General features: G+C 35.9%; 1 protein-coding gene across 3 annotated transcripts; it reads left to right on the forward strand.

The window, feature by feature from the left end:
* Window positions 1–27952: 27952 nt before the first annotated feature.
* ZNF217 (zinc finger protein 217) lies at window positions 27953–56905 on the forward strand. Of its 3 annotated transcripts, none has more exons than XM_072633525.1 (6): window positions 27953–28312; window positions 42625–44387; window positions 47117–47242; window positions 48036–49604; window positions 53319–53452; window positions 54612–56905. In XM_072633525.1, exons 2-5 carry the CDS (start codon window positions 42989–42991, stop codon window positions 53426–53428), a joined length of 3204 nt encoding a protein of 1067 aa, XP_072489626.1. In that variant the 5' UTR covers window positions 27953–28312; window positions 42625–42988; the 3' UTR covers window positions 53429–53452; window positions 54612–56905. The 3 variants fall into 3 exon arrangements, with proteins under 3 accessions (XP_072489626.1, XP_072489627.1, XP_072489628.1); XM_072633526.1 differs by lacking the exon at window positions 27953–28312 and adding an exon at window positions 28683–28772; XM_072633527.1 differs by lacking the exon at window positions 27953–28312 and adding an exon at window positions 29458–29617.
* The last annotated feature ends 15184 nt before the right edge of the window (window positions 56906–72089 follow it).

Genomic DNA, 72089 nt, shown 5'->3' on the forward strand with positions numbered 1-72089 from the left:
CAATCATATGAGGGCCTCGGCTATATTTTAACACCAGTTTTAAGAAGAAAAAGTTCCTCATACTTGAAAGACGTAGAAAAAGCTCACATTTTAATGCAACGAATAGCATGTGCAGGGGATGAATGGGTGCCCTTCCTTATTAGTAAACATTTGACAGAATAATCACAACAGTATAGACATAAATAAAGAAATTTGTTACTAAGAATGTGAAAATACATAAGAAACAGATTTCTGAAAATCTACACAAACATAGAAGTGTAGTCCTTGGTAGTGATTATGATAAGTAGTTTAAAAATCAGAAATGCTGTCAAATAAATAAGAAGGTTTCTCTTCCCAGTTTAATTTATAACAATGACATTCCTTCCTGAAGGCAGAATCAGGACGAGTGGGGGTTGGGTTTATTTGCATTTGCTGAGACTCACAGGATTTCACACATGGACTGAGTAGAGATTATGTGGAAATACTGGCACTTGTATATTATTGCTTGTGTTTTCTGATTGCCAAATCAATATCACATTGGCAGTCCTTAAAAAACACAACAGGTCTGTTTTTAATAGCTTGTTAAATTGAAGAAATTACAGTGGTTACTTAGAAAATGGTCACCTTTGATCCACTGATCTACTTAGAAGAGTGTGTAAGAATGAGTTTGTAGGGTAAGAGATCATTAACAAATTAAGAGAAAAAGGAAGGGAAAACTGAGTTACAGAAATACAGGAAGTCTGACGTTTGTTTCAGTTGTTGAAACATTTGATATTGTTTTTTAAAAGTCTCAGTTGTCTGGGGATTCTCTCCCCTCCCCCAATAGCATAATCTAATACTTGAAATTAATATTAGATACATAATGAATCAACACTAAAGTAAAATTTTACAGTATAGTATTTAATTACAGTAATTTTTTGTTTTTTAATTTATACAATTAACTGAAATTGAATTTATTTCACTATTTGGCATACTCTTAGCTGCTGGGCCTTTTAAAGTTTTGTTTTATTTTGTTTTGTTTTTTAATTCAGCAAACTTCCATTAGAAATTGTGATTATTTAAAAGTAACTGCAATTTTTCTTTTTTTTCATTTTTGTGATGCTTTTTGCTAACAAATACATTAAGCACAATTTTCCCCTTTTGCAAAAACATGCAAAAAAAAAATCACACAGCTAATTATGCTTATACTGTACTTCCTGTAGGTCCCTCAGCTTTTCCCCATTCATAGTCCCTAGAAACAAACAATAGAATACTAGAACTTAGGTAACTGCCACATAACAGAACCACAAAAAAGAATAATTTCTGCTCTTCCACTCCCTCCCCTAAACGCGCACGCACACACACACATCCCCCTATGTAGGAAGTTTAATGGGACTATATTTGTCTCTAGCCTCATGATCTCAGTCCCTAGGCATTACAGATTCACAGAATGTTAGAAGGAAACTGAGAGATCATTTATTCTAAGCCCTTCATTTTACAGTTGAAGAAAAGAGGGCTGATACGTCATTTGTCCAAGATTTAGTAGCAGAGCTGGAACTAGAGCTCTAATATCCAGTGCTCTGCAAACACGGCTCTGTTTGTTGGTTTTCATTGGTCCTTCTTTGATCCTTTTCCAGGATGATTCTCTTTTTTATACACTTTTTTTCTCTTTATTTAAAACAAAAACAAACCTAGTTGCCTGTGTCTCCTGATTTTCTTATGGGTCGATATGGTTTTGTTTGCCTGTACAAATGAAAATACACTCCTGTGGTGGTTAGCATGTAAATTCCAATGTAGCATGTAAAGACTGGGAGCTGAAAAATTTCTGTAACAATGACCTTTCCCCTTTGGCTAAATGTCTCTACATAAATTCCTGCCAGCATAGTCTGCATGTGACTCAGATGCATAAAGGTAGAAATAATAGAAATTCAAAGTATACTAACACACATAAAAATTCATCTATTGTTGGAGCTGAAAGGAGTTTGTTCATTTCAGGTATTTGGATTGATAAATATTTTTTTTGAAGTTCAACTAATAGGTTTTATGGATATTTTTTCTAGAAAAAATCCCACTTAACTAGCCTGACAAACTTTAGACATAATAGGTGCTTAATAGGATTATAGATTTGGAGCTGGAAGGATCTTAGAGATTATCTGGTCCTTTCTCTTCTCTGTCCTCTCTGGTGTGAGGAAATTGTGGCCCCAAAGGATTAAATGAGTTGCTGAGAATCACTTAACTTAACTAGTATCCTGGCACAACCAGGGTTTTTATCTTGGCCTTCTGACACCAAATAATATGAGTATTTGTTGAATTTAATTTAAATTAATATATTCATTACCACTTAGCCATAATAAAGAAATTATTAAATTTAGAATATTTTTAATTTTTTCCATGAAAAAAGGGAAAATTTGATTTTGTCTTTCTTTTCATAATTAATAGCTAAGCTTATCTTAAGGAGGATAAAGAACAAACTTAGCTTGGCACCCAAAGACTTTAGCAATATATTTGATTTAAAACTAATTGATCCCCTATAATAGTCATTAATGACTTGATTTCATCTTGAAAGGAGCTCTCTGGTATAATGCCCTAGGGATCTATCTGTGTGATTTTATTTGGAGAGAGGACTTCCTAACTGTTTGGGAGCATTGAACTGCTCAGCTTCTTACCTAGACCACTTTGCCCTTTCTTAGGCAGCACCTTGCTCTAGGAGGGTCACCATGTTGGTACCAGACTTAGTACAGACTTAAGGTATTGTCTTAAGTTACTGCTCCTCAGAATTCCTGAGGTCCAGGGATCCAGCAGCCTCAGTCTCTCTGATAACTGTATTATAGCTGTGTCAACTGTTATTTTTTTTTTTTAGCAATAACTTGAATGACAGTAAAGAAGGCATACCTTTCAAATCTTCAGATGAGAGATGAAAGCTATAAGGAATGGTTAACATGCTAAATCCAAAAGGCCTTAAAAGCTTTAGAACAATTGGTTCAACTGAATAAAATGAAATTTAGTAGGAATAAAGTTCTACTTTACTTCAAAAAATCAACTTCACAGTTCTAAGATGGAGGAAATTCAGTTACATAAGTTTGTTTGAAAAAGATTTGGGGGCTTTAGGAGACAGTAAGCCCAATATGGACTTCATATTTTCCAACTGCAGAAAACTGAATGTCTTAATCATCATTTTATTTTTGTCCATTTCTTCCTAATACCACTTCCATTTAATCTAATATTTTATCTCTAGAGACCCTTGTGAGTTAGCACTGAGATTTTATAGATAATTGGTATTATAGAATTATCACTTCATTTGGAAAGACCAGTTTATAAGAGTCTAATACTTTGCTCTAGAAAAATAAATAAAAATAAATTTAAACAGGCTATTGTTTTTCTTCGAGAAAAATGATAACTAGAAAGAATCATATTTATCACCTCATTGTGAACCATCAGGCTGAAACAGATTTATTGAATAAGTTACATTTTTTTTTAAAAGCTATAGCAGGCCCCGTGTGTGTGTGTGTGTGTGTGTGTGTGTGTGTGTGTGTGTGTGTGTGTGTGTGTGTATTCTTTAGGGACCCTCTTCTGAAGATATTTTTCCTAAGGTTCACTTTCATCATTAATTCAATTCTGCCACTGATTTATGGGAGATGATAAGCCATATTATCTTATCTTTTTCTTTTTTTAAGCCAAGATATACGTGCATAAAATCTTTTCCTAACTAAATTTCAGGGGTATTTTAATGTATAATTGGGGTAATCATTTTATAAACTTTAAAACCTATTTGAGATTCACATATTGCCCAAATCTCAAAAGACCACATCCAGTATAGTCTTTAAAGAGTTTTCAAATTACACAAGTAACAAAGGGGAAAATTTCTTTCAAAAACACTTAACCTAGTGTGTTATCCCTAGGAAAGGTTTTATATCATGTATTATCATCTATTAAATGAGGCCCACACCAGAGGCCCATTTTTCATCAGAGTAAAAGGAATTTGCATAGGTCATTCTTATTAATGCTAATTGGATTTATGACTATAAATATATCATGTTGGATAAGAAAACAAAAGACCACCAAAGTCTCTCTCATATAGTAATATAATTTGACTTTCTTAATATATGGCTTACATTAAACAATCCATACAATTAGAACTTGAAGGACCTACTGTACACATGATGGAAAGTATAATTAAATTATATTTGTCACAAGCATTTCCACGTGCCACTCAGAGTTTAATAATTGAGTAATGAAGGCCAGTTTTAATAAGCCACGTAGGCTTATTATCAATCGTGTTCTAAGAGACATATTTTCTCCCTATTGTTAAAACTTTTACTGTAATATTCCATGTTGAAAACTTTATTGTTCATTCCAATGCTGTATGTCTTATTAATTATTGTTATCAAGATAAAAATAATAACTTTCACTTACATAGTGCTTAAAAGTTTAAAAAGCATTATTTGGTAGGAACCAAAAGCATTTATCAGAAACCAATTAGAGCCTTAATGCCTCAGTTTCCTTATCTGTTAAATTAAGGGATTAGTTAGATGGTTGGTTAGGTGGGATTGAATGCTGAGTTTGGAGTTGGGAAGACTCATCTTCCTGAATTCAAATCTGGCCTCAAACACTTACTAGCTGAATGACTCTGGACAAGACTTTGAACCCTGTTTGCCTCAATTTCCTCATCCATAAAATGAGCTGGAGAAGGAAATGGCAAACCACTCTAGTATCTTTGCCAAGAAAATCCCAAATGGGGTCTCAAAGAGTCAGACACAACTGAAAATGACTGAACAACAAAAAAGCCCTGTTAGTCTCTGGGGCCCCTTCATAGTATCAAGCTATTAGTAATAATAACAGCTAATAGGATATTAAGGTTTGCAAAGCACTTCATATGTATTATCTCATATAATGCTTTCAACAACTCTATGAGGTAGTTACAATTATTTTCCTCATGGGGAAACTGAGACTTGGAGAAGTTAAATAATTTGTCCATAGTCACACAGTTTAATAGGTATCTGGAAGCATATTTGATCTCAGTTCCACAGTTCTACCTAGGACACCCAGGTGCCTCTCAGCTAACAATCCACAAGTACTTAGAAAGCACCTTTTATGAACCAGACTTTGTGGGTGCACAGACAAATGAGAAACAGTTTCTGTCTTAAAGGATCTTAGATTCTATCAGGAAAAATCAGTGTGTATACATGTATATACATGTTTCCAAATGTAAATACATAAAATAAACATATAATAAAAATAATGGGGGGCAGCATTGTACTGGGGGAATCTTGAAAGGCCTCATGTGGAAGGCAGCTGAATCTTAAAGGGAATTAGGTATTCTAGGAGGTAGAGGTGAGAGAGGAAGGCATTCTAAACATGGAGGGATGCCTGTATCAAGGCACTGAGACAGGAAATAGAATGTTGTATGTGAGGGACACTAAGAACATCATTTGGGTTGCACAAGTAGATTAGAGGCAGTTTGTGGAAGGGCTTTAAATGCCACAGAGAGGCATTTGTATTTGACTCTTTAGGTAATAGGGAACCATTAGATTTATTGAAGATGAGAGTAGTGAAATGATATGGTCAGGCAGACCAAAATCATTTGGCAGCTATGTGGAGAATGAATTAGATAGGAAAGAAGTTTGAGACCTGAGACCGGCTGTAGAAGATAAGGATCTGAGTAAAGGAGATTACTAGTATGGGCAAAGGGAAGGGGATAGATACAAGGATTCTGTGGAGCTAGAAAAGAGAGTTAACAACATTGGATGTAGTATGGAGGAGAGTAAGTACAGTAATTGAGAATGCTTGTGAGCCCTAGAAGAATAGTGGGACCCTCTAGAGAAATAGGGAGTTCTGAATGAGGGTGGGTTTGTGGTCTAGGATCCTTAACTAGGACTGGGCACTCAGAGCTTTGACTTAAGGTATCAAAATCTTGATGACCAGAAAAAGCACTTAGAAAGACTGAGTTTAGCATTTATTCAGCAAGAATAATTAGTTAAAAGAGGAAGTTATCAGGTGGTGTGCTGGTGAGCCACTCCCTTATCGGGACTAGCCCTGCCCTGCTCTGAACCCTAGTGAACTCCCCAGTGGCAGCCTCACAGTATCCCAGATCTGCACAAATTGGGTCCTGTGCCATGAGGTCCAAGGTCTCTTCCCAAAGTCCCTCTCTATCCCCACAATACTTTTGTCATAAAAAATAGATTTGAGGGAACATCTAATGCTGCCTGCCTCAAATATTTTTTTCCCCGTATTCTGGCTTGTAAACGTTGGGGTGAAATACATATAAAATGAGAAAGTTTGGCTGATATTTGTAGTTGTAAAGTGAGTATCCATACCAATGAAAAGGCTTTGATGGATTTATCAAAGCAACCAGAACTCAAACAACTGAGGCTCTCAGTTAATTACAATCTGTTTTCTTCATTCAGAGAAAGAGGGGAAGATCATTAAAAAATAAAAATCCCACTATTAGATGCTCATTAAAAAAAAAAAACTTTGTGCAATATATCAGTATAAATAGTTTGCAATTGTCTATACTTTGTACTTCAATTCATTCAACAACATATTCAGAAAGATAGCATTATAAAATCATGCCTCACCACAAAAAAAAAAAAAGATATTACTCTGTTACATTTCAGAAAGATCCTCACCAAGAGTTCAGACTAAAAGTTTTTTGGTTGCCCAGAAATTAATATCACAATCCTTAAGCAAACATTTCAGTTAAATGTGGTTTTACTAACTAATGTATTAAAAACTCTAAGTGCTCAAGATATTAAATGGAAATTGCTTAAAAACATTTTATATTTAATGTTAATTTAATTTAATCCTAATGTTAATTTAATCCTTTATAGTTAAAGTGTCATCTCCTTTTGAACAAAGAAGAGAAATCAGATTTACTTGCTGACCTAAAGACAGTGCCCTTATACTTTTTCATGTTGCAACACCTAAATTAGCACATAGATTTACAGGAGATGTCAAGGGGTAAAAATAAACTTTTGGCACAAATGTCACAGCTTCTTTCTTGACGGTGTTACTACTCTGCATTAAAGCCTAAGATTTTCCTGAGCCTCAAAGACCAAATCAGTTTAGAGTTCTTACTACAGTCTGGTGATTAGTCAATAATAACAATTTGTGTTTACACAGTGCTTTTAAGTTTACAGAGAGTTTCACACACTTTTTATCTAATTTAATCCTTACAGCTGCTCTGAGAGTAAGGTACTACAAGGTATTATCACCCCCATTTTACAGATGAGAAAACTGATTCAGAAAGATTAACTATTTCGCACAGGTTCCCAAATGTCCAATTACAGGAGCAGCTTTAAAACGCAGGTTCCCTCCAGCTGCCATGTCCAATTAATGCTTTTCCCATTATACCTGTCTCAGTCAACAAATTAGTAAATTGCTGTCTAATGTCAATGGAATGCATAATACAGCATTATAAAAGATGTAAAATTCCCTATCTTCAGACTCTGACTAATAAAGGCAAGAAGTTCAGAACGAGTTAGAAGAGTGTTAAAGGGGAGCTTAAATACTGTAATCCAATATAAATGCTTATATTGAGTTTATATATATATATATTCATACACACACACACACACACACACACACACATATAAACTCAATGTAAGTGTTGAGTTTAGAACCAGGCAGACCTGGGTTCAAATTCCACCAGTAATGATAAGTGTTAGTTGTTTGAGTCTAGACTGCTTACTTAATCTCTATGTGCCTCAACAATTCCTTGGGTTTTATTCAGTACTAAATCATACAGTGAGGAATTTCCCCAAGTTAATGACATTACAGATACTACTAACTCTAAAGACAGGGAAGAAACCAGGGTCAGAATAAGAAATCCACCTTGCAATCCTGTATCACACACAGTAAAGGGGGCTGGAATTATTCAAATTAAAATTTCATCTTCTGAAGATGAACTTTTAAAAAAGATTGTGAAAATGAAATAATTTACATAAAATATTGCTTCTTTGTGTGTTCTGTAAAAAGAACATTAAAAGAAAAAGAAAAAAGCAATTACTAGTGACCCAAAACCCTTGACTGAGGTAGGACAAAGGGGATTTTGGTCAGGGTAATTTCTCATGGACACCGGCCACTCTCTCATCCCACCTTCATCCGTATCCCATCCCAGTTTTGTGGAATTTAGGACCGTGATTTAATCACTGTGGGGAACTCCCAGAGTGGAAACTCCCCGACCTATTCACATCAGTTACTCAGCAATAACTTGTAATCTTAGAGAATTGCCTGAGGGGATCAAGAGGTTAAGTGACTTGCCAGTGGTCTTTGTGTGACTAGGCAGGTCTTGAACACAAGGGTTCCTGTCACCAGGGCCAGCCCTCTAACCATTAAGCCAAGGTGAAAAATACGACTTGAGAAAAACTGTAGGATCACCATTTAAAATCAAACATTTCATGAAATTTATTTATAATATTAGAGGAATAGATGGGTTATGAGCATTTATCAGTTACAATCATTTCATAAAGCAGTGAGGTACTTTTACTTATCTGGTTAATCATGGGTATCACATGGTGCAAGTTATGTTCCAGAATATTTAAGATCTAGCCTTTGAACAATTCCCTGTATAAGGTCTAGGAAATTTACACCTGGGACTTAAATGTTATCAATTCAGTTCATCAACCATTTATCAAGCCCCTGATATGTGCCAAACCCTAGACACAGACAAAAAAGGGGGGGAGGGGAGGGCACAGCCGCGTTAGCCCAAGGGACTTCTATTCTACTGATTAACTTAGTAAAATGAAGCTTGAGAAAATTCATATGAAAAAACAGGAAGAGAAAACTGCTATATTAATAACTATATCATTTCTTTCTCATATAAGTGAATGTTTCAGTTACGTTAAAAAAAAAAAGCTGCAGGATTTCTAAAGTAAGGAGTGGAAACACACCTTGAATATACCTTTTGAATTTCGTTAGTCAGAAACACAACATAAATTCAATGAGATGACATAAATTATAAAATCATGGGCTTCTAAAAGATTGCACCCAATGTGGCTTAGGTCTATGTGAGTCAAATTTCTGAAGATTTGGCTCCAAACATCATTCCACCATATGTAGTGTTAAATACGATCTTATATATACTACTAGGAGAGATTTTTGGGTAGAAGCTGGGCCCACTTATAGACTTTCAAAAATCTTTGTGAATCTAGCCAGTAATGATTTATTGAGTCCCTGTATTTATAAAAAGAGGAAGGGAAAACACAGTCTGTAATAACTACCTCATAGACTTGTTGTGAAGGGAGAGCTTGTTGTTAAATCAAGAAGTGTTATAGAAATGTGAGTTTTTTATTATTATACCCCCACCACCATCACCTTTCCTAGCCACCAAGTACAAAAAAAAAAAAAAAGAAAAGAAATGAATTCATTCCTAGGTTTCAACATAACCACATAGGTTTATTTATTGCTAGCCAAAACATTTGTTTACTCATTTGTGGACAAAGCCTTAGTCTTTATGCCATATTGCTTCTGACAAATGGAATGAGGAGTCAATATTTTGGGGCCAAACATAGAATAGTTTATTTGTACCACACTATAGTCCAAGCTCTGTGGCGCTTTGTCCATAAATATTCGATGCCTACTTGGAAGACAGGCCAATCTATAGGACCACACCCACTGCTGTTCCACAAGAAACCTGGAAAAAATCCATCTCCCTGGCCAAATAGTTGCTGCACCAGAACTGGTTAATCGCAGGTTCCATAGAGGAAGAGGAAAAACTCACTTGTGGCTTAGTCCTGCAGGTGTGAATGTAATTTGGTTCCTTCAACAACTGCTAGTACAAAATGGGAAGCTAACTCCTTACACATTTTGGCAAGCAGCTCTTCTGATGGGCCTTTGTTCTGACTGTGCCCACACACTCCAGAGCTGGAGTCTAACTTTCTGACAGTTTTCTGGATTTAGGCAGCTCCTGCTTGGCTTTCTTCGCTTGCTTTTGGCACAGGTAAAGAAGGAGGCAAGAGAGAAAGGGCACAAGCAAATTTCGAAATCTTAGGCCATTTCATGAATGACTCAGTGTTTCCTTTTGGAAGAATGCAATATACTGTTATCAGAAGTAATTTTTAAATGGTGTATGTAACATTCAGGAGTGCTTTATATTGCCATAATGCACCTTCTACACCCTTTATTTTTATAGCCTCAAAGGAATTTCATTCAGTAGACAATGTGTACTTGTTGAAAAATAAAGTGTGATAAATAAACTCCAACACAAGGAACAGGAAGTCTGGAGGAGGAAGTATAAGTGTTCGGTTTTGTTTTAACTTTTAAGTATTTATATTGTTACCAGCCTCTATTCAGAAAAAAAAATAGCAGTGCCCCCCCCCAGTATACATCCTATGCAACACAATATGGCAGCATCATAGTTTGAGACCTCCCTCTCAGCTCGATCGTTTGAGAATCTAACCCTCAAAATGTCCTGAGAGTGTAAAACACCTAACTAAGCATTTAAAAATGAATACCTCTAATCCAAGTTTTGGGGGGAGGGGGTGGTTAGAGAGGTAGGAGGGAGAGAGACAGGGGAGCATTTATTTCAATTTGAGAATGTTGAATTTTTTTTCCTGGTAATTTTTTTTAATTACAGAAAGGGAATCCTGATATTTCCAAATGTAGAAAAATATCCATTCTCTATGCATTAGTCCTATGGTATCCAGTCTCTGAGTTGCAAACACAAGAAGATGTCTCAGCTGACTCATTACTGGAATAAATGTTGTTTCTCATGGCAAAAGCATGCAAATAGGGTTTAATTGGTGAAGGAAGACACATTAAATCAGTAAATAAAGTTAAGAATGTTGCTGTGGCTACCTCATACTTGTATTTTCAGGCTGGTTTATCTTTCTTAAAGAAGAAAAACCCTAAATTTCACTTCACATTCAAGAAATATAATTCTTATAATAAAGCATAACTGTTCAGCAAAGTTAATAAGTAAAAGTGCTTACTGTAGCAAAATGTGAAACACATTGAAAACAGTTTGTAGATTGTAGAGAGAAAACATGTGACTAGCCTCAGGTCAATTTTACCAAGAAAATTACACAATCAAACGTGTTGTCACTCATGTCTGTTGTGTTAGGGCAGTGCTGAGCCTGTAACTACTCCTGTTACAGAAGTCTCCCTTACCTTAATAGCAGAGGACTGTTACAGATGTTAGAAAAAGACATCCATGTTTCCACACCACCCAGAGCCAAATATAGAGAGAACTTAACATAGCAATGAAAGACCAGAAGAGAGAAAAGCCAAATGGCAAACATATGTACCCAACACTAAACCTTGGAAGAACTTTTAATTCTATAAATTAAAATATTCAAATTGTTCATTATCTTTGTGGAATGAAAACAGAATTATCCAAATTTCATAGTTGTTTAAGGTACATACTCTTTATAAAGCACTTTGGAAAAACATTTACCAAATATAATTGCTTCTCCATGTTAAGGGACAATATGAGCAAACAAGGGACGAGGATGAGCAAAGTACATTCTTACTCATGACCAGAATGGATTTAAAGAAATACTTTAAGGAATATCAAAATTAATCATCTGTGTGTTATACTATGAGGAAGTCATAGAGCATATCATTAGTAAAGTTTCATTCCTCTGAAACATGTGACTTACAGGTTGATAGCACTGTAGAAATCCCAGGATCAATCCGGATCTATCTACTGTGCTAAGTGCTCTTAGATCAGGGTATTCCACACACATTGGCCAAGCTAAGCGTGCTCCACTTTTCTTAGCTCTAGTTCAGTTCCTTTTTGATTCTCCATATTTAAAACAAAAGCAAAAACAAAGCAGACAAAACATACAAACAAAAAGAAGAGAAATAAGGCTGAGAGATATTCATATATCATTTAACAACTGCTTTTTGATTGCTGTAGAGTTATACTGGGGAATAAACTGAGAGCCAAGATGGAGTGGTTGCAATGAAGTGTTCTTTTTGAATTACTACACTGGAAAAGGCTGATTTCTCTGAAGGAAATGAGAAAGGAGTGGGATAGTTAGAGGGCTATCCCTGAGTTTAATAAAGAGCATGTTTCATAATCTTGGTCCAAAAGAACAGTAATTAATTACATTTGTGACAGTGCCTTCATCTTTCTTCTAAATCAGATGATTTTTAAAAGGAGTTTAGTAATTCTACCAAAGCTAAGAAATTTGGTGTGTTTTTTGTTTTTTTTTATGAAAGTCATACTATTTGTGTATGGGAGTCTTCTGCCTTGATTATGTGCTGCAAACTGCTGAGAAAAAAGGTAGGTACAGTAATTGTACTGAAAGTCTCTACACTTATGGGTTCTAGTTCAATCAGTAGTGGTAATTAAAGTTATTATATTTTTATTTACACTTCAGTTTTCAGAAATATTCTCCAAAATATATTTCTGGGCCCTAAGTTGTAACTTTTCAGTGATTCAGTGTTATTTGTATATTTCTTTCAGAATTATAATTCTATTAGAATAATAGACCAAAAGAGCTGAAAGGGGACTTTAAAAATACTGAGTTCAACCCGTCATTTAAGAGAAGGGGAAACTGGGGCCTGGAGAGATGAGGTCACTGAAGATAATTTGGGAACTTTGCTTAATCATTATAATATATGCTAGACCACTATAGTGTAGTGATTTTTAATGATGAGAAACATTTTAGAGTCATTGGAATAGAAACACAGTAAGACTATCACTTAACTATAGTGGTCTATACCACATTCTGTCTTCCACAGCATCTCTGCAGACAGAGTTCCAACACTTCTTCCCACACTGCTGGAAGATGGTCCTCTAGGCATAACATGGTGCTGTGCACCCTGTAGGAGCTTTATAAATATTCATTGAATTGAATTAATTGAATGCTAATCTATTCTGTTTCACCAAACTTTATGCATGGAGTAGAACTGCTTTTGTTTAAGGTTTGGTCTTGATATCTGTGATAAGCCTCAAAATGAGTTATAGATCATGTTCACCCCCTCAATCTGCTTTTAAGATCCCTTCTAGCAAGCTCTATGATGAAGTGATTGATTTACCATCTAAATTTGAAAGTGATGTTTTTAAACTTCACACAAAGAACAAAAATAAGTTTGAAAAGTCATTTTAATTGATTTTGTATTTTTCAATGATTTGAATTCGTGTTTTTAATATACCTATATATTATTTTGATATAATACATACTAAACAACAAATATCTATGTAATATATTATTACAACCTTCATAATACATTTAATAGTTTTTAATATTAAGAAGGAAGTGAGGCATACTCCCCAGAAGGAAAAACCCAGTATTGATTTTTAATAGAAAGAAGGGATGCATCCTTAACTTTGGCAGTGCGGTGTTATCATTGACCATTACATTTGATCAGAGTATTGTTGCCTCTCAATAATGACTATATTTACATTGTTGTAGTCCCTGTGTAACTTTTTCTTTTGGTTCCACTTTCTTCAATCTGCTTCATTTCATAAAAGTTGTTCATGTTTCTCTGAATTCTTCCTGTCATTATTCCTTTACAGCACAATAGTATTGAATTATTTTAATATGTTATGGCTTATTCACCCATTTTCCTATTATCTGGCACATACTTTGTTTTCCAGTTTTTTGCTATCAGAAATTATGCTACTTTGAACATTCTTTCATATATGAATTTTTTCTTTCTGCCAATAAGCTCCTTGAAAAATCTATGTATTTTAACTCGATCATTGTCATCATGGTATTTTACTAGCTTTCATTGGTACTCTTATTTCTTAATATCAAAGAACTGTAAAAATGTATATATTATATCCGGTTGTCAAGAAATATAAATCTTTATGAACAATTTAACACAAATAATTTAGAGAAACATTTAAAGATCACAAAATCGGACATTCATTGCAGAAAAAATAAAAGCATATAACAATCTTGGGGAAAAGCCAAATTAAAATTCAGTAAGAGATTTAGTCTATTTATTTTTAAGGTATGGATAGGTCTTATTTTTATGTTGCACTTATTTCCTGATACACCCTTCTCATTGAATCCTTCCTTTTAACCGGGGGAAAAACATTTAAGCAAAATCAAGTGATAATGACTATCTGACAGCATACACAACTTTAAGCACTCCGCAGGCTCCCAGTAGGAGACGGAAGTATATTTTATCATCTATTCCGCAGGACTGAGGTGTGTCATAGCAATTAATCTGCGTTTGGCTTCTTCTTAGTGTAGTTTTTTTGGTATGTTTGTTTGTTTACCTTATTGATTGTCTTTCTGGTTCTGCTTATTTTTCTCTACATCAGTTCATGCAAATCTTCCCATGTTTCTTTTAATATCTTGTTTTTGTCATTCTTTACAAAGCAATAGTATTCGATGTATATTACAATTTCAGCAACAAATTTAATTAACATTTAAAATCATTTGCTATGTACAAAAGTATTTTCTAAGTGATAGATATATATATGAATAAATCTATACAGTCCTTGGTCTCAAGAAGTTTACAGTTATAATAGAAGGTATTCTATACACACACACACAAATATGTTACATATGATTGGGATATGATTGAGCAAGGAGAAATGTAAGACAACATTCTCTAAGAAAACTTGAAGAAGGAGAGATTGCTTTCACCTAGGCAATCAGAAAAAGCTTTATGGAGAAGGAAGCACCTGAATTTCAAAGGATTTTCAACAGGGAGAGATGGAAGGAAATTAGTTCTAAGCACAGAGAGGACAGACTGGGTGCTTTTGGTGGTGGTGCGATAGGAAAGAACACAACTGAGGAACTGCCAGTAGTCTAGCTGACTGAAACTCAAAATATTTGTAAGGGAGTGAATGTGTAAAGAGAAGGAGTGAAATAAGACTGGAAAGGTAGGCTGAAACTAGGTTGTAGGGAGCCTTCTATATCAGCTTAAGTAGTTTATGCTTTATCTTCCAGATAATCATTGTAAGCCAAGAAACTAGAGTATTTTTAATTTGAAAAAAGTCAAAATAAACACAATTATCTTTACATATAGTTTCTACTGAAGACATTTGAATAAACTGCTAGTCTCTAAGACTAAGTAATTAAAATATCTAATGATAACTGATAGACTTAATAGGTAAAAAGGCATATCAAAAAGGACAGAATGCCCCTCAGGACACTATCTATCATAGTGTGGTATCAGGCTGCAGGCCAAACTCAATGTGGAGAGAGAGGTGGGTGTGACCAATCTAATTTTAAATATTTTATAATTATGTCTGTATTAATTAAGCATTGTCACATGTTGGTATAGTAGTGTTTCTAACCAAATACTAAGAAAATTTGGTATTTTGTTGTACATTCAGTTAAACCAAAGAGTGAAAAGAGAACAATCCCATCAGTACAATATTGAGAAAAGCAGAAAAGGAGAAAAGTCACTTTCTAAGTGAAGTAAAAGACAATTTCAGAAACAATTCATTCTTTAGCTTTCTTTTCATATGAAATTCATATGAGATATACACTGAAACAATAAATCATACAATAGTCATTTATTTTTTAAGGTAAGTTTTTATTTATATTTTCTGTTTCTTACATCAACATAGTATCCCATTCTCCTCCCCCTTCCAGAAAGCCATCTCATATGAAAAGTATAATTTTTTGTTGAGGGGAAAAAAGTTAGCACAACCAACCAATAAACTGAAAAAATAAGAAAACATGTATAATTTGTAAAACCTGTGGACCTCCCACCTCCATGAAGGGGTATGTCGGTAGTGTGTTTAATATCTTTCCATTTGAGTCATGTATCTCATTATAATTGTTACATTGACTTTTGATTTTTTAGCAAGCCATTTATTTAAGTACCCACTGGGGTAGCATGGGGATGGTTGCAGAGATAAAAAGTTTGGATATATCTTTGCCTTCAAAAGACTTAGTCTAATAGGGGAATATCAGTATTGATACCTATGTTCAAATTGATCTGTAATATATTGATAATCCATCAAATACATAGTTGTCAAATGTACAATATTACATAATTACAGTATTATGTGATGAATTAAAGAGTTACAAAATGAGCTCTGTATGAGGTGTGTACAGAAAGGTGTGAAGATCATTACTGACCCGAGAGAATCAAACTATGTTTTAATAATGATTTATGTTCAGAGTTTTAAATAGGATTCAGTTTCTTTGTATTTTTCTTGATAAGAAAGCTGTTAAGGATAAAAATCTCAAAAATCATAACTATTAGAAAAGTAGCTTGAAAAAGATCATTACATTTTAATTTTTGATGAAGACAGTATTATAGTCACATGGTACTTGCCAACATTATGACTAAAGAGAAGCAGTGTGGTATAGTGGAAAGGGCCCTGGAATCAAGGATAGGGAGAGATTTGAGTTTGAATAATGGCTGTAATGCAATTTATGTGACAAATTTTTTGACATTACTGAACCTTTTTCTTCCTGTTCGAAACAGGGTCAATCACACTCGATGTGCTTACTGTAGTGAGTTATTGAATAGAAAGTACTTTGCAAACCTTAAAACATTATAAAAACATAAATTGATATATGGAAAGAGCATTGGGTTAAGGATGAGATCTAGGTTATGATCTGAGCTCTGCCAATCCCTGGCTGTGTGAGTTTGGACAAGTTACTTGGGATTCAATCTCCTTAACATGTAAAACAGAAAAACAGCTACTCTAAAACACTTTGAAAATGATAAAATGTTTTGCGAGTATAAATTACTGTTCTTGTTGTCATTGTCTTCATAGTACTTTTGAGATAAAGATAAGGAGTAAGAAAACTGAAACATGAAGAGATAAAAATGGATTTATAAATGACTCAGAAAAGAACTAAAGTTCTTTGATTTTAGGTGATTTTATTCCTTTAAGGTAAATGTAACACTACTGTCAATTTAAATGTACTTTATGATAAAAAAAATCACATTGTTTTTCTATGATATAGAAGCTTCATGGGCAGAAATGAATACATGAAAATCCTTGAATTTGCCAAGGAAGTAGAGATCCCAATAGTATTGGGCTCCCTACATAAAACAGACCAGCTGATTATCTTTTAAAAGAATTATCTTATCAAGAAATGAGAAGTCTCAACAGGCAGCTCAATAGAACAGTGCCCTAGTGCCGGATTATCTCTAGGGAGTCTAAGTCTGAACTTCCATTTATTTACAGATATAGTATTCTGCTAAGTAATGAAAGTGTATAGTTCAAATCTACAAGTTCTGTGGAAAAGGAGAGGAGGAACACACACACACACACACACACACACACACACACACTCACAGAACAGAAAAAAGTGGGAGAATGGAGGTCACAAAAATGCTCTGGGGCACTGGAAAGAACAGTCTTGAGAGTGAGAAGGCCTAGGTTCAAATACCAGCTCTGGTGCTGATTACCTGCATGACTTAGATCAAGTCATTTAACCTCTCCCAGACTTAGTTTCTTCATCTGTAAAATGAAAGGGCTTAACTAGTCAAGATCCTAAGTTCAAAGAAGTAATTCTAGTAGACTGGGAGATAGACTTAGCAAACCAAGCAATCCTTTTATAACCCCTACTATATTTACTAATTTTCAGAATTTTTGTGTCTGTTAAATATAATACTTAAATGAAATGCGCTTGCTAATAACATCTGACATTTGACTGAGTAAATTTAAAATTGGGAAAAATTGCCATTGTGTTCTTAACCATAATTAGATATGGCAACTTTTAAAACAAAGCTGTCTACTTCAGAAATTGACCTGGGGTTTTCTTATTGTTTATAAGTAATGTTAGACTTCACCTAAGAATTTTCACTTAAACAATTTACTACTAATAAGAACAGGTACAGTTTTATGAAACAAGAAAAAAAATAAGACAACTCTATTTTCAGGTGGGTGACCCCTTTAGCTGCTCTGCTTCAATCAGTTACTTCATCTGGTAAATGATAATGTGAATATGCCTGAGCCAACTATGTAGTCGGAGGAGAAAGGAAAATTCAAGCACTACAGGAAATGGTGCTTCATGATACTGGTAATTAAGTAATGTAGAACCCTTCCTTCTGAGTCAGCATGCTGATATAGGGCTCTTTTGTTTCTGTGGTTATTATATGAAGCTAGAAAAATCTCCCCCACCCCTTCCCCTCTATTCTTTAACATTTAAAATAATTTCGACCAGATTCCTAGATTTTAAAATGTGTATTTTTATCTGGCCATATTGACTGAGTAACCCGAGGTACTATGGGCAGAGCTAAACAAAGGGTTTGGATCATCTATAAGCTTACATTTCAAGGCCCACAGCCCATCACAAAGAATTCTGAGGATTCACAGAATTTAAAAAGCTACCTTAATCTTGTTATAAAGTAATATTCATTTCAAAAACTGTTTAAAAGAAGAATCTTCTATAACTATAAAAACACCTTCTATTAGATTGCTAAACAACAACAAACTCACTTTAATTATATAGGCAAACGGGTGTACTTGATGAAAATGTGGTAATGAGATAGTTACCAAGCCAGCAGTAAAGCACATTCTTGGTGGGGGATGGGTGCCTGTATTTCCACATTCATGTTTACTGATCATAAAGAAGGTAGGAGGAGGCCAACCTTTTCTTCGCTTCTTTTTGGTTGTTGTTTTTAAATGGGTTGTGATGAGCACTTTGCCTTTATTTAGTAGATTTGATCACGCATGAAAATACTGTTAGTTAAATACTCAGCCATGGGACTAGCTAAAAATTGTCTATGCCAGTAGCAGGCATTTCCTGTAAATGTAGTAGGTACTATAGTCATGCTAACAGAGGCTTAAGTCTGAGAAACTTTAGCTGATCCTCAGAAAGTTTTCTTGGCTTTTTTTGAGGAAATGAATGCTGTTATTTGCAGAATTCAAGTAAAAGTGACTCAGAAAATGTTGGGTACTTCTGTACACAGGATTTTTACTTTCTTTTTTCAATAGAGCAAATACACTGACACATACATATTGTGTTTTTACCCTTTCTACTAGATTAGTTATTTCAGAAAATCCATCTGTATTGGCCCTGAAGGAGTTTATGTGGAAGATTCCTTTTTGGGGAAGGCTACATCATTAATTTGATTTTTACTGACATCCCATGATGCATATTTAATGTAAAGAGAACACAAAGAAGGAACTCTTTAAGGAAAAAGAACCTGAATTATAGTACCTAAAAATCTAACCTCAAGAATTTTTAAAAGGTATGATTTTCTTAAAGTATATTTAATCATATTTTGTTTTCAAAGAATTATAAATAGCACTTGCAGTTCTGAATGGCATAAGAGATGACACTTATTCACACTCATTTCTCAACTCTTTTAACCCATGTGTTAACATGGCTGTCTATTATGTTAAACATTTACCAAAAGTAAGTGGGAACAAAAACATAATAACTTAGAAAAATTTTTAAGAGGACATCAGATTGCTATTAGTAAGAATGTGTCAACAATATGTACAAACCATGTTAAAAAAAAAGTCTGGGAAAACAGTGGTGCGGAAAAAAGTAGTGGATTTGGAGTCAAAGGATTCCAGTTTGAATTTTGATTCTGCTACTTAACATTTGTATGACCTCTGGCAAGGCACTTATCGGCTCTGAGCCTCAGCTTCCCCTTCTGTAAAATTCTGTAAAATGGTTTGATGATCTCTAAGTTGTTTTGGTTCTTTGAATTTTAACTGATTGGTTAGGATGAAATGCTATCCTAAGGAAAGTCATACAGAAAAATAATTAAGTGCAACATATATAGTTCATGTGGTGGAGAAGGCTTATGTAGAGAACTCTCTCATACCAGTTAGAAATTATGAGTTTTCTTGGCTGGCTTCCAATAAATTATATTATTATATTATAGCCTTTCTACTTTATATGTATTATAGCCTTTCTACTTATATGTATTTTGTATATATCTACGGAAGTACATGTTATTTTCCCCAGTCAGAATATAAACTCCTTGAGGGTTGAAATTATTACATCTTTGAATTTGGTACCAATTCCTGGCACAGAGTAGGTAGGCACTTAATAAATGCTTGCTTGATTAGAAACTGGACAAAGGATTTCATGGTCATACCCTTAATCTCAGATCTTTCTGATTCCAACTGTAGCACTCTATCTGGTAGGTCCAGGCTATACTGCTGCCAATGATATGCTCATGTGTTATTTTTTTCAGGCTACTTTTTTATTAAATAAAACAAGGGAGAAGAAAGCCCATGGTATAGACATTTGAAATTATTTGAAAGAACAAGTTAGAAAATGAAATTTTTTTCAGTTTCCTACAAATACGTTTAGGTTATATGGTTCAAGGAAGGAATGAATAGTTGAATGAAAAAACATTTATTACTTTAACGCTTCTTAGAGTCTAGAACTGTGCTGGCCCTAGGAATACAAATACAAAATAAATAGTCCCTTCCCTCATGGAGATTATATACTAATAGAGGGAACCAGCACACACCAGGGATTTGTGGCCAGGGAAAAAATCATTTTTTCCTCTATTGTTTTTGTTGTAGTTGTTCGGTTATGTCCTACTCTGTGTGACCCCATTTGGGGTTTTCTTGGCAAAGATACTGGAGTGTGTGAGGCTGGATTTGAATTCAGGAAGATGAGTCTCTATCCTATCATGCCACCTATTGTTTTTACAAGTCCCAAAAAGATGATGATGCTCCATATGTTACATGGTATCTGGCAAAGAATCCAAATGTCATACCTTAAGTTTTCTTTTCTGTTGTGCCATTTAATGTAAAAGTAATCTGGAAGATTTAATACACCTGAACATTTCATTTAAAGCTGGGTGCTCTGGCCTTGTAGTGGATGGAGTGTTAGTAAGGAAGATATGAATTCAAATCCTCTTTATGATACTATGTTAGTATGGGTAAATTATTCATTCTCTCTGATCCGACTTATCTACTAAGTTGATTGGTGGAAGAAGTTTCTGTCACAGATATTTTGATGCATTGATACATCTCACTTACTACTGTGGTTGTTGTTAAGTCATTTTTCAGTCGTGTCCAACTTTTTGTGACCCCATTTGGGGTTTTCTTGGCAGAGATACTAGAGTGGTTTGCCATTTCCTTCTCCAGGTCATGAGGAACTAAGACAAACAGAGTTAAGTGACTTGCCCAGAGTCATACAGCTAGTTAAGTATCTGAAAAGTCACATTTGAACTCGAAGGAAGTCTTCCTGACTCCGGTGCCCAGCAGTCTATTCATTGAAACACTGAGCTGCACATGCTACTGTGGAGACCCAGACCTAAAACAGGAGGGAGTGTGGTTGGTTATTATTCATCATGAATCCTTTCTTACTGACAAGTATGCTTTATGAGTACATAGGCCATTATCTTTCCATTCCTTAATAACCTACTCCCATCGAGTGCCTTTTATGCAGGAAACGCTAAATCAATACCTGGATGACTAAGTAAGTTATGTGATAAAAAGTGAACGTGTATGTATATAATTCCAATTATTCAGACGGTATCATTGAGGCACAAAGACAATAAAGTTAATATCTTTTACTCTGGTTGGAGTATGGTGGAAAGAGTACTGGATTTTGACTCAGTAAAGACCTGAATTAATTTTGCGCTTGTAAGGCCAAGGACCATTTATTTAATCTCTTCAGCCCCAGCTTCCTCATCTGTAAAAGGAGATAATAATACTTAACATAATTTTTATAACAGGATTGTTATGAGAATCAAAGGAAATAATGTATGTAAAGTACTTTGTAAACTTTAAAGTGCTCAACAAATGTCAGGTATTACCATTATTATTAGTTCTGTATGATACATTTAGCCCCAAATTTACAGCACCCTAGTCACTTTCTGGACTGTATTTCCTACGTGAACAAAAAGGGCTTATTAATTTGATAGATTAGCTTGTGAGAAACCTGAGCAAAAGATGATCAAACAAAACTAGAAGGGGTGAGTCAAGTGGAGGTGGGGGAAGGGGAAAGGGGAGGGAAAAGTTGTGAAACAATCACCTGCAAATGATTTGATTCACAGTGGGTCACAGGATGAGAAGTCTCTTGATTTGGAGGCCACTGTTTTCCAACCTTTTACACCAGTAGTTCTTAACCTGGTGTCTGTGAACTTTTTGTTTTTAAATGTTTTAAAAAACGTATTTGAATATAATTTTTTTTCCTTTGTAATCCTGAATATTTTATTTTATGCACTTAAAAACAGAGAAAGGGCCCATGACATACAAAAATGGTTAAGGACCCATTTTAGAGTATAATAATGAGTAATTATTGGCCACAGGATAACAGGTCAGTAGGTATCTTGAACTCCAAGAGAAGGAGAGAATATCATATTTGTTTTGAGTGTATTCATTGTCTCTTCCTTCCAAATTGCTGGAGAAACTTATGTACTCAGAAGAATCATTTGTGAGTCACCATACACCATAAAAATAGTTATTTCCCCTATGGTCACATAATGTATTATCTGTTCAGATGACACAACTGTGTAGGCATTTTTGACATATGTATACCTGACCTTTCCAAAGAGACTCAACTGCCATCAAGAAGAAAAAGTATTTAATATAAAAGAATAAAAATTTCCCTCAATTTTCCTTTGAGAAGATTCTTATTTCAACATGTCATCAATTACTCTTATTTTTCTGTTTCATATTTGAGGCAATACTGAGTTAGAGAGGGAGAGGAGGAAGAGAGAACTATGTTCCCAGAGGGTAGTAAATTGAAAAATTGTATGGAATTGTAAGATTTAGATGGTCACTCTAAATATTTCTCTCCAAGTGTCCTTTATGTACTATTTTGATGACTTTTAATTAATTTCACACTACTAAGTACCTACTAAGTGCATCCCTAAATAATTCAATTAACATATTTAGTGCCTATTGTATTCTATGTATTCTATTAGGTAATACTACAGCTTTTTATTTAAAAAGTTTTCCCCCTCCCCATGGTGATAAAATATTTGGGCATAAACTGTTTATATCTCCCTTTGAGAATAACGATTTAATTCCAAAAGTACTTGCCATTTTAAAAGGGATAGGGACTGGTTCAGAGATTTAATCGGTATATAGAACTCCTGAACAAAGGAACTTCCTCTATGAAAGACATAGGCAGGCACCTTCCTTGCAATTTAGTCTTGAGAGATTTGTCTAAAAATATTGAGGTTACATGACTTGCTCAGGGTCACCCTGCCAGTTCGTGTAGAAGGAAGGGCTTGAAATGGTCTTCCTGGTTACAAGGGGATCCTTGTCCACTACACAAAAGTACTTCTTTACTATTTAAAAAATCAAATAATATGCTTTCCTCTCTTCAGTGATTCTATTTGCCCTAGTAAAGCAGTGCTAGTATTTAAATATGAAGAATTCCTTTAAGGTGTGAACTTAGTCCTTTACTACTTGTTAAGTGTGTTAAAGTTGAAAGACAAAACTCTGGTCCCTCCCTTTTTCCTTTGCATTCAAAGAAGCTGCCCCTGGATGTGTTTCTTCCATCTGCTGCATTGTTCTGGTACTGTTGTGAGTATTTTGATTTTCCTTGCTTACAAAGATATTTCCTTTAGTTCTTGTCTATGTGCATCTGGGTGAGATAGTGTTTTTTATAGAAAAGGCCTCCAGTAAATGTTTGTTGAATGAATGACTGGATAAAGAAGAAATTTGAAGAAAAAGGTTTGAGTGGCTTCGAATTCCCTTGTGTCCCATTTGTTAGTCCTGCCCTATTCTGGTGCATTCTGCTAGGTTAAAGGGCTGTCCTTGTTTCCTTCTCAAATATCCTTTGTAGTTTTCAAACACTGGCAGGGTTTCCCTAAGTTTTCATTTTACTTTTCCTATTTCTCCCTGCTGCTCTTTAGCTTTTTCTATTCTGAACACTGACTTCTTGCAAGTTCTTGTTCCTGTTTTGGCTGTGTCTTTAAGACTCCAAGGATTTAAACAGTTTCCTGATGATTTCATCACAAATTAAATATGTTAATATGCACACATGAGAGCTTTGTTCACGAATCTAGTAAATTTTAAATGCAGTAAGTGGGCAAAGATAATAATGTTTTAGATCCTAGCTTCTATTCTATACAGTGTCTGGTGAGGGAACTATTATTTTAGCTAACCTAGGTTGCCTGGTATATATCACAAGGGATAAATCACAGTTAATGGTGTGATTTCATTATCACCCACATGCTGAAGTATGTCTTTGGGATTGCTTGTCTGTTATGACAATTTTGAAAAATTAGAGGAAACTGATACTTAATCACATTTTAAAAAACTGAAACTCTTTGCAGTAACTTCAGCAATTTCATAAGATTATAGACTTAAAACTGGAAAGGGCATCTTAAAGATCTAGTTCAACTTCCCAATCTACAAATGAGTAAACTGAGGCTTAAAAGGTTTAATGACTTGTACCTTTCACTACACATCAAGTTCTAAATGTTATCTTCTTGAAAATCTCTGACCTAATAGCTTTTTTTACTTCCTCAAAAAGGAAATTTTACCATTTGTTCTATTTCTAAAGTAAATACATTTGTTTAAAAAGCGTTCCTGTAGCACTCAACTGGTTTTAGAAACAGTATGGAAAGGCAGGATATTTTAGTAAGGATATATCTACAAGAATAGTTAATAGCTATCATTTGAAGAGTGCCTTAAGGATTGCAAAGCCTTTTACATATATTATATCATCTGGACTCAATAGCTCAATTTCCATTTTGTAAAAGAATAATGAAATGGAATTCTTAACTTTTTATATTAAATTCTATTTTGGGGACTTAATTAATTTTTAAGATTTCATCATTAATGTTAAATCAATAATCATTTAAATTTGTGTTTAGTGAATCATGATACATTTCCAGATACTGGAAGAGGTACGTGCCTTAGAAAGCTACTCCAGACTAACCTCCAGACTAATTGAGTTCTCTTTATGCCATGCACTATGATTTTCCAGTTTTTATCAGGCACTACTCCGAAAGAAGGCCTTTTGTGATACTTGGTTGAATGATAAGGATCAATAGAAAAGAGTAAAAAGATCATTCTATTACTATGATTAACTTTCTATTTTAAAGGCTAAAAATGTGTGTGTGTGTGTGAAGAGGAGAGGGAATTTTTTTAGAGTTATTAGGGAGACAAATGAGTAGTTTAGGGAAGGGATGAAGAAAAGCAGAAGTATTTTACTCAGAAAACAGAACATTTGGTTTCTGTGCATTTAAATCACTTGTTACTTTTATAACTGAAACAGTTATTTGCTGAAACATTTGATTGTTTACTAACTTTAATTCTGAAAAGTTTTGACTTTGATTTTTGCTTAATTTTGACACCACTGTTTTCAACTACCAGCACTATTTATGTTTACAGAATTTATGGTTTCAGAGTTCAAAGGTTAGCTATTAATGCATAAAGTACAGGTATACTTGTTATTATGTTAGATCCAATCTTGTTTCCCTTGATTTTTTTTTTCATTTTCTTGTGTTGTAGTAATGTAGTTATTTTGGTAAGCTATTTTAAATCTCCATCAAAATGTTTTTCAAGCCAAGTATCTTGTTCTTTATGAAATTTATCTATGACTTCATACTCATAGCAGTTTAAAGAGTATGGCCCCTAAATATATTTACCTATGGAATCATTTTTGTAGTATGGCACAGTGGATAGAGGTCCAAAGTTAAAAGTTAGAAAAAGCTGGATTCATGTCTTGGCTCTGACACTTGTTGGCTAGGGACGCTGGGCGAGTCACTTAACTTCAGAGTGCTGTAGGCTACGTTATTACTGTAATTTCCAGAGAGGGTACAGACCTGCTTTGGTAGATTTCATCTCCTGACCATTCCCTAAACCAATGAAATCACATGCCCAGTGCTTATTCCTAACTGAGGCTCATGGCACAGTAATTTTCTTATCCTAGTAATGCCACTTTAAAAATTAAACATGCAAAGGGACCATAGAAAATTTCCTGATTCTCGTATTTAAAGGTTAATGTACTTCAATCAATCAATCAACAAGTATTTATAGTGACTACTTTTGGGTTAAGCACAGGGCTAAGTGCTGGGAATATTAAAGCAAAAGCAAAACTGTCCTGATTCCAAGATTACAGTCTAAATGTAGAGACAAACGTGCTTATAAAAGAATACAAAAGGTAATTTTTGAAGGGGAAATATACTAGCAGCTGGGGAGGGGTGGAAAGGTAGAGGGGAAAGGGGAGGAGATATCAGGAAAGAACTCGAGTAGAAGGTGGTAATTGAGGTGAGTCTCAAAGGAAACTAGAATTTCGAAGTGGGGGAGGGGGAAAAGAAAGGAGTGCATTTCCTGGATGGGGAGGAGAGATGAAGTGTTGTATAGAAGAACAGTGAAAAAACCAAGTATGACTGAACTTGAGTGCATAAAGAAATAATACGGATGAAGCTGGAAAGGTAAATTGAAGCCAAGTTGTGAAGAGCTTTGAATACTCATCAAAGTATTTTACATTTGATCCTGGATAGGATAGGGATTCATGAGTGATGGATCTGAACTGAGCTTTAAGAGAACCATTTTAGTAGCTGATAGATTGTAGGATAGATTTAGCTGATAAATTTAATAGGATAGATTGGAATTAAGAATTCATTAAGAATCTGGGATATAGAATCTAGTCTTGGCTCTGTTATTGATTAGTTAAAAATAAGTCATTCATTTGTTTCCTTTCGTAAAGATACAGCCATATCATGTGTGATAGCAACATATAATGAGGCCATTGCAAATGGCCTAACAAATCCTCTTCATTTGGTAAGAAATAATCTATACTTTTTTCTTATTTAAAATGATATTATTCATTTTCTCTTTTCCGGAGGCATTTGAAGTTCTCTCATTATAGATGGCCCTGAGTTAGCCAAAAAAAGAAAAAAGTTTAGTTTCATGGAGTGGCTGAAGGGTTCATTTTTTTTTCATTTGCATCATGTTTGGGAGGAAAGGTGTGAACAAAGATTCAAAGATTCATAGATTTAGAACCGAGTGAGGACTGAGAGATCTCCCCTCCCCCCATTTTACAGAAAAGGAAACTGACAGCCAGGGAATGACAGATATTGGTCTATTGTTCTCCCACAGTTCCTCTTCATGGCTCAAAATGGGGGAATATCACAGAATACCAGATTCAGTACCTCTTTTTGTAGGCTGGAGGAGGTTGGGAAATACACTTTTGATCTGTTGATGGGGAAAGAGAATCTGCTGCTTTTGACTCATTTTTTTGGCAGGGCTCTCTTCCACTCCCCCCTTCCCCTTTTAGGTAGGGAGGGCACCAACATCTCAAATGCTACTTAAACAAAACGGACTCTCTGTCGGAGCTGCTCACGTAAACGAAGCGCCGAGCAGCCCGAGCCCACGTAAAGCCTCTTCTCTGAGGTCCAGGTGGACCCAAGGAGCGTGGCTCAGCTCTCGAGCCAGCAAGCTTCCGCGGGCTATTGGAACTTGCTCGTGTCTTCGATCTTTATTGAAAACAAAAGCAGCTCAGCTCCAGGCCCACGGCCGCGTGCTAGTTTTCAGGAAGTGCCTTCAAGGTGAGGGACTCAGGCTTTTCACGCAGGTGACCCCCAGTGTCCTGCTTCATCCTCGTCACCCACAACGTACATGGAAGTTAGAAGAACTGAACCCAATAGAGGGCTTAAGATTGATGCATTCAGGCAGCTGGATCACGATATATATGTATATGCATATTTTCTGAGCATTCAGAAATCCTGGCTTTTTCCCTTTTCTTTCCAGGACCCATCCCAATCCCAACAAGTGACACACCTTGGCGGGGCGGGGGGGAAGGAGAGGCACAGGTCCCTTCTGCGTCTGCGCACTCCTCACTTTCCGTGCCCCCCTTCCCGCTTTCTCTGTTTTCCCCCTCCCCCTTCCCCGCCTCTGTTTCTACCTGTCACTTGAACTGCCGGGGCGCGCGCCGGGGCCTCGTTGGCGCGCGCGCTCCGGCTCCCTCCTCCCCCCTTGCCCTGGCTTCCCCCTCCGCCCGCAGAAGGTACGAAGTCGAGAACGTGTGCGCGACGCCGGCCCGGACAGCCCTCGGGGCTCTGGGGCGGGCGGGTGTGGAGGGAACGCGCGGGGGTGGGGGGGTCGCGCGCGCGGCTCGTCACGTGGTGGCTGTGGGCGGGACAGAAGGGGAGGGGAGGGGGGAGTCGGGGAGAAGAGGAGGAGGCGCTTGGGGAGACGGAGGGGGCGGAGCCTCGGCTTGCCCGAGCTGGTCGGGAGGAGGGGTGAAGAGGAGGCGGGGTCTCGGGGGTTGGCGATCCCGAGCGAGGAGGGAGCAACAGCTGCACCGTAACAATTTACAAACAATCCCCAACTGCAATGGAGAAGCCCGTTCTCCTCCTCCTCCTCCTCAGCCGCAGCAGCAGCAGCCGCAGCCCCGGTAGCTCCTCCTCCGCCTCCTCCGCCTCCTCCTCCTGCCCCCGGCACCCGAGCCCCGCTGCCCGCGGGCAGTAGTTCGGTGAGGAGGATTAGGGGGCGCCCTTCTCCTGCCCCGGGCTCCTCTCGCACACTCCTCCCCGGGCGTCCCCCACCTCCTCCGCCCGGCCCACCTTCGCCCTCCTCCCGCCTGAGGTGAGCCTGCCGCGGGGGGGAGGGGAGGGGCGTGTGTGTGCGGGGGACCCCCGCCCCCCTTACCCCTCAGATTTCACCCTCCCTCTTGTGGCAATCTGGGGAGGGGGTGTTGGAGATCGGGGTGAGGGCAGCCCGCCTCCTTCCCCCTCATCGTGTGAGAAGTTGTGTGTGTGTATATATGGGGGGGGTCTCCTGAAGAGGGGGCTGTCAAAGGATGAGTCCGAGGCTGCCCAGGGGAGGAAGGTGGCACCGGGGGCAGGGCTCTCCATGAGGTGTTCGCACAAAAGGCAGAGAAACTCCCTGTCTTCCCTCCCCTCTCTCCCCTCCCTCGCTCCCTCCCCTCTTCCTTCCTCTCCGCCCCCCACCCCCTGGCTCCTCATTCAAACCCTCAACTCGTGTGGTGTCAGTTTAATCCTGGCGGCCGCGGAGGGAGGAAATGGCAGAGGGGCAGGAGCGGCAGGTAAAGGGTGGCCGGCCGGGAGGGGGAGGGGGAGGGGGAGGGGAGGAGAAATGGGAAGACAGAAAACATTTCCTCCGAAGTTCACTGTCTCTGATTTTTTTTTCTTCCCCCCCCGCCATTGCCTTCTGGCTCTGGCACCCCCCCTTTCCGTTTCATCCCCACGCTCCCTCGGGCCTCCCCCCAGTCCCCCCACTTAATAACATCTCTCCACTCTCCCCATTTTTTGTCCCTTTGGTGCCCCCCAGCCCCCCCCCCCCCCCGCTTCTAATAAATAACCCGGAAAATCACACCGTCTAAATGAATGTATGCATTAATGGTGTTGGGATAGCTATGTGTAAATACATTTTTACACACGCACTATTTTAAATATTCAAAATGGCTTTTTGGGGGGGGGTTATTGAAGGGTAGTTAACATTTCTTTGTAAGGGAGATGCTGATCCCAGGGAAGGGTTACTTGTGTGGCTGGGGGGGGGGAGCTATTAATGAAAAGTTTATCGATCCGTTGTCAGTTTCTTTTTTTGTTTGACTGGGCGCTTTTCTTTATTTTGATGAGGCAGTGGGGAGTGCGTTCTGGGAGTTCACCCACCTTCCGATCGTCTGTGTGGCAGCTTTTTAATTGTGGATGGGTAGGAAGTTAGGAAAGCAAAACAATAAGCCCGAAGCAGGCGTTAGCAGCCACAATAGAGCTCTTTAAACCAGGAAAAATGAAATGCCCAACTGCTTGCGGATAGTCTGGGTCCTCGCTGGATCTGTAGAAATCCTCCTGAGGTTCTGTGTCTGGTGCTGTTGGGGCGCCTTCTGAAGACAGGGAGATCTTCCTGCGTGGAGCCTCCGTGTAATCTCTTGTGAGTGTGGGACTCTTTGGAGTGTGTGAATTGAAGTGAGAGTTTTGAAGTGGTCTCCAGGACGGAGCTATGCGGGTTATTGATTTACCGATGAAAGGCGTTTTCAGAAGGCTTCGTTTACTGTATGGGTGGAAGCAGGTTTTTAAGGAATCGCATGTTTTCTTTTTAAATGACCTTGAAAGCTTAAAGAATAACTTTCTAACTCCAGTTCTAGTGGAAAGAAAAGGCAGAACAAGCAGAGTGATAGAGAGTAAGCTGAAAATAGAAATAGGAACTGAACAGTGAAGGGTTAGCATAGAAGTGTGTGTAAAAAGGGAAGTGTCTTTGAGGTGGAGGGTAGATGAAACACACTCACTTCAAATAGGAGATAAAATAGACTTTATTCATACTTTACTAAACCTTAAGCTGCAAGTGTGATAGGATCGCCTAGATTCAGAGGAGGAAAACGTTTAACTACAAGTTGAGTAGCAGGCAGTGACTTGCTGACCGATGATTGCCTACTCTTGTTTGTTAAAGGTTTTGTGTTTATCAGAAGTAGTCCTAGAGGGCTTGGGCAGTGTTCAGAAATGTTTTCACCTCACTTTGGGGGAAATTTCACCTTTTGGGAAGTCTGGGATAAGGCAAATTCTCGAGTTTGAACCAATATTTTACGATGAAAGGGTAGGGCCAATGAAGTAGGGGAAACTGCATTCTTCCGCGGGTAGAAGGAGGGGTGAGGGTGGGGCTGGGGTTGGGAAAGCGGGGGAGTTTTTCCTAAAACTTTAGTTACATGAGTAAGAAAGACCTGCCAAGGATGATGTGCCAGCTCTTACTACTTTATCAATAGATTGTTTACCACAGTTTTAGCAACTAAAAAAACTTCAGGGGAGTCGTGTTTACACTCAATATTTTGACCTGCAGTTACATTGTAGAACTATAAGACTAAAAATTTGTCTTTTGGAAGTCAGCCTGTAAGGATTTGAAGCTTTCCCTTTTAGCATGTATAAAATAAATGGCAGTCATAATGGATTGACTGACTAGTTTGGGGTCGTTAAATGTTTATTCCATGTTCTAAAGGAGCTCATTGAATATATTTCTAGGTATTTTGGAATCATTAAACTGTATATAGCTATTTAAGAACCATAGATCTGATTTACTTCAGGTTGATTCAATTATGTCTTCATCGCTTTTGAGTTGGTTGAATGACTTGACATGAGATTAAGCACAACAAAAGAAAAGGCAGGGTAACAACAGCTGCCTTCCAGTACTGGAACACTAGTGGGCTTTGCAAGTAGGCCCTTTACCTTTCCTTTTGTCTGGTGTCAAGTAGTAAGTTTAAATGTTCAAGTTATGCTGTACTTTGTAATGTAAGGCTATGCTATATTGAGCTTATATATTAAGATACTATTCTTTATAAAAATTTAAAACAAGTGAGCCATTTCGTGTCTAAAATGTAAAAACATATACATATATACATATATATATGAAAAGACAAGTGCACAGTAATACATAACTGCTTTTTAGTCAAAAAGTTGGACAAAGTCACCACTAGTTTGTACTTGCATAGTTAATGTGTACTAAGTACATTTAAGGTGTGTCCACCTCATGGCTGCTTATGTTTTTTTCTTCTTCTGAGTAGTCGTGTTTATTCTAGGTTCAGTTTTATTTAGTATTGAAGATAATTTTTTTGATCTGATTGTAATGGAAAAATTTTGTTCAAAGTCTTGAAAAAGGAATTTACTACCTTTTTATCAGTTATATGTGCTGTTAGAGTTCCTAAAAGGCAATGGCTAGCTTAAAATAAGTTCAGTTGTTGATAATTATATGCAAAAAACAAGTTGATTATTTATGTGAAATGACTGAAAAAACAAGTTTAGTGGCCTTCTGTGTGTTTGGATTTTGAATATTGGTTTGAAGAGGAAGACAGCCTTTTGAAAAGAATTGCATGTCTATTTGCATGTAGGAGGAGGAAGTAGGAAAAAAAAAGACTGACTTTATAGGTAAAGTACACATACTTTTCCCTTAGTTTCCAACTTCTTTTAATCCTTTTATCTTCATAACGACTTTCCTACCATGAATCTTTGCTTATCTTTTAATATCTTTTGAGTTAGAGTTTGAGAGCTTGTTGTATTTTTATGTAATTGTTTTTCACTTCTATTCAAAAAGGAGGGAGGGGAGAAGCATCCAAAAATTCTGGTTAGAAGAATAGTTTTTTTTTCTTTTTAAAGAAATCTGTTTAGATACAGTTATACTTTTTCAGCTATTAAGGGGATGGGGAGGGCAAAGGAGAGGTGGAGGGAGGGGCTTATTATTATTATTAGCTTTTTTAATAGACTTATAGTACCTTTAGCACACAGAATATGCCATGTTTGTCTCCCTAAATATTTTAAGTTTGATTTTCCTTTTTAAAAAGTAGGCCTGCTAAATAATTGAGGATTATAGTAATCTATCAAATCAGAATTTTTTTCTTTTCAGATACGTGCTTCCTCCCCTCTTTAAAACAAAAAAAGTCAACAACAACACAAACCCTTTCACCATTGAAAAAAGATCTTTAATACAAAGTGGTATAGTTGTGACTCAGCAGGGCTGCTCTCACTCAGCCTTAGAGCTGTATTAATTTAGAGATGCTTGATTAGAACGTCAGGGGACCTTATCAAATGTACTATTTTTCCACTTTATATTGGTATCTATAAGTTTAAAAAAAATTGGTTGAAAATGAACTTTTGAACAATTTTAATGATATTTCAATGTTTAAAACAATTCTGGCAAAAAAAAAAAAAAAAGAATATACTTATCTGGCTTGCTTCCTAAAGCAAATAATTTTATATTCTGAGTAAAGCTTCTAAAATTGTTTCTACTTATTCACATTTCTGGTATTTAAACTTCCTAGTTAAAGTTGTCACACCCACTTGAATGAATGATGCCAGGGCACACTCGAAATTGTGATTTTTTTTTTTTAAGAGTTGTTAGGCATAGCTTGGTTAAATGTGATAACACCCACTATTTAGCATGTTCTGACTTCCCGTTTAAGGTTAATCCTTTAACGGTGTATTTTTACAAGTGGACTGGAAAGATGATGAGACAAGTAAGGTGAATAGTACTACCTTTATTTCTGGAACTAGATTGTGTGCACCTTTTTGAGAGTTGGAAAAAAGTTCCTTTAATTGCCTTTTCTCCAGCTTTTATCAAGGCACTTTTCCTTTAGTAACTTTAAGTCCTGCTTAACCTTCTTTACCATTTCATCAAGTGAATATGGGAATTGGATGTAGGCAAGCAGTTGTTTAAGCCTATGGTGATTTCAATCATAGGAAAATATGAACTGACTTATCTTAGTTTTCATATTACTGTGAGATAGTATTTTCTCTCCTTCATTCCCTCTCATCCCCTCAGCAAAAAAACAGCAACAACCAAAAAATAACCCACCCAAAATCTGGAAAGTGAAGTAAGGTTTTTGTTCTGAGAACAAAATGTTTTTATACTTTTAGCATGAATAGAGCTAGTGAACACGTGGCTACTAATGGTAGTTAATTTACACATCTTTGCTTATCTCAAAAGACAAAATCTTTTGTAACTAGGGTAAATGTAAATTGCTATATAGCTGGAATTTTTACATTTTGCCTATGGCAGCAAACATGTATTGCACAAAAGAATGACATTTTCTGAATTTAGAGAGTAAAACATTTGTATATAATATTATGATTCTATTTGGATTGTATGTGAGATTTCAGTATTAGAACTGTATAATGCAATACAAGTAGAAAATTGTAACCGTTGGGTACATTTTGAGAATTTTTCCCACTTTAGTGAAAACATCTTTTTAACCAGCAACTTTGTCTGATTACACAGGGGAAAGAGATGTTTAAAAATCAGACTTCTGGAGTGTATAGAAAGCTTATTTCAAAGAAGTTTTTTAAAAAACTATTCTTTCATAAAGCCACCAATCCATCATGAACAGGTTGACTTCCTCTGCAGTAACACTGAATTGTTAGTAAGTAGGGGGAAGTCCCATGTATCCAGTTACCATCAAAAATTTCTCTGATTAGCACTATTAGGGTGTTCATCAGATAACTTCATATTAGGTAACTTTTGTTAGCTTAAAACATAGTGCTTTCTTCTAAGGGGAATAAGACAAAATAAAGGTTCCTGGAAATTTTGGTCCACACTTTGGTCATTTTATGATAAAATGGTGTAATAAGACAACTGTTACTTACAAAGAGTTATCCCATACAAAGAATTAGAAATTTAACTATTTTCCTTATTTTTCATTATGTCTTTGGAGGCAAATCTATGTATATTTCAAAGTGGTAATGTAGAGACAAGTCTTTTTTAAATATTGAATTTATGTTTTGGCATTCACATTCTTTGGTTCTCCATTTTGCCTTTTTTTTTTCCCTAAGGAGTGTCTTATAGGTACTAGTGTTGGAGATAGAACCCATATCAGTGTTTCTGTTCATTTCATTAATAATTACTAATAATGATACACTTGATTCTCCTTAGTGTCACCCCATATTCCAGTTTCACCTCAAGGAAACAGGCTAGTCTAAAACTAATTGTGGCAACTAAGGGTGGGTAGCATATGCCATTTATGTAATTGATGTATAAATGTACATAGGAATATTTTACATATTTGAAAGAACTTTTAAAACCAGATTTATATGTTTTCTGGTTCCAATACATGTATTTTTGAAATTCTGAAAACTGATACATTTTCAATTCCCTTTTGAGGCTTTTTGGGTGATTGATTACTCAATTTTTCTGAATTTTCTTGAGCAAAATTCCAGTCCTAGTAGACATGCTGATCTACTACATGATGCTGGTGAAGGAGAGAGGAGTTGATATTTTGTAATCTGGATATTTTTTAAGTAGTTCACTTTAAGTATAGGTACTAGATGGACATTTTCAGTATTACATACTAAACTTACATGGAATGCTAATTGTTCAGTCATTCACATAAAAGGAGACTCATTTATTTCTTATTTTTCAAAATGACCTAGTTAGTTGAAAAGGGGTCAAGAAACTTACTCTTCATATTACTGCTACTCCCCCGCTAAGTGGAGGAACTTTTGGGACTTAAAAAAAAAATGTGCCTTTGTGGTGTTGATGGGTATTGTCTAACTATATTAAATAAAGCTGAAATACTTGTTAAATCAGTTCTGTTGCAGTAATCATGTTTCCTGAAAAGGAATAGAGCCAGCCATCTTAGGAAAACGTGAAGTTCATGAGTGGTAATTTATAAAATTTTACATCTTGTGGTTTACTTACCATATGAATTTTAATTTTGGTGGGGAAAGAAAATATTAAGTGTAGGTAGAACCCATTACACTGTGTTAGAGCAACTCTTAGGCTTTACTTTAATCCCATCCAGCCTTCTTAATTCTTAGAGTAAACAGGTTAAATAGTGGAATAAAGGTTATTCCCAGAAATGATTGTCTTCTTTGTTCTTAAATATGCTTGACTTTTCAGTAACTTTTATAGTGTTTTTTTCGTAGAGGTTTGTGTTTTGAAGGAGAGTTTAAAATAGCAGTTCCTTTAAAATTTAGAAATTTGCAGTGTAGTTATAGGAAACAAAATTAATGTTTAAAAATTATTCAGTTAAGGTCAGATGTTGACAGTGAACTTCATTTAGTCTAGATATGTAACAATTCTGACAGCCTCTAATCTTATCACTAAATTTTATTAGCAAGATTACAGTAAAAGAATACTTTATGTCCCCAAATAACTTTTTATAACTGAAACTTTATTTGCATGTAATTTCAAGAAAAACATGCATGTTTTCTATAGAATCTTACAAATTCTCCTTAGATCTGGTAGAATAAATTATAATGTCCTATATCAGCTTTGAACTTCTCCATTCTCTCTTTTTAATCTAAGTATTTTGCTTTAGCTGACTACATTAGGAATGTGAGTTTGTCCATTTGGCCCATGGGTTGTGACCTTGGTGATTTCCTTGAAATAGTGATGAATGATTTAAAGTTACAAGTTTACTGATTGCCTCTGTAGATTATGTGGATGTTTCTCTACTTGTCACATTGAAAAAATACGGACACCATATTCTAATGTCTTTTAAAGTAGGGGACTACATTTGGAGAAGCTGCAAACTGCATAACTAGAACTTGTAGGTATTTTTACATTCTAAGAGGCTGAAAATTAGATAGCTGGGCAGACATTGACAATTTATTTGATCAAATTCTAAACTACTCAAGTCTAATCTGAAATGTAAGCTATAGGAAGAAATTTGGTAAGTTTGATGTATAAAGTCTCTTTAAGTGGTAATATTTAGTCTTAAGCTAGCTTTTGGTACATAAACAGTTTGGCATTGGTTTTGTGATTTATTTTTTTCTTTGGACAGTGCATTTTTAGCAACTCTTCAGTAATTTTGAAAGTACAGGTTGTATTTTCTTAATATTTCTAACAGGAGACCAAATTTGTATAGCAAATATGGATATCAATTTTAAAAATACACCTTAAAGTTAAAAAAAATGAGCATATTTGATACAATGATCTCTGCAATAAAATTGCAGCACTAATCACATGAGGAAAATACATTTGGAAAAGTTTATTTTTAAAGCAAACTTGTAGAAAGATAATATTCTTAAAGCATTCTTCTGAAAAAAACTGGTATTTTTATTAATTCTGCTCTATATCAAGATAGCTAACCAAAATTTCTGCATCACAGAAACTAAAGACATCCCTGTTGTAACTTTGTAACTGGTTCTTGAATTAAAAGTTTGGTAATTTTCATAGAAGTTTTATTCTTTGAATTGGAGTGTGTTTCAGATGTAAGGAATTTAAATGTCTAAGGCTACTTTTAATTAAAAGTAGATGGAATGTAATATAAAGTGTTCTTTAAGTTAAAAAAAATGAGCATATCTTAAACATATCCTTGTCGCTTTTGAAAATCCACCTCTATGGGCCTATTCACAAGGGTTTTTAACAGAAGTCAATTGCAGTCTAATTGTATGAAAGACTTTCGTTTATTTAAGGATGCAGTACGATAAGGGAAAGAGCACTCACTGGTTTTGAAGTTTTTGGAGTTAGAGGACTGGGTTTCATACCCTTCCTCTGAAACTATCTTTGTGACTTTGGACAAGTCACTAAATGTCGTTGGGCCTTAGCTTTCTCTTCTTCAAGCTCTAGAAATTCTGGATTCCTGGATCTAGACTGTATGAACTTGAAAATAGTGATGTTCTAGGTACCAATTTGGATTAAAATCAAAGATGAGAATTTTTCATGATCCATTTGTTTTCTAATGAAAAGGGACAGATGAGGTTTACTATCTAATATGTAAAAATATTTTTTAAAATTGTATTTAATAGTTCATCATCATCAATATCTCTGATACATTTTGAGTAATGAAAAGCTAATATGTATATAGGGTGGTCCCAAAAGTTATACTAAGACTTCTGGGACATCCTTTATAGTGTTTTTGAAGTAGCACTTTACATAACCTCATCAATGTCACCACAGCCTGGTAAAGTAGGTACTACAAGTGGTGATACTCTGTTTTACAGATTAAAGAATTTAAGGCTCAGAGAAGTTAAACAAATTACTCAAACACCTCATAACTAGCAGTGGACAGAGGTGATTTGAACCCAAAGTTCAGAACCCCATGTTCTACTACCTTTTTTTTCCATCCTTTTCATTATATCTGTTTAGCTGTGCTTCAGAAATACAGCAGGTGTCAGCAATGTGGCAATCAGATTAATTTGTTATACTAAGACCTGCCCAAATTGTGCTTTTCATCAAACATTGTGCAATCTTGCATTTGTTGATTTTTAAGATCTACAGATTCAGAATTACTGGTATTATATTTAGTAATGCACCAGTTTATAAAAAATTAATCTAAAAGAAGCAGATTTATTTTTCAGGTACTTTATATTAATATAAGATTTCAAAGAATATCTTGTAATGAGTACAAAATTTTGTCTCCTTTTGTTTGTTAGGATTATATAAGTAAACTATTATGTGTCACAGTATGCAGTTATATTGGTTAACCACATACCTTTGTCATAAGGTATAAAGGCTGAGGGTCGTGTGTCTTCATTTACTTGAACCTTATTTAGAATCTTGTATAGTTGGGGAAATTTTTTCTTATGTTTATATTATTACTTCAGCAAACATTAAGCACCTGCTGTGTGCGAGGAATTATGGTGATAGTTTTACTTGTCTGTAATCCTAAACTCTTAACATACAGAATATTTTACATCATGTTTTCCTTTCTCCCAATTATTTAATTATCCAGAAAGGTTTATCATGAAAGATTTGTGCAATTTAGGTTATATTATACATATGGAAAAATCTAATGAATCTGGAAAGAGGTGATTGGCGACCGTGCCACCATTTACTAGACCATTAAGTGTATTTACTTAGAATTGGTGTATTATTTTTAAACAACTAAGCTTTTGTCTTGAAGCTCTGATATATTTGTATTGTTAAAGGTATTCTTCAGTATTTACTGGTCTGTTTGGCACACATCAGTGGTGTGGAATGTGAAGTATACAACAACTTTACAATTCAAAGAATTGACTTCTAGTATATATATACAATTATACTGACTACCAGGGGGTGTGTGTGTTTGTGTATTTCATGAGATTGAGAGAAAGGAGTTGTCCTTATGAATTTGACAGAGTGCTGATTATAAACTATTTTATAGCAGCTTTAGAGTATGATTTCCTTTTTATTATACTCTGGGAATAGCAAGTGTCAGATGGCAACCACAAATAGCAAAGTAGAGAAATACTGATATGTTTTAATTTATTGAAATTTGATTTTAGGTATATAATACTTAAATTCTGCCACCAATATAAAAACAAGGCCAAAATTTCAGCATAGTATATTAGTCTGACCATTGACTAACACCACCACCCCCTACTCCCTTCCAAACAGAGGTTTATTTAAAAGAAAAAATACATAGGTACACACAAGGGCTCAGAAGTACCGTTCAAGGTTTTTCTTCCCCCTTGTTTGAGTTTTAGGGTGACCTCTTTTTAAATGGGGAGGAGGTGGAATATAGGAAGAGCATTGATTACAGCAGTTGCAGTTATCTAGGAGGTATAACAGAGTGGCTGAATTTTACAGAATTTTTGCAGATGAGCAAAACGAGGCCCAGAGGATAGAAATTACCTTTGCCCAACATCATATTACTAGTTAATTAAGGAGTTTGGGTTGGGGGAGCTTGCGACTGAGGTCCCACAGTTCAGTGTTCTTCTTTTTATAGTCTCTCCTCCCCCTCCCTCAATTTATGATGTGAGGTAGCCAAGATTTTTATAAAGCAAGGCATTTTCTACTTGTTCAAGTTCTGATATCTGAATCCTCTTTAAACTACTTTTATATGATATTATATTAACACAGATTTTTGAAAATATTGTTCATGGCTTGAGTATGCCCAAATTACGCTTGGGGATAGGGACCATATCTGTGATCTCATTAGTATAGAGAAGTCCTGGTTGAAGAAATTACTTCTTGCCAACGCAGGCTGTTTAGTCTAGAGCAGAGGTGTCAAACACTGGGAGATAATTAACAAAATATATAAAAATACAATAGGGCATAGATAAACGTTATTATGTGGTTTTATGTCGTGATGCAGCCAGGAATCGTTATGTATGATTTAGTGGCTCCTGTTTCTGTCAGAGTTTGACACAACTGATTTAAAGCACTGAGAGATTAAGTGCCTTGTCCAGGGGTTTTAAACCCATTGTGTGTCAGAGATTGTACTTGAACCCAAGTCTTCTGGTCCTTGTAGCCCTCTGTCCACTGCACCAAATTGTCTCTTGTAAACAGAAATGCCCATGTCATAATAGTTGTGTGTTCTTTTAAAAAGGATTGTATCTGAAGTATGGTCTGTCAACTCTTTACATAAAGGAATTGTTATGAGGGAAAGAACAGTGGACTAGGACTCTGAAGATCTTGGATTCAAATTCTAGTTCTGCTAATGCTGTAGATTAATCACTTAATCCTTCCAGTCTTTCTGTCTTTAAATTGGGTATTAATACTTTTACTCCTTACCTCTTTCAGGGGTATATTGTGGGTATAGCACACTATAAACCTTAAGGTACTACATAGTAATGATTTATTATGGTTTGGTCTAGGGAACTAAGTTAGCATGTCTAGTCCAAATTCCCTACTTGACAGATGAGAAAACTGAGGCACATTTTTTTTTAGGGTATTACTCCCCTGGGATCTGAAACTTTTGGCACAGGCTAATCTTCACTATAAAAATTCAGTTCTAATTGATTAAATCTGCACACTTATTATAGATATTAAAAACTTTTTAAATTCTCTACAGATTTTTTAGATTACTAGAACAGCGGTTCCACATGACAGAGTTTGTGACAAAGCAAGAACTAGAACACAGGTGTCTTGTATATTAAGTACTGAATACTATATACAAAGTATTCTTCATTATACTAGGACCTTCCACCATATATCACTGGCTTATTTTGGGGATTCCTACAAAGGAAAATTTGAGGCATTGAGATAGGTATTTTAAGTTTAGTAAGCATTTATCACGGGTTGTAGAGTGCACTGTTCAAGGCACTAGGGCAATAAAGAATAAACATGACATAATTCTTGCTGTCTAGGAGTTTACAGTTTAGTAGCTTGTTAAGGTACTTATTACAACATTACAAGTTAGCTTGTGATGAATGTGAAAGAGGTCAAACATGTGTAAGAGATTGGGGAGGAGAAGGGATCACTTCTAGCTGAGAGAAGTTAGGATGTATTTCTTCAAGGAGGTAACATCGAACCTGGGACTTAAAGAAGGAGGATTCACCAGACAGGGGTTGTGGAGGCCTTCTATTGCATGAAACATGAGAAGTATTTGGCTTATAATATAGTGTGTGGGAAGGCAGATTCTATGATTTAAGTCTGGAGAGGTAGATGAGAATTATTGTGAAGGACCTTAAATGCAAGGATAAAAGCTTCATTATTTTGTCTTGTAGGTAGGCCATGGAGAGCTGCTAAAGGTCTTTGAGCAAGAGAATGACAGGATTAAATTTACTCACTAGGACTAAAATTTTTTTTATAGAAAGGATGAATTGGAGAGGGGAAAGGGTTGGAACAGGCAGGGAAAGGAGAGTTGAAGAGGGGGATCACAATGGAGGAAGTAGAAAGGCCTGGTGAATACTGCTAAAGGGGAGCTGAAATGACTTAGCAGCTGTTGTATTTGAGGAGGAGGGAGGAATCAACTCTGATTGTATGGTTTTGTCCTTGGATGTGTAAGAAAATAGTTATACTCTCATCTGAGAAGGGTGAAGATAGGCAGGGCAAGCTTAGGTGGGCAAGGGATGGGTTCAGTTTTAGAGCATTAGACAATCAGGTGAAGGTATCTACCAGGCAATTGGAAATATGGGAATAGAGCTCAGGAGTTAAAAATGCAGATTGGGAGTTACTTGTATAAGAAGAGAATTAAAGTCATGGGAGTCTACTAGGGGCTGCAGAGAAGGAAGCGAAGGCCAAGTTAAGTAGAGAGCCTTGGCTGGGGGGGGGGGGGGGGATGAATGGAATAATCAGTGAAGGAGGAGAAAAATGTAAGATACAGCCAATACTGAAGGAAGAAAGAGGGGTGTGGTCATCAGTGTCAAGGACAGATAAAGGTTAACAGAATTACTGCTCAAAAAACAAAAACAATGTGGACTAAAATGCTAAAATTTGAGTGGACTCTTGGCTTACATGTTCTAGAAGGAAGTAGCCAGGAGCCAGACAGGAAAATTTTTCATGTTGAATGGCTGTTCTAGTAATCTAAAAAAGTTGGAGAGAATTTAAAAAGTTTTTAATATCTATAATAAATGTGCAGATTTAATCAATTGGAATTGAATATATACAGTGAAGATTAGCTTAAACCAAAAGTTTCAGATCTAAGAGCCTTAAAAATATTATTTACCCTAGCCAGTGCATAATACATATTAAAGAGGAGGTGTAGCTTCTTCAACTAGTAGAGGAAAACTGAACAAAATTTGATATGTGAATTACTATATCCTATTTTATTTTAAATATAATTTTACAGAGTAATTTATTTTTATAACTTGTCTGTAGTTTATGTAGAGACACTTCTTCAACCAGAAAGGTTAGTTGTCATTTTCCAAAAATGGTATGTGATTTTAGGTGTTGCTTATCTCTTAAGAAATTGTTTAGTGCCTGAAACTTGTAGTATTATAATAGAATTACTTAGTAACATCTGAATCAATTGTAGGTTCCAACTTGACCAAAATAGGTTAAACTATTTTTTTACTTGAGTGGAATCTTTAAGAAAAGGTGATTTCTATATGGAAACAGACAGGTATTATTGATGGTTCAGTATTGATCAGTCACTGTACTCTGCAAGCAATTAATTGTTTATTATGTGTATAGGGCCTAGGGTAGGGTTTGGATTTAAATTTCCTCCACTCTGCTGCACCTCAAGAGTGGCTGGGAAGGAGCAGGGTGATAGTAGGAGTGGGCTTCATCCCTCCCTACCACAACCCTGAACCCAGGGGCTCCCATGCAAAGTCTGGATCTGGATTTCATCCAAAAGTATAGCAAAACTAAGCATCTGAATTTCTAGATAGCTTTATAGGACATCGTTAAAGGTTAAAGTAAATACTATGTTCTAATTTTATATTAAGAGTATACTTTTCTTGATTTGAACACTGAGCAACTCAAAACACCTGATTTTCTTTCCTTCCTTCGCTTTTATCTAAAGCAGTATGTGTAACCACTTTATTTAACTTGTTGCACCATATAAAATTAATTTATTAGAATCTAGATTTAATAAGTTCCTTATTATGAAAGTCTCTAAAAGGCTATAGTCAGAAAGATAGTGGTAAATATTGGAGTAAAAAGGATTATGAATCCACCAACATTTCAGTTACACTTATATGTATGACCATATGTTATATCTTGCTAATGTGTTAGGGAGGGAAGACCAAATGGAAAAACCCATTCTCACAGGATATAATGTATAAGTGTCTATAGTAGTTTTGAGTTTTCTGTCTACTTTTAAAAAATGATTTACTCTAAACTAATGTTTCTGTTTGTTTTTCTCTTAATAGGTATTAGAAATTCTTTATCAGTCTTGCTGGGATTGACTCCTTCCTGCTCAACTGGATCATTCAAATTACATGAAGACATAAAGAGAACTAATTTTTATGTTGATTTGATACAAAGCAAGTTTTGAAACAGTCTTAGGAATCTTTATACATTGTTTATGGAGATAACGACTTCACCTACATCAGTGATTCCTCTAGCTTATAAAAATAAGCATAAAATTGGTTGTGGACATTTGTAACGTTTGCCATAATATTGACACCTAGTTTAGGTTATATATCATAAAAGTGTCCTTATTATAACCTCAGAAATTCTCTGAGGGCATTTTGACATTATTCCTCTTAAATATAACTGAAAAGTGACAGAAACATGCCAACTCAACCTCTCTTAGCCTACATTGATGGGCCAGATGTTATAGCCAGTACAGTTGATTCCCGTATGGAAATTAACGATGCATCAATATCAATAAAAGGGACCAATACAATTTCTTACAAAAACCTGCAGGACAAATTTTTAATACAAGCAGAAGGATGTATGCCTTTGGACTGTATGTTTTGTGAACAGACTTTTAAACATCCAGAAGATCTTAGTAAACATGTCTTAATGCAACATCGACCCACACTTTGTGAACCAGCAGTTCTCCGAGTTGAAGCAGAGTATCTTAGTCCTCTTGACAAAAGTCAAGTGAGAACAGAGTCTCTGAAAGAGAATGGCAAAGAAAATGAAGAATTTAGCTGTGAAGTCTGTGGGCAAACATTTGGTGGAGCCTTTGATGTTGAGACCCACATGAAAAAACATAAGGACTCTTTCACTTACTGGTGTAGTGTATGTGGAAGAAGATTCAAAGAACCTTGGTTCCTTAAAAATCATATGAGGACACATACTGGCAAACCTGGGTCCAGAAACAAACTGCAGCAAGGCTTAGATAGTCCAATAACAATAAATGAGGTTGTACAGGAGCAAGTAGCTGAAATTGTCACATCGCCTTACAAAATCTGCATGGTTTGTGGCTTCCTATTTCCAAATAAAGATAGCCTAATTGAGCACAGTAAAGTACACACCAAAGAGTCTGTTTCTACTAGTGAAACACAAACTGTTGACTCTAGTGAAGGAGGAATATCATCTCAAAGGAAAGAATTTCTTCAATTTCTAAACTTGAGACCAAACCCAACACCTGAAAAAATGAAGAAACCTGCAAAATGGATAGCTGAGTTAGACCCATTTAATACATATCAAGCATGGCAGTTGGCTACCAAAGGCAAAGTTGCTATCGGCCGTGGAGAAGTGAAAGAACCAGGACAAGAAGGAAGTACAGACAATGATGATTCATGTTCAGATAAAGAAGAACTTGGAGAGATTTGGAATGCCAATAAAAGCCATACTGAAAGTACTGGGAAGTCCAAAACAAATAAAAACAGTTGTGCAGGAATTGGCCTTTCACAAGACAAAGAAAAGATTAAACACACTAGTGGAGAAGTGCCTTCAATGGATGTGGATCCCAAATTAACACATAATAAAGAGAAACCAACACATTGCTCTGAGTGTGGCAAGGTTTTTAGAACATATCATCAACTAGTCCTTCATTCAAGAGTTCATAAAAGAGAAAGGAGAGCCGATGCTGAATCTCCAACTTCTGTTGAGGGAAGGCAGCATAGAACATACTCTCCAGATTTAGCCACAGCTATAGATGAAAATGGAACAATGGATCGAGTAGAAGGTGGTTCTGAAGATGGATCAGAAGATGGACTTTCTGAAGTGCTTCATTTAGGTAAGTGGTAGCTTTTAATATTTCCCTACTCAAAATTATTTTTTAATGTTACCTTTGCATTTTTGAGAATTAACAGTATTATAGCATAATGAAAAGTACAGTGGAGATCTGATTCTTAGCTGGTCATCAGGTAATTTCTAAGGCCTAATTTCATTTGTAAAATGAACCATTTCGAATGTAGAATCAATGTGTTTAATTCCTGAAATTCTGTTTTTCTTGTTTTGTTGGTATACATAAAGGATTAAAAGCATGGGTATGATCAGTTTCAAATGGGGATGGGACTGTTACTTGTATTTTCCAGAATTTATGATTTTGTCTTTTTAGAAGAAATTGCCTTTATTTGGTTCTTAGTTAGCAGATTATACACACTCCCAATTTCAGCCAGCTGTCCTACAAATATGTGTGACAGTTACCATGATGAGAATTGAAAAAAGCATCAGCACAAATATATCACTATTATTGGGAAAACAACTTAAGCACTAGCACCATCCTTTGTATATGAGGGGGGAAATATGTCCATCAAATACTGATGAATTAATGCAATTTTTTATCAGATTGTCTCTGAGCTGAAAAGGGTATTTCTTAAAATTTTATACTACTTTGTAAACAAAATTATGAACAACACGGAATTACTTTTCCAGCTTTAGTAAACACTTGATATTTGAATAGCCACCAAATAAGGACAGAAGCCTCACTTAAGTTAAACCAGCCCAGACGTTAACATACCAATAATTGTGATCAGAGGATTTAGGATTGTAAAGGGCTTTAAAGATTACTTAGCCCAACTCCCTCATTTTCCAGATCAGAAAACTGGTTTAGTGACTTGCACAAGTTCCTATAAATACTAAATAGTAGAGCCTGCGATTTTGAGTTCAGGTGTTTGACTTTAAAAACAATGATCTTTCCGCTGTACTACAATGTCATTAACATTCTGAGTTTTGAGTGTTATCTAGAAATATAATGGGAATGTGAGTTTGAGAGAAAGAACTTTGGACTTTTCTAAATCAGTGCTCAGTTCTGTAATTTGTAGTTGATGTGTGGCTTAGAGAATGACTATAAATTATTTAGATGCTCTTTTGGGTCTCCTATGGTACACATCTGAAAAATAGTATATAAAATGATAAGAATCTTAAGCTAGTTCTAGTCCAGCTTAATGATCTGTGGTAAGGCATAATATCTTTGAACCTCAGTTTCTCAAATTGTAAAATAGAATCAATGATAACTTGAAATTTTTGCTACTCCATTGTATACATGAAATGGTATAAACAAAGTATTTGAATTCTTAAAAATAAAAACATTATGAACTGTGATTATTTTTTTAAAATTCCTAGTAATCATTGTTTTTTTAAAATAGCATATTCAGTGTTATTTGGAAACTTGTATAATTTATAAGAGGTTGCAATGAAGAGAAAGTAAATCCTGATCTGATACGCAGCTTGAAATGAGAAATTGCAAAAGTTTAACTAGGTAATTTCATGACACCAGTAGAATTAGTAAAATAGTAAATTTCAAATTAAGGGGTTTATTCTCAATTATATTTGTGTACATATTTCATTCTCCAAGAAAAGTACTGTGATACTGATGATGCTTTCAGTTATGAGTCTTAACTGTAATACCAACCTATGATTCATATGATCTTTTCTAAAACCCAAAGCATATTATAATCTTAATATGATACCTCATAAGGGACCAACTCCTTTGTTTGACAAGTTAGGAAATTGAGACCTAGAGAGTTTGCAGATGATTGGTTCAGGCTCACATAGGTAGAAAAGAAATCAAATCAGAAGGAAGGAAATCAAACCAGTTTTCTGACTCAATCTCTAAATCAAAGCTCTTTACATTACATACCAAAAGAGTTTTGAGTGATGTTTTAGCCTAATTCCCTCATTGTTGCTTAATTACTATTTCAAACAAAATATTTTTGGAGATTTATATGTAAATTATGTATATGTGTACGTGTATATGTTAAATATTAAGAATCTTTTAAGTCAAGTGTGTAGTAGAGGTAAGACATCAAAGAAATAAATTTTCTTCAGGCAAAATGGGCAGTGAGGGATATTTTGGCGGATCAGTGCTTATTAGATGATCAGTGTTTTAAGATTTTTATTTAAATTTTGTGTATCCTACTTATTAACACATTCAGTTTTTCTTTCTTGTTAAAGATTAAGTTGCACCTACCACCCTCTAGTGGTAACTTATTGGTTGGTCTTAAAAAATGGATATCTTCTGTGGCTGGGAGAGGAAGGATTGGTAACTTATTGGCATGATTTTCTAAATTCATCATTCTGAGTGAGGAAGCAGTTCTCTTTTCCAGCCACAAAGTGTTTTCTACAATATGTTTGCCAGATCTCATTTCTATTTCAGTTACTGATATTTAGAGAAAGGAGGACTTACATATTTTAAAATCCATTAGCTATCATGTACTTATAAAAGCACAAGGAACTATGTTTTTTCTTTTGTGTGCTATGGTATCATACTTACCAATAACTGCATATGCACATGTACCTGTGTACATACCTGCATATAGACCCACTATTTTGCTGTAATAAAATGTCAAAATAATGTTTAGAAAGTTTTGAGTTTTTTTAATACTACATTGTCCCTAATGGAAGAATTGTTTTTAATGAAAATTACTAGTAATAGCTAGAGTAGTTATTTGTAATTTATCAACATATGTTATTCATGTGCCTCAGCTATTTCCTTAACTAATATAAATATTTTTGTTTAAGATAAAAATGAAGATGGCTTGGAAAGAGGAAAAATTAAACATCTTGCTTCATCCAGAGAGTGTAGCTATTGCGGAAAATATTTCCGTTCAAATTATTACCTCAATATTCATCTCAGAACTCATACAGGTAACTTCTGGAATTCTCTTTGATAGATATCCAATCAGTTATTACTTCTGGTAACAAGAGCCTGTTTTGATCTAGTTCTCTTACCACTTTTGTCATAAGTTCTGTTTGACTCTTCTAATCTCTGAGAATAAATGACAGCTTAATTTTACATTACTTTTGATGGGTTGGTAATCGTTCTTTTAGTATGATTACATGAACTATTACGTGAACTAACTGCATAACATATATTTTGAACTTCTTTTACAAATTCACTACATCTCTATCCCAACTCTTATCCTCATTAATGTTCTCTAATATCTTTAACCTCAAACTTTTTAATGTTTCTTTTTATGGCTCTTAGATTAATATGAAATGAAGAGTAGTCTTCCATCCTATTTCCAAATTGCCAGTTTGCCTTAGATTAAGCTAGTACTCAGTTTCAATTGCTTAACTAAAATGTTTCATTTTTAACATACTAGATAATTCACATTGGAGGTAAAGGGCAAATATACACGTACTTCTTTGGCTCTCCGCTTCCTGACATTGTTTCTTTTTGAAGGTTTTATGCAAGATCTTAACTATTTAATGTAGTTGACCTAAAAACAAAACAAGATAGAAAAAACTTGGTCTCCTGGGGCATATCTGGTCAGACTTAACAAAATTCTTATGGAATAGGAAAAACAGTAACTCTGTTGTCTTTTTTGAACCAACAACTCTGCTTTAAAACATACAATTTATTTCAGAATGTATTTTAAAGATTTTTAAAGTGTTTTTCAAATTTTTGGATTATTGATGTTTTAAAATATTGTTTCAGGTGAAAAACCATACAAATGTGAATTTTGTGAATATGCTGCAGCTCAGAAAACCTCTCTGAGGTATCATTTAGAGAGACACCACAAGGACAAGCAAATTGATATTACCACTGAAGTAAAGAATGATGGCAAAAGCTCACTGCTGAGTCGGGAAACTGAAGATACGCTATTAACAACTGATGGTGCTCAAACCAAAAATTTGAAAAGGTTTTTTGATGGTGCCAAAGATACTAAAGGCTGTACACCTGCAAAACAACATAAAGAAATGCCTTCTGCCTTTCAGAACGTTTTGGGAAGTGTACATTCAACCATAAACAAGGATACTCAGGATCCCACTAAAAATACAGTTGATGACAGTGCTGATAAAATGAGCAAAAGTGTAGTCACTCCATACTTGGACAAATTGAAAAAGAAATCACTAATTGAACCTCCGGTGAACAACCCTATTTTTAAAACGGAGAAGGATGGTCTTTCTGGCAGAGGAGATGCTACTATCCATGAAAGTGAAGTAAATAATGTAGATGAAATAAAAGAGGGTACTCCTAACTGCAAACATAAACCAAACATGGACTTAGAGGAAAAGCCTTTGAATTTATCCATTGGGTCTCCCCAAGAATGTGCAGCTGTTTCTATCAGCAGAAGTTTATTAGCAACAAGCACCTGCCCGTTTTGTACTTACAGAACATTTTACCCAGAGGTTCTAATGATGCATCAGAGATTAATGCACAAATACAATCCTGATATTCACAAAAATGGTAGAAATAAATCTTCAGTCAAAAGTAGGCGTACTGGATGCCCACCAGCTTTACTCGGAAAAGATGTGCCTCCCTTATCTGCCAATTCACATAAATCTAAGTTTTCCCTAGCAACTCAGTCAAAGTCACTGCAGCCAGAGAAAGCAAAGCAGTGCCCACCCTTGCCGAGCAAAGTTCCGCTTTCTTCAGGAATAGACTCTAGCACTTTAGCCCCAAGTAACCTGAAGTCTCACAGACCACAACAGAATATTGGAACTCAAGCAGGTGTGATTAGACAGCAGCCAGAGGTGCATTCTAGAACCAGTGCTTCTCCAGTCCCTGACAGAATAAAAAGACCAGAGACAAAATTAAAATCTCTGAGCATATCTCCTCAACCTGGCATGGTAGGCAATAATATCAATGGTTCCTTTGACTATCCTCTTAAAAATGACTCTCCGTGGTCTAATAACCAAGGAAGAGAATATTTTTGCAGTCGAAATGTAGGCAATGTCAACATGGAATTTGGTGAACCGTCTTCAAAAAGAATGAAATCTAATGTAGTTACTCTTGAACTTGAATCTGCGACAGCCAATTACAGAAGAGAATATGATATGAACAGATACCGTGTTGCAAATAGAATTGCAAATCTATTACCTCAGGATTGTCCATGTCCACCTGCATCAGTGTTGCCAACCAAGCAAGGGCTCCTGAATTCAAATGAAGTTGATTCTCCAAATGTATTGACTGTCCTGAAGTCATATGAGCCATATGGTCCTGGACCACTTTATAGTTCTTGTGGATCTAGTGGTAGTCAAGCGTCAAGCTCTGCAGTAGAAGGTATTGTCTGTAGAATGGTGAATTCTCTTATCTCCTCATCACCTTTCCTATTACTCTAGAGGGCAACATCATCCTCTCAGTGTCACTGGATCTAAATGTCCATTGTGGTGGTGGGTAGAAGGTTAAAAGAACACTGGGAAAATGGAGAGGGGCGGGGATAGGCTGTGGAAGGCTTTGAGTTGTCAAACAAAATATTTTATATTTGATCTTGGAGGTTAGAGGGAGCAGTGACTTTATTGAGTGGGTGAAGAGGTTGTGACTAGTGAATACAGACTAGAGAATGGACTGGAATAGAGAGAGATGTGCAACAGGTAGAGCAACCAGTAGCTCATTGCAGTAGTTCAGGCTTGTACCAGGCTGGTAGGAGTGTTACTGATGTTACAGAGGTATAATAGGCTATGGCAGATTGGATATGGGAGGGTGAGGTATGTGAGAGAGTGAATTCTTGAGGATGACATGTAGGTTGTGAGTCTGATCAAGTAGGAGAATGATGGTACCCTCGAGAGTAATAGGGAAGTTAGGAAGGGGGAGTATTTTGTGGGAAAGAGAGTGAGTTCTGTTTTGATCATAAACCTGAGGTTTCGAGGAACCTCATAGGTCATCTAATCAAACACCTCTATTTTACAAATGAGAGGCATGGAAAGGGAAAGTGGCTTTGTCCATGGTTACCCATTTAGTGACAGAATCAGGATTTGATCCCAAGTCCTGATTTCATGTCTAGCACTATTTCAAGTACTAAGCTGGACTCATGGCACTTAACACATACTGCCTCACAGGATAGATATTTACACACTTCTCTGTTTATATCCTCTGCTAAAGTGAGGTCCTTATGTTGTAGAACTTCATATTCTAAACACAGTACCTTGTATGCAGTTATTAATGATAATTAGTGCTGAAACAAATACAAAGTTAACTTTCTACTAATGTATTCTTTAGATTATGTTGATATTTCCCTAATGGGAGGGGTGTTTTTGTTTTAGTGAAATTATTTTCATATTGATTACCTCTTTGCAGCATTATGAAGAGACTCTTGAGTATGCTCCTGTAGTATATTAAATGTAAGATCAGGATATCATGGGGTCATGTTCCACTTGGTAAACTTGATTAAATCACAGTGATTTCTGTTATTACATAAACTCTACTGGTTTGTGCTGTATTGAAGGGACAGACTCACTCTAAAATCAGTCATTTTGTGTTACTTTCAAGTTAAGGATCCTTTGCATTGACAACACTATCAAGTCTAACCTCAGACTGATTGATTTGGAGGAGGTAGCAAATTAAGAGCAATTGTTTTAACATGCTCCAATGGCTTTCTTTTTAGAAGTTCTGCTGAAATATTAATTTTGTTGGCTTTTAATTTAAATGCTTCCTCTTCTTTTTACTTTTTACTCATTGTTTAAAATAGATATGAAAGAATTAGGCTACGTAGTTCCCTAACAGAAGTCATTATTCCCTCCTTCCTTTTCCAAGTGTAGAGGGCAACACCATCCTCCCACCCCTCAGGCTCTCAGCCCAGGAGTCATCCTGGATTCCTCACTATCTCTTAACCTCCGCTTTCTTCCCCCAGTATCCAAGCTATTGCCAAGGCCTGTTGATTACACTCACCTTGCCACATGTCCTGAATATGTCCTTCCCTTCCCCTCTGACACTGATACCCCTGGTGCCGGCCCTCATCACTTTATACCTTGTTTCTTGCAATAGCCAGCTGGTGAATTGGCCTGCTTCTCTCCTCACTCTAATCCATTCTCCATTCAGCTACTAGTGGGATTTACCTAAAACACAGGCCCTCTAATAAATAAATAAATCCCATTGGCTCCTCATTTACACTAACATCAAGTACAGAATGCCCTGTTTGGCATTCAAAGTCTTTCATCACCTAGTGGGGTCCCTGTTCCTTTTCCTCCAACTCCCATGCACTTTCTAATCTTCTTACACCTTACCATAGGACTTGTGCTCTTTGATCCAGTGACATTGGTCTCTTAGCTGTTCCACTGACAAGTCACTCCATCTTTTGACTCTGGGGCATTCTTTTTGGTTGTCTCTTATGCCTGCAATCATCTCCATCCTCTGCTGTGACTCCTGACCTCCCTGCCTTCCTTCTAGTCCAGTTAAAATTTTTGTTTCTGCAGGAAGACTTCCTGACCCCTCTTAATTCCAATGTCTTCCCTCTGTTAATTATTTCTTCCTTATCTTGTATATAGCTTGCTTTGTATATATTTGTTTGCATGTTGTCTTACCTATTAGATTGTAAACTCTTTGAGGTCTGGGACTGGTTTTTTGTTTTGTTTTCTTTTGTTTTTTTGCATCCCCAGGGCTTAGGACTATGTTAGGCAAATAGTAGATGGCTTAATCAATGTGGATTGATTGTAAATTGAAAAAAAAAAAAAAGCCTGTTAGTCTCAACATGGTTTAGCCCATCTTCCAAGAAAGCTTTAGCAGGGTGTGGCCTCTCCCGTATACTAAAGCCTTTTTGGAGCCACTCACTTAGGGGGTGCTAGTCCTCATTGAGCACTCCATACACCTCAACACTCACACCTGCAAAAATAAGGATAATAGGATGAAGAGAGGAAACTAATAGTTGGTTTTGCATTAGTAGATTTTATTTGGAAGAGGTTGAAACTATTGACAATGAGATATTTGAAATGACCTATTTTCTGGTCCCCAATACTAGAAGAGAATTAACTGTAATCTAATTAATATTAGAGGTCCCTAGGTGGGTCAGTAGATAGAGCACTGGGCCTGTAGTCAGAAAGATCTGAGTTCAAATCTGTTCTCAGACACTTAATAGCTGTGTGAACTTGGACAAGTCACTTAAAACCTCTGTTTACCTTAATCCACTGAAGAAAGAAATGGCAAACCACAGAATGCCAAGAAAACAGTCAGACATGAATGAACAACAACCAATTATTCCATTCTACACATTAGGTTGGAAGGATTGTATCACGAAATAAAACCTGATATTCCATCATTCTTTACATTCTTGCTGTTTCACTAACAGGAACTACTGAATGTTAAAATTAGATACTGCTCCATATTTTAAAAAACATTTTCTAAAGGTCCTTTGTTATTTTTTGTAGTTGTATTTTCTGTATTCTGTATTGCTATATTGTAATATCTGTAATTTAGTAATATGTAAGTCTTGCTTTCATATAAGTTCTTTTTTTAGTTTCTTATGCACCATTGAATTAATGTATGTTGCAGATTTTTAAAACTTTTAAATGTTATTTTTGGATTTTTCAATTCATACTGATATTAATCTGGACCTAGAGGGTTTTATTAGCATTATCTCTTCTTTTTTTTAAGTCTAAGGAAAAATGACTTTTTTGAAAGAAGAGTTCACTGATGTTAGATGTTCTAAAAAGGCTTGTTGTATTTTGTGTTTTGATACTACTCTTAAAATTTAACAAATGAGTAGCATATCCAATATTAAGGATGCCAACTAATAGTAGCTAACACTTTTTAAAATGCTTTGAAAATTTTGAAGTTGCTTTACTCATATCTACTTTGTGAGATCTCTAACTCAGCAAGCCCCTGAGATACTGAGTATTAGAGCCTGAAACCCAGGTCTCCTACATCTTAAGATTCTTCATCTGTACCACTATTGCAAGGATATAGAACTGGTTGATCCCAAAATCTGTTAACTTAGTTATAAGAGAGCAAACCTACTTAAGTTTAATTCTAAATGCCTTTTTAAACCTTTTTCTCCTCACTTAGGAAAAAGGCCCATGTCTTACCAACAGTTATCTAACAGCATGCTGCAAAAAAGAAACTATGAGAATCTTATTACTAATACACATTATCGACCGAATGACAAGAAAACTTGATTTTTTTTGCGGGGGGGGAAAAAGGTAAGCATATGTTTTAGTTATATGTACTTTGAATTCTCTATAAAATTCAATGTGATGAAACCCATTTGTAATTATTTTATGCTAAATCTAATTTGTTCAGTTAAATAATGCTAATTTTGAAATTAAATCATTGAATTTTAAGAAACAAACAATTAGGTCAGGCTTTCAAAGTCTGTGCACACTCTGAATAACATTTGACTGCTTTACTTTTCAGCTTCACCAGCTCTTTACTTATTTCTTTAAATTAGACCAAGTTATAAAAAATCAATGTTTAAGTAGAATGCAGATTTTTTAAAAATTACATAAAATATGGGAGTTAATTTTGTTCTTAGATTGCATGTGTTATGTTAATCAGATAATGAATGCTGCCCGTAAAGTAGTCCAAGAGCAACCTCAAGTGGTGTTTTAACAAGGCACAGGATATGATACTTACTTTGGGCTTCTTAAGGATTCTTTTAACGATGAGGGTGAATGACTGAAGAGGGCTCCGTGGAGAACCAGCATTCTAATATGACTTGTTACACAGATGTAGTTAAGCAGTTCAAATTACATCTCATGAAACATACTCTGTAGTCATTCTGACGTGATTAGTCTGTAAAGCAAGTGATTAGCTTTGTTCTTCTCTGTCAGTTAGAACAATATTCTGCTGTACCCAGCTGCTATTTGGCCTTGTTTTCAACTCTAGAAAGAGTTTTAGAAATATTAGGTTTTAGGCATATTCAGCCTCCATCATTTGGAAGAAAGATTATACCACATTCAAGTTTTTCTTTTAATATTATTCTTTCAGTTAAGTATTTAACCCTGGTCCATTCTATAAATTTTCTATCTTCAATGCCTGTGCCTTCAAAGTGTAGCATAAGGGGTAATTGTATATTTCCCTTGGCCTCTGTTCAGCCAATACTGTTAGTTTTAAGTGCTTAATCTTTCTTTAACCACTTCTAAGTAACTAGTGAGTCTGTAACAAAATACTTCAGTACATATAGTTCCACTTCTACTTTACAAATTTCTAATTGCATCTTCCATCATTCACTTGTAAGACTTAGAGTGTCATTAAAATTTTTTTGGCTATTTTTCTTAGTTTTGTTCAGTTACCATTATTAAAATTGTTACCATTATTGTGTAATTCCATCTTAATCAGTTTTCTTTTTCTACCCCCTAGGTCTTATAAAGACATAAGTACATATTCTCTGTGGAATTACCTTCAGTTCATCCTTTGAGAAAATGAATGGTGAAAGCTACTGAAATAAGCTGTGATTGTACTGTATATATAAAGAACACTACAGTTTTATAATGTTGGTTCTGTTTAAAATTTGTACCAAATAGCAATAAAAATTGTAGTTGGAAAAGTTGGGTTGTAAAAGTGGAGAATGTATATCTCTATTTTGACCTTGAATAATATTTTTTTTAGAATTGACCAAATATTAAGTAGTTTTTTGAAATACTTGAGCGCTGCTGAAAAGTAACTGGGGGAGGGAGGGAGTATATAATGCTTGCACCTCAGGTAAAATTTTGTAAATATCTGTTGGAAAACTTATTTGTTTCTAGATACTGTGGTTCTCTCCCTCCTTCTCCCCCATGTTCCCTTGCTCCTTCCAAGGTAGCTCAACGTTTTGAGCAGTTTCTGATCTTGTGCTTTTTCAGTTAGGATAGGTTTTATTTTAAAACAAATTTCCAATGATCTGTATGATATCAAATCCTAGGCAGTCTAACATTGCAAATGTTAATGTCTTTATGCAAATTGACGTGAGTACACCTAACTGAAGTATTGACCCTCTCTACCAGTTTGTGCTACATGTTATAGTAAGATCATTTTTGAATTTTCAGTTCCTTTTTATTGCAAATTATTTCAGCATGTTAGCTGAGAGAGATACATTACTTGTTACTAGCTGTTTCATGGTTTGTAAATTGTCCTGGAACCACCAGACTACTTTATTTGGTGACTTTTTTTTATTGATGGGGTGTGGTGGTTATGTGGGATTTTTAAGTATGTCTCTACTGAGAACTCTTTGCTCTGAGCAGACAAATCTTTGCTAATAGTGAACAAAGTAATATGTGGAATTTATTTAAATTTGTTTTCTATCAAACTAAAATCATTTTTAAAAAAAATTGACATGTCATATATACTCAAATTGGTAAAGTTTGAGTGCAAAATTATAAATATCTTACAATATGGGGAAGCTATTTTAAAATAAAAGACTTTTGGTGTATCTTATGTTTGTATTTAGAGATCTCTTGGCGTTCCTGGAATCTTAGTTAACTGAAGACGTATTGAAGTTAATTGTAGACACATTGATTCTAAATAAGAAATTGCCCACTGTTCAGAGGGGTTTTAGAAAAGGGATCATCTGTTGTTTCCCTTCCTCTATCACAACCCTACCCCCATCCTTTTTTTGTGTGTTTTTTTGTTTTGAAATGACAAGGTTTTTCTCTAATGCTCATTCAACTTTTTAAAAGGAGGGCAGCCACCAGCCAGCAAAACTGATGTATTGGATATTTTAACTTTTGCTCATAGTTACCTCTACTTGTAGCCAGTGGCTGAAGATGTATTACTTCAGTGTATATACATGGCTTTGGCTTCCATGTTGTATTTTAGTAAGAAACTGTTTCAAATATTTTTGCACTGTTAGGTTTTTTTACCCTGCCCTTCTCTTCCACATAGAAAGTGTAAATGTCCTATAGTAGCAAAACCTAGAAATAATCTTGTTTTCATTATGCAACATAAGACATCCTTGATGTATGTCTTAACTCCTGGGTTAAAGGGGACCTAATTAAGATCTGTCAACTGGCATTGTAATGAAGTGCTGTGTATCAGGAAATTGTACACTATTTACCTTTTTTCCTGTTCATAAGCTGAGCCATATGTACATAATCTAGATTTTGTTTTCATAGTTTTGCACTTTTTTATAGCCTATTTTTCAAAAAGAACACATTTGGAAGGTGGTTGGCCTAATATTTGCCTGATTTGCTGAGTCTTACAGAATGCATACCATAAGGATATTCAAATCTTAAAGGGGTTGTGTGACAGAGGGCTGAAATTTAAATTTATAAAAAAAAATTACCAAATCTATTTGAAAACAATCAATTCATGTTATGCTGCAATTTTCAGGGGTTTTCAGATTTTTTTCCTTTTTTAACCACATTTCTTAAATGCATAACAAATGTCAATAATTCCACAGCCCTGTACTTCAAAGTACTCTTTTGCCCATCAGTATTAACTATTGGGATACTACTGGTTTTGTATTTTTTTTCCTTTAAGATAACAGTGCATTTATATAGAGGTACAATTTGTTGGAATTTTGTTTATATTTATTTCATTCCAGTTTGATTTATTTTAATTGTTAAAACTTAAGTTTGTCAAGCAGTAGACATTACTCGTTTAATTTATGATATATTTCAGTTTAGTCAAGGTATGTTATTATATGTGGATGTAAATATAGATTTGGTGTTTTGCAATTTTGGCTTCTGGTCTTTATTCAGCACTATACTGACTTGTAATTTTTTTTCTGAACTTCCACTTAACAAATGATATGTCAGAACTAAGCTAAAGCTGCCTTTGTGCTTGAATCTATGATTGAAGAGAATACTTGTTTGTATGCAAACTGAATAGTTTGAAGATCCTATTTTACCACACTGGCAGATGACACATAACTAGGAGAGAGATAGTTAACACTGAATGAGGTTAAGTTTGAGAAAGATATTGATAGCCCAGAATGGTTGACTGAATTTAAATAAGATGCAATTTACATAGACATAAATGTAAAACTATACTTCAAATTAAAAAAAACAAAACAAAACCCTGCCCTAAGTGGGGTGAAACAAGTGTAGCTATATAGAAGTTTGAAAAGAATCTGGGGATCTTAGTGGGCTACAAGCTCTATATGACATAGCAGGCAAGATAGCCAATGTGATGGTAGGTTACATTGAGAGACAGGGATATAATGGAAAATCCATTGATAGCACTTTGAGAAAGCAGAGACGTGGATTGGAATCTTATTTCTGATAGTTGTATGACCATATTCAATTCACTGCACTGGGCTTGTCTCCTCATTTATAAAATGATTGCTTCTCTTGTCATGTTGTAAGGAACAAATCAGATATATTGGAAAACAATGTTAAAACCTTAAAGTGCTATGTAAAGGTAAGATGATTGTGTTCAGAAAAAGGCAGGGTCCCTCTGTGACCAGATTTCAAACACTGTTCATTTGTGGGCATCTTATTTTAGGAAGGGCATTGCTAAGTTGGAGAGTAGCCCAAAAGTTGAAGGGCCTTGAGAACAAGCCATAATGAGTAGTTGAACTGAAGATGTTTTAGTCTGGGGAAAAGATGTTAAGAAGTGTTGTGTAAAAGATGGTTTAGACATTTTCTGCTTAATACAGGATTACAAATTTAGAGCTAGAATGAATTTGAAATGTTATTTGGTCCAGCCTACCCACTTTACAGATTAAGGAAACAGGTCAGGGAGGTTAGGGTGACTTTCCTCAGGTCACTAAGCACCTGCTGTGTGCCAAGCATTGTGCTAGGTGTTGGGATAAAGTTTACAAGATAATACAGAGACTTTAAGTGGCAGAGCTAGTATTTGAGCCTAGGTTCTCAACTCAAAATGCAGTGCTCTTTCCACAGTACCATTCTACCCTCTCTACTTTTTTTCTTGAAGTTATTAGTACTGAAAGTAGTGGAGACAGATTTATGTTTAATACAAAGGGAAAATCAACAATTATTGCCCAACTCTTTGTGACCCCATTTGGGTTTTCTTTGCAAAGATACTAGAGTGGTTTGCTTTTTCCTTCTCCAGCTTATTTTACAGATGAGGAAACTGAGGCAAACAGGGTGAAGTGACTTATTTAGGGTCACACAGCTAGTAAGTGTCTGAGGCTGGATTTGAACTCTGGTCTTCCTGATTCCAGACCTGGCGTTCTATCCACTGTGCCATTTAGCTGCTCTAAACCAACAATTAAAACTGTCCAAAAGTGGAATTAGGATATTAGAAATTAAGATTAGCTTTAGGGTACTGAGTTCCCTCTTAGTGGAAGTTTCCAAAGTGAGACTGGATAAACTCTTGTTGGGTAATGATTCACTAGGCTTGTTAGGTCTGTTCAGAAAGTGCTTTTAACCTGAAAAGTTCGATAGAAATATGGGCTGATGACACGAACAAAGAATGTTTTAGAATCATTGATCGGGCACTGGTGTATAGGATTTAAGGGGGTGAAAGCCAGTCTTATAATTACAGCAGCTTCTTCATTTCTCCTTCAGTAGAGGCTTAGGTAAAACAATGCCTGCAGTCTGGTTGGGTGAAGACAGTGTTGGGGCAGAGGGAAAGATGCTGGGTTGATGCCTGGAGGTGGGTGGAATTATGGCATTTGTTTTGTACTTTAAAGGATGAATAGGAATCTGGTAGGTTTAAATGCTGGGAGGGAGGACATTCAAGAAATAGTAACCCTCCAGTATAGTACCCCTGGAGATGGAGCCCCACACCATGCCAGTTCCTATCAGGGCCTCAACCTGGCTTCAGATCAGCTGAGACAGAAGCCTCATTGTTGAGGCCAGCACACAGAGAGACACCAGTGGCCCCAGCAAAGCTGAGAGAGAAAGGGCCTAGGCAAAATCCAGCCTCAGAAGCCTTTGAAGCTTGTGGTGGAAGCCCAGCACCAAGGGGTAGGACCCCAGGTGAAGGGTGTCTACGTGAGGGAAACAGCCTGATAGCAAGAAGAAACCCTTGAATTTCCATAAAGGAGGCCCCTAGTCTGGTTCACTATACTCAGGACTGGGAAGAAGGCCATCATTCAGTTTGGGACCTTGACCTAAGCGAAGGCTCTACCTCTGAACAAATCAGGGAAAAGTGACCAACCATGAAGAAATAACCTTGGTTTGAGAAGACACCCACCCAGGGACAAATCCCAAAGAAGATAGGGATCTCACAAGTCCAGGTAAGGCCTCAGAGAAAAGAAAAGAGCCACAGGAATTAATTGGAATACCCAGAGGAAACATAACAACAGAGAATGGAAAAGCTGCAAGGAAAAAATGGCAATGAAAATTTACACCTTAACTCAAAAGTGTAGATCAAGACATTTTTTTTTAACACATGACCAATGGAGGAATTTGCTTATCTATATGTATTTGTGACGGGTTTTGTTTTTCTTTCTCAATGTGCGTGTAGAAGTTGGAGGGAGATAAAGCAGGTTTTTGTTCTTTGAAAAAAATATTAATTAAAAAAACTTTACAACAGATGATGGAAAATTTTGTACAGGATGTGGATACTCTGAAAATTAGAATGGGCTGGACAAAAACAATGACAAAATACAAGAAATATCAAAGCAAAACCAAAAAATTGAAAGAAAAAAATAAGAATATATAAAAAACAAATGACATGGCAAACTGATAGAGACCCTCTTAAGAAATGTTAGACTCTCACATAAAAAGAAAATTATAAATGTTGGAGGGACTTTGGGAAAATAGGCACACTGATAAACTGTTGATGGATTGGTGAATAGGAACAGTCATTGAGGAAAGCAGTTTGATATTACCCACAAAAAGTTACAAACGGTGCATGCTATTTGGCCCAGCTCTATCACTGGTAGGCTTAAGAAGAAAAGAGGTCAAAGATAGAGGAAAAAACCCTTTATGTAAACAAATATTTATAGCAATTTCTTTTGTGGTGGGAAAAAGCTGAAAACAGGATGTCTGACATGAGGAATGGATGTGTAAGTTGTGGTATAAGTATGTGAGGAAGTAAATGATTTCAAAAAGACATGAAAAAACTTGAACTGGTGGAAAGTGAAGTGAGCAGAACCTAAAGAACAATTTTAAACTAACTTCAATATGAGGAATTTTATAAACTGATGAATAAAATGAGCAAAAATAATTTGACAACACTAAAGTGAAACAGCTTTGAAAGCTGAAAGAACTCTGATCTACTAACCATCCATAATTTCGGAGGACATACTGAAGCACGCTCATCATTTCAGAAAGGTGATGGGTTTAGGGTGAGGAATGAGAACGTTATATGGATTAAGTGAATTGTATGAAATTGTGAATAGTATCGAGCAAAACTAAGTGTAAGCTTACAAGGGGAAAAATAAATCTGTTATGGAATAGATTTCCGTGCATTCCTGATGAAAAGACCATAATTAAATAGATAGTTGGATATGAAAATGTAGCACCATCGAAAGAAACAAAGCTACATATATTTGTGTAATTGAAAGAGAATATATGAAGATTATTTATAAATTAATATGGAGATATAGGAAACATGTCTTTTTAGAACTCTAATATTTAAGGATCACAGTAAAAAGTTAAAGTGAACAGTTTGTGGGTGATTTTGTTTCAATGGTCTTAGAAGACTAAGATAGGGATGAGACTACTGTGAAAGAAAGGAAGAGGGAAATTATTGTTGCAAAATAGAGGTGCATAGGACAGAAAGTATACATACATACACATACGTACACGAGTATGTGTATATTGTGTGCCATGATGGAAAGGGTGAGGGGAATAGGCATCTCATGAGCCTCAATTTCATCTGATGTGTATAAAAGAAAACTGAATACAGTTATACTCAGATCTTGACATAAAAATGCATCTCAAAAGGGAAATAAGAGGGGACAAGGACAAAGTTGGGGTAGAGAGGACCCTAAGAAAGAGGCAAGGATAGGTCAGTCAGTATTTATAATGGTTTACAATGTGTCAGACATTGTGCTAAGTGCTAATGATACCAAGGTAAAACAACAACAAACTTCTTTCTCGAAAGGGACTCAGTCTCATGGGTTTGTAAGGGAATAGTAACAAATAAAATAGTCTTGTTTGGTAGAGGGAGCCGCATAAAGGCTCAAAAGGAAAGGAAGGATGCAAAAATTTGGAATTAGGATTGGGGTGAGGAGAAGAAAAGAGTTCCAGTAGAGAAAGCAGGCTGTTTTGCTTGTAAGATAAGCAAACGTCAGACAAATTCCTTCTCTTCTACACTATTTATAAAGAGGAAAGTAAGAGGAAAGAGAAAAAAATTATGAGGACAAGTTGGAAGATAATACACAATTAACTTCCATAACTGTGAACAGGTTGAAATGGAAGAGGATAGAATATATTAGAAAACAGAATTCAGCATTATATGGTTTACAAGAAATATACTTGAAATGGAGATTTATAGAGTTCATTTATTAGTGCTGGGACAAAATCTTATACTTCAGCTCAATACTGAAAAGCACAGTTAGCAATCATGACCACAGATAGTAAATATAAAAAAAGATATATAAGTAGGGAAATTATGCTAAAAGGCACCACTAATTAATATAAATACTTAGTATATATGCACATAGCAACATCCAAATAGAAATAACTAGTAAAACTATAATAGTGGGGAACCTTAATGTAACCTTTGTAGAGCCAGACAAATATAAAATTAATATGAAAGAAGTTTAGAATCCAAAAAGATCTTCAGAAAAACTAGAGAAAAACAACCACATGGCTATTACTGAAGATAGAAAGGAATTTACTTCCTGCATTTTTGTTTTAATAAAAATTGACCACTCTGCCACCTAGCTCCCATAAGCATAGCTTAGTTATTTATTTTTACATGCATTTATAATCTATTCCATTGCCCCTCCCTCAAATTTGGCAACAATAGCAACAAAATAATGAAAAATAAATCTTGATCATAAACACACACAACTATGCATAATAGTCCAGCAAAACAAATTCTCGCATTGCTTCTGACTGAAAATGCCTCTCTGAATTTTAAGTTCACTCTTTGGCAAGCTACAAGTGGTATGTTTCATCTTTAGTGTTCTGGATTTTTAATATATGTTAACTTGATTAGATTGGAAATAATTCCAATTGCTTTCCAGAATGATGTACCATCTCATAGCTCCAACAACAGTGCATTAACATGTTTTTTTTCTGTAGCCTCTCCAATGTTTTGTCCTTTTTCTTTATTAATTTTGTTATGACAGATATGAAGTGGTACTTATATTAAGGGCAACTAGGTAGTATAGTGGATAGGGTGCCAGGCTAGTAGTCAGGGAGACTCATCTTCCTGCATTCAAATATGGCAGACAACTGACTACATGACCAAGGAGATGGCAAACCACTCCAGTCTCTTTGCTAAGAAAACCCCAAATGAGGTCATAAAGAGTCAGACGTAACTGAAAAGACTGAACAAGAACTTGAACTGAACTTTGAAAAAAAGAAATTCTGAGAATTAGAGGTGAGAAGGAAGGGTATTCCAGGTGTGGGGGATAGCCTCTTCAAAGAAAGATATAGGAGGTGGAGAGTTGTTTGTGAAAAACAGCAAGAATGCCAGTTAGTTTGTACTATTGAGACCAAGAAAGGAAATAATATGTAATAATGCTGGAAAAATAAGTTAGAGCTAGCTGTGACAGGTTTTAAATGCTAAACAGACTAGTTTATTTTTGATCTTAGAGCTAAGAAGGATCCACTGGAGTTTATTGAGTAGGGGAGTGACATGGTTACTTTAAGAACTTGAGCTTTAAGAAATTCAATTTTATAACTGTATGGAGAATGCATTAGAGGAGAGATGATGCAAGCAAACACATTAATAGTTAATAGTCCAGGCTAGAGGTTTTTGAGGGCTTGAACTAGGGTGATGGCAGTATGGAGAAAAGTAGATTATGAAAAAAAGACTGAGGGACTATCTATGGATGGAATTAAAATGATTTTACAAATGATATGATGTTAGAAGAATTAAAATGGACAAGAAATGAGAGCTAGAGAGAAAAGAATTGGGGAGAGATACCGAAATTTACTCACAATAGACTCCTTGAAAATTAGAATGAACCAAATAGAAGTTGATTCCTCTATGAGACAATAAAAAATATTTCAATGTCAAAAGACTGAAAAAATAATATGTAAGGTATCTCTGCTACAAACTGACTTGGACAACAGATAAATGAGGGATAATTTAAGAATCATTGGTCTTTCTGAAAGCAATGACCCAAAACAGAGTCCAGACATTATCAAGAAATCATAAAACTGCCTAGATCTTTTAGAAACATAACAACTTGAAAATAGAAACTGACAATCTGAAAGAATGAAAACCTTCAAAAATATAAAATGCTCATATGAAGAGAATAGGAAATAAATGAACTCCCAAAGGGTAGGGGGAAAGAAAGCCCAAGTCAGATGGATTTATAATGGTATTCTGTCAAACATTTAAGGAATAATTGATTCCAATTCCATAAAAGCTGTTTTAAGAAATAGGAAAAGAAGATGTTCTGCAAATTCCTTCTATGCCACAAATATGATCTTCATACCTAAACCAGATAGAGTCAAAACAGAAAAAGAAAACCGCAGGTCAATATCTCTAATGAATATCTATGAAAGAAATTTAAATAAAATATTAGCAAGAAGATTACAGTTACATATCAGAGATTATTTACTACTACCAGCTTAGATTTATAAAAGGAATGTATGGCTAATTCAAAATTAGGAAATCTATAAACATAATTGACTATATTAATGACAAGAAAAACAAAAATATGATTAGGTCAATTAATGCTGAAAAAGCTTTTTACAAATAAACATTAAATTCTTAAAAAACATACTAGAAAACATAGGAATAAATGGATCTTTCCTTCTTATGATAAGTAGCTATCTATTTAAAGTTAAGAACCAGCATTATCTGTAATGGGGATAAACTAGAAGACTTTTTCAATATGATCAGGAATTAAGTAAGGACGTCCTTTATGACCATTTCCACTCAGTGCAGTCTAAAATGTTAGCTATGACAAAGCAAGAAGAATAATTGATAAAATAAGCAGGCAAAGAAAAAACAAAATTATTGCCTTTTCCAAATGATATGATGGTTTAGAGAATTGCGGAGAATAAACTAAAAAGCAATTGAAACAGCTTGGGCAAGGATATAAAATAAACCTGCATAAAACATCACTGTTTTTGTATATTGTCAACAAAATCAATCAAGAAGAGATAAGAAAGAGAAATTCCACTTAAAATAGCTATGGAAAATATAAAATACTGGGAATCTACTTGCCAACACATGCATAGAAACTACATGAAAACAGTTACCAAAAACTCTTTATGCAGATTTAAATATTTTGAAAAAATACAAATTACTCATGAGTAGGATAAGCCAAAATAATTTTTAAAAATGAAAATACTACTTTATTCAGTGTCATTAAAGAATTACAAAAAGATTATAATATAGCTAGAAAAAATTATAACAAAGTTCATCTGGAAGAACAAAATGTTCAGGACCTTAGGGTAAATAATGAAAAAAAAATGTGGGAAGGATAGCAGCACCTCATCTCAAACTATATTAAAAAGCCATGATTGTCACAACAATTTGATATTGACTAAGAAATAGGTCAATCAGTGGAGCATATTAGATACATAATTGTGTGTTTGTCCTTCATTGCTGAAGAAGACCATGCCATCAGAGAAATGATGACATGACTTGCACTTGACTGTGTTTTGTTTTTTTTTTGAATGAGAGAGGGCTGTGCAGGTCCCCAGCCTCACTTCTCCTCCAGAGCCATTTGAATCCAGTGACCAGATATTCACCAGGATGACTGGGGATGAGGCAATTGGGGTTAAGTGATTTTCCCAAGGTTACACAGCTAGTGAGTGTCAAGTGTCTGAGGTGAGATTTGAACTCAGGTCCTCCTGACTCCTGCACTGGTGCTCTATCCACTGCACCACCTAGCTGCCCTTTGGATACATAATATATAGAAGCAAAATAGCACAGTAGCCTAATGTTTTATGAACCCAAAGATCCCAACTATTGGAGTAATAATTCACTATTTGCCCAAGATCTATCTGGAAAATTGGAAAGCAGTGTGTTGAAGTGAAGTGTGGAACATCATACACCACATAAGCAAGACGAGCTCCACGTTGGGACATGACTTTGACATAAAATCTAAGTGACATCAAAAAAGGAAATTAGAGAAGTAAAGAAGAAATTATTTGTATCTAGGAAAACAATAAGAGTTCATGACCAAACAAAGGATAGAGAGGATCCCAAAAGGAGAATTTTGATTATATAAAACTCAAAAGTTTCTGCATAAACAAAACCAATGCACCTAAAATAGAAGAGGAAGAGGTAAATGGAACAACTTCATTTTTTTTTTGCAGTTAACTTCTCTGAAAAGAGCATATTTATGATATGTAGGAACTAATTCAAATTTGTAAGAATAAGAACCATTTTCCAATTGATAAATTGTCAAAAAGTTATGAACACAGTTTTCAGAAGAAATATAAGCTATCAATAGCAATATGAAAAATGCTATAAATCACTAATAATGAGGAAAATACTCATTGAAACAACTCTGAGTATTCACTTCACAGTCATCAGATTTCCAAAATTAATTTTAAAAATGGCAAATGCTGGAAAGAATATGGGAAAGTGGATACATTATTAATACACTGTTAGTGGAGCTATGAATTGTTCAAGCCATACTGCAAATTCAATTCATTTTAATAAACATTTATTAAATGCTGACTACATGACTGGCACTATGCTGTGTTGGAGATACAAATAAGAAAAAATTAGTCCTTGTTCACAAGCAGCTTACAATCTAATGAGGGAAGACAGCATACAAAAGAAAGCTGAAAAGCAGAGGGGCGAAGAAACCGAGAGACATGATATTCTATGGAGTTGAAGCCAAGTTGAGCAGCTGATGGAAAATGAAGAGCTACATGGAAAGTTCTGAAGTCCCTCTCAAAAGGAAGGTTTGGGGAAAAGTTCAGTCAAAGAAGGTACTGAGTGTCAAAACTAAATGTGCTCTGATTCTAACCCTAAATGCATGGCGATGAGATTTCAGATGATTGGCTTGATGACATGATGGTCCATGGAGTTAAAACTAAGCAGAATTGTTGATGAAAAACTGATGGTTGACTAGGAAAACAGTTCTGGAGCTACACCCCCCACCTCCCAAATTATTAAAGTGTGTATTGACCTAGTGATATCTTTACTAGATCTAAAACCCAAAGAGATCAAAGAAAGAGGAAAAGGGTCCATATGTATGACAATATTAATAACGCCTCTTTTAATGTGATGGAAAAGACCTAGAACCTGAGGGAGCTTTTGACTGAAGAAGGTATGGTATATGAATGTTATCGAATATTATTGTGCTGTAAGAAATAATGAAAGGGGCGTTTCAGAGAAATATGGTAAGACTTGTATGAATTGATGCAGAATGAGGAGAACAATTTACATAACCACAATGATATTGTAAAGAAAAATGACTTTCAAATACTCAGAGGAACTCTGATTAATGCAGTGACCAATTACAATTCTAGAGGACACAAAATGAAACATGCCAGCTGTCTCCTAAAGGATCTAAAGTGCAGATTGAGACATAGGTTTTCTTCAACATGGTCCATGAAGACATTTATTTTGCTGGGTCATACAAGTCTGTAACAAAGGTTTTCTTTTCTTTTTCTCTTCCTTCCTCAAGTAGGGTTGTGGTAGGTAGGAGGGAGAAAAACAGATTTTCAATGAAAAAAATTTTATAAAAGGAGTTGGACATGTTTGAAGGGAGTAGAGTAGGAACTAGTAGGGAGATACATTGAATATTAGAAAGTGAAAGGATGTTTAATGTTTCAATCTTCAGGAGAAAACTGTTCTGTCCTGCCCTGTCCTGCCCTGTCCTGCCCTGTCCTGCCCTATCTTGCCTTATCCTGCCCTGTCCTGCCCTATCCTGCCCTGTCCTGCCTTGTCCTGCCCTGTCCTGCCTTGTCCTGCCCTGTCCTGCCCTACCCTGCCCTATTCTGCCCTGCCCTGTCCTGCCCTGTCTTGCCTTATCCTGCCCTGTCCTGCCCTGTCCAGTCTTTTCCTTTCCCAAAATCTTAAACCTACTGCACTCTGAAGCTGGGATGACAATGGGCCCCTGTCTAAGGGCTCTTCTGGACAATCCTGGCTTTAGAGTGACTATCAATAGTAACTGTTGCTGTTTCCCTCCCAGCTTGTAAAGGGGCCATGAATTCAATGAATGGGTTTTACCTCACCCTAAGTGAGTACATGCAAAGACCTTGGCCTAAGGGGCCCAAGGTCTCCCAGTGCATCCTGGGTCATCTCCAGTCATCCTGATGAATATCTGGTCACTGGATTCAGATGGCTCTGGAGGAGAAGTGAGGCTGGTGACCTGCACAGTCCTCCCTCACTCAAAACAAAGTCAAGTGCAAGTCATGTCATCATTTCTCTGATGGCATGGTCTTCTTTGGCAACCAAGGATAAACACAAAAAACAAGGGGGCAGGACTAACCTCGAAAAGGCAGAAAATTACCTGTTTAGCAGAAACTGAAGGAAAAGTGAAGACAGTAGGGCATCATAGCAAGGACTATTAAGATGAAGAGAACAGAGGAAGAGAAAATTCATGTCAAATGTCTACCATTTTCTCAATATAGTGAGAGGCAAGTTCCTCATCTGAGAAACAAGGGGAGAAGGATTTGTTGGAAGCTCAAGGAGAGAAGAGAAAATTAGGAATAGCTTTTGTGAGGAATGAGACAGGGATTCCATTAGGGAAGAATAAAAAAAACTGATTTGCTGTGGTGAGGGCCAAATTGAAGTTGTATAACATGAATTTGTAATGCACCCAGTCGGCATGTTTGTGAGAGTTTTTCCACCTTCATTCAGCTGGAAGTGGAGGAGGCAGATGATAGGAATAATTAAAGACTGTGGCTTGGTAAGAGCTGAGTGGAGATACAAAGGGGCAAAATATCTGAGAGCAGAAGACGGAGTTGAACTGGTTATGGTTAACTCTAGTCAAGGTTGGAAAAAGAGAAAAGTGAAGTCAGCATAGAAAGAATGGTCTGAGAAAGGGGTGGAATGATTAGAAGTTTCAGTGAAGGTGAAGAATAGATAGAGATGCCTAGGAGAAGATAGATAGAGATGGAATGATAGGAGTTTGTTGCTGTGTCCAACTCTGTGACCCCATTTGGGGTTTTTATGGCAGAGATACTAGAGGGGTTTGCAATTTTCTTCTCCAACTCATTTTACAGATGAGAAAAGTGAGGTAAGCAGGGTTAAGTGACTTGCCCAGGGTCACACAGATAGTAAATATCTGAGTTCAGATTTGAACTCAGGTCTTTTTGACTCAGGCCTGTTGCTCTATCCACTGCACCACCTACCTGCCCCTATACAAGTTTATGGCTAGGTAAAGGAATATCAGTTTCTAACTTAAAAAGTGGAATGCTAATGGATAATGATGAGACCCAGTGTGACCATGCCTATGTGTGGCTGAAGTAGAATAAGTCTTGGGATTTAAAGAGGCTGAAAAATTGGGAGGTTAAAAAGTTAGAAAGAATATTAATTGAATATTGAAGTCCTCTAATAAAAAGACAGAAGTTGGGGAGGAGAGGAAGATGATGAAGTAGGTACAGAACTCTTGGAGATGTGGGGAAGATGTGGGCTGAGTAGATGCATAAGGAGAAGCTGCTAAGAGATGAAGTTAGAATTTGGCAGTGGTAAAGAGGAGCAAGGAGTATTTTGACTTCCCCTCCAGGTTAACGTGTTGGTAGGATGTGGGATAAGGTACACTACCGTTGCGGGAGAAGATGACTGGGTATGCACTGTAATCAGGTAGGAGCCAAATCTCAATGAAGGCTATTGAATGGAAAAAGTGTGAGAAACAAATGGATAAAGGAAAATTTGTCCATTATGGAACAGGATTTACATAGGGTACTATGGAAGGTGTGGATGGGGTTAGAACAGGACATGGTTGAGATCAGGCTAAGGAGGACTGGGATGAGAGAACAGGGATTAGGGGTTGGAAATACTTTACTCCTACATGGTTGATGGACATAATCATTAGTTTAACTAAGTTCTGGGTTATTGATAAAATCATAAAGTTGGAAGGAACCATAGCAACCTTCTTGTCCAATCCCTTCATTTTATAGATGAGGAAACAGGAATTTCATTTACAGATGAAACTTGCTCAAGGTTCTATAGGTGCAAGGAGTGTTGTGAGAATCAAGTAAGATAAGGAATGTAAAGCACTTTGCAAACCTTAAACCACCAGGTAAATGTAAGTTTTTTATCATCATCATCATCTTCTTCTTCTCCTTCTTCTTCTACTCATCCTCTTTCTTCTCCTCCTTCTTCTTCTCCATCTCCTCCTCCTCCTCTTCCACTTTCGCTTCCACCTCCAGTCAGCAGGTCTCCAGTCTAGTAATGGCTTTATTCCTCAGCCTCCTATTATACACCTGCTGAGCTCAAACAATACTTATAGGCCAATTCAGGAGTGGCCTGGTAAATGTTTAACAACCTGGTTCTTTGGTGGAAAAATTGTGCAGATATGATTTAAGTTGAATCTGCATTATTAATACTTTCTTAATTCTGAACAGTTAACAAAACAACAAATAACTATTGTCAATTGTTCAGTTATGAGTTTTCACACTAAAAATCTCACAGTTGGCTCTCTTGAGCCACTTAGAACTGGCTCCAATACACCCTTGTATAAGTGGTTCAAAAGAGTTCATTGAGTTTGAACTCTGATTGAAATCTTACATTTGTTGTTGTTTAGTCATGTTCAACTCTTCATGATTCCATTTTGGGGTTTTCTTGGTAAAGATACTGCAGTGGTTTGCTATTTTTCTTCCCTAGTTCATATTACAGATGAAGAAACTGAGGCAAACAGAATTAAGTGACTTAACCAGGGTCATCCAGTTAGTAAGTGTTTGAAGTTGGATTTGAATGGAAGAGGAGTCTTCCTGACTTCAGGCTCAGCATTCTAACCACTGTGCCACCTAGCTGCCCTAAATCTCACAATAAATTTAAGCATTTATACCCACTACCACTTGTGTGTGGAGAGACTAGCATTGGAGTGAGGAACACTTGAATTCAAATTTGGGCTCAGATATTAAATGTGTGATTTTGTGGCATCACTTAACTACTGTTTGCCTCAGTTTCCTCTTCTGTAAAATGGAGACAATAATAGCACCCCTATCTTAGAGTTGTGAGGATCAAATGAGAGAATAATTGTAAACCCTCATCACGATGCCAGAAGCATAGTAAGCTATGTAAAAATCTTCGGTGACGATGCTGATGACTACCACCTCTAATATATATCGGCTGTGTGAACCAGGCTGTAAGCTGTGGAGCAGGCACAGACCTATGGTCTCCAGAGTTTTTTATGCCTTTGAAATCATAGGTCTGGTCTTCAAAACAAAACAAAACTACCAGTACTATTGCTACTATTGTCACTACTATCACCAGCTCACATTTCTACAGCAGTTTAAGATCCTAACAAGAGCCCTTGGGAGGCTGGTAGTGTCACTATTATCATTCTCATTCTACAGATGAAGACACTAAGGCTTGTGGGAGTTGTGATTAACCTACTCTTATACAACTACTGGTATTTGAGGCAGAATTTAACAAGTGCCTTCTTTTTTCCTAAACTATTTCTTCCTTTGTTCTCAGCAAAGTGTACTTCTTGGATTCTGGTTACTGAAAATTTCAATAAAGGAAAAATATATTACTTAATGAGGCAGGAGCAGTGGATAGAGTACCAGGCCTGGAGTCAGGAAGATATGAGTTCAAATTCAGCCTCAAACACTTACTAACTGTGTGACCCTGAGCAAGTCACTTAACCCTATTTATCAGGAATACGTAGGAAGGCCTGCTGTACAGGTTCTTAGATCTGCTTTTCTAAAAGGAAAGCAACTTTTGAGGGGTCAGCAATCTACTTCAATCAAGCACATGTATCATTCACTTAGTTCAGGGGGAAAAATCAGCACCCTGAACTTCAGAGAAAATACAAACAGAAATTACAAGCAGAAATTACAAACAGAAAGACCAGCAGATAGGGCTTCCAACAGACAATGCATACATCATTACCAGAGAGAGAAGCACCATATATATACATATATATATATATATACATATATCTATATATATACATATATGTATATATACATATATCTATATATCTATATCTATATCTATCTATCTATCTACATATATATATATATATATATATATATATATATATATATATATACTCTTTTCAGGGCTGGAGGGCATAATAACTCTTGTGACCTAGTGCCTCATTAGAAATTAACAAAAGGTGTCTAAGACCTATTAATGGGCAGGGAAGATCTTTAACTCTTCCCCCCACTCATCATTAATCTTACATTAACTTTATACCCTGTTTGCCTCAGTTTCCTCATCTGTAAAATGAGCTGGAGAAGGAAATGACAACCCACTCCATTATCTTTGCCAAAAAAAACCCAAATGGAGTCCTAAAGAGTCAGACATGACTGAACAACAATAAATTTTTCTTAATCCTCTTCCTTCCACAAGCTTAACTTTAGCAAGAAAGGTATAAAAATAGCCAGATTAATAAATTTACCATTTTCTCTTCCTTTTTTTTGCTGGCTATATCTTTAGTCGTGACCTAGAAAAGCTTAAAATACAGTATTCAAGACATCATCTTTTAACTGTCACATTAATTACAAATGATCATTCCAGAAAATATAGGTACAACCTAGGAAAGTAAAATGTGTTTATATTCTATTTTTATCTCCAAATATTATAATATACTAAGAGGTTGGTGATTTCATTTGTGTGGAAACTCCCTCCAGCAAAGTGAATGACAAACCTTTCATACAATAGAACACTATTTCTTAAACTTTTTCCACTCATGACTCTTATCCTCAGCTCCCTTCCCACCCCACC

This window comes from Notamacropus eugenii, chromosome 1 (genome assembly GCF_028372415.1).
Source record: "Notamacropus eugenii isolate mMacEug1 chromosome 1, mMacEug1.pri_v2, whole genome shotgun sequence".
NCBI lineage: Eukaryota > Metazoa > Chordata > Mammalia > Diprotodontia > Macropodidae > Notamacropus > Notamacropus eugenii.

Bases quoted from the DNA above. Each gene is read 5' to 3' on its own strand.
- ZNF217 (XM_072633525.1), top strand. From the start codon at position 42,989: ATGCCAACTCAACCTCTCTTAGCCTACATTGATGGGCCAGATGTTATA. The intron at 44,388-47,116 runs GTAAGTGGTAGC...TTTTTGTTTAAG, and splicing joins TTCTGAAGTGCTTCATTTAG to ATAAAAATGAAGATGGCTTG. The intron at 47,243-48,035 runs GTAACTTCTGGA...ATATTGTTTCAG, and splicing joins TCATCTCAGAACTCATACAG to GTGAAAAACCATACAAATGT.